Consider the following 72,089-nt stretch of genomic DNA (forward strand, 5'->3'; position numbering starts at 1 on the left):
TGATGTTTAAGTCCTATGACTGCCTTAATAGTGTGGAGAACGTGAACATCATGTCTTCTCCCGAAATGCAGGAAATAACACTGATGCTAGAAGTTTAGTGCTTCTTCAGATGCTCTGGGCCCTTTTTTGGTTCTGAAAACAATCATGAGACATTGCACTGACATTATTACTACCTAAAGTGAAAATAGAATGAACCATTCGGCTCCTTTTTTCTGCTGGAGGACACAGATCAATTCCCCCCACCACTTATCACAATAGCAGAGGTACTATTGAGGTACTGTTGAATAGGAGAGAATCGCACCATTTCATTTGTACCACTCACAAGTGAATCCCTACTTAGAGATAACCCCAAGGGGAGAATCCTTAATCAGAAATGTATCCACTAGACATCATGGAATTTAAAGAGAGGTGCAAACCCCAGGCATGGTGAATCGCTCCCCCACCCACTAAGTTCCCAATAATCTATGTGCTTCCATGGGGTGAGCAGATTTGAGATTTTACCCAAAATCTGCCCACTCAGGGGGAGCAGAAAGCTTAGCAGGATTTCTATTTTGTTTAAAGGACATGGGGAATTGTGCAATATTTCTGGCCCCTGGGAAAAATTGGTGGATTTACCCCAAATCTTCCATTCTGGGTGGGCGTTAATTGCACACTAGACATAAAGAATAGTTTATATTATAAATACCAGAGACTATCAACATGAAGCTCCAGCGAAGACCGTCTATGATGCTCAACCAGATTTTTGTGTTACAGTGACTTCCTTCCGCGACGCTCTCCCTGCTCCTTGCTGGCTCCCCCACCTTGAGCGAAACTCTTCGCCCTAGACTTTTTCAGTGGGACTAACCTGATCTCTGTATCTGGCGCGCATTTATTCAACGTCACCCTGAACTTGTGACTTTCCCCTGGTCTAACATGACCAGATTACTGTGAGTTGTGCTTTGTGCTTTACGACTCTCTATCCACCTAATACTTTGAAATTGAATATGCTCAGTTCTACTGATTTCATTCATAGTATTTATTAAATGTTCTCTATTTTCCTAAATTGGTCTGGGAGTTTTCTTTTGTTGTGTGTTCACTTTATTATCGTTTGAATGCTATGTAAATACTTCTCACGCTGCCTCTAAATTAAGCATGACTTATTTTGTGCCAAGTTACCAGATAGGTAAACGCAGGTTAATTTTGTGACTTTTGTCACTAAATTATGTTTAGTGACTAATTGTTGCCTGGTGGGGCTTCCACCCCCCTCAACTAATCACCAATCTTCTTACACATAGCCTATAGTTCCAGCTATATCATTTGGTTTTGCTATTGAGTTACGAAAAAATTACCATTAATAATAATAATATAAAGTTTGTAGAGCGCTCAGTAACACCATCACGGCGTGTCCCCGCGCTGACACTGTCCAAGGAATCAGCATACAGACTACCCGGATTTATGAGGAGTATAGATGAGTTTTGAGCAGAGCCCTAAACCGCATTTCGCTGCTCTCCAGTCTCAGTGCGGAGGGAAGTTTGTTCCACTGCTGAGCTGCTTGGAGTGCAAATGAGCGTCCACCCATTCTGGCCTTCTTAGTTCTAGGGACTGTCAGCAGTCCGGCACCCTCTGAACGTAGGGACCTAGTTGGTTCGTATCTGCTGATTAAATCCTTTAGGTAAGTCGGTGATCTGTCCCAGACGATACGGTGACAGAAGAGGAGGCACTTATACCGCACACGCTTCTTTATAGGTAGCCAATGAAGCGCATCCAGCGCCTTTTTCGAGTTGGCTCTCCTGGGTCTTCTTAGCACCAGTCTGGCGGCGGAGTTCTGTATGACTTGTAGGCGACCTATGCTGCCTTCGGTAGCCCCCAGGAATAAGATGTTGCCATAGTCTAATCGCGAGGTCACCAGTGCCTGCGTTAGTGTTCTTCTGGCCGATAGAGGGAGGAGGTCTAAAGTTTTGTTTAGAGTCTTCAGTACTCCGAAACATTTGCCTACAAGACGCCTGATGTGGCCATCATAAGAGAGGGCAGGGTTCATCCAGATCCCTAAGTTCTTTGCCTCCTGACATGGTATAGGGGTAGGGCCCAGACATGAAGGCCACCACTCATCCGACCAGTTTTCACTTTTTCCCCCTACCACCAACACCTCTGTTTTAGAGCCATTAAGTTTTAAACAGTGGGCGTCCATCCATTCTGCTAGGGCCTGCATACAGGCTTTAAAGTTGTGAGGGGTGTTGGAGGAGTTCTGTGATAGGGAGATGAGCAGCTGGGTGTCGTCAGCGTACGACACCAATTCCACCCCATAGGAATGTACAACTTTCGCTAGTGAGGCCATATATAGGTTAAAAAGAGTAGGGCTCAGAGCTGAGCCCTGTGGCACTCCCTGGTCTAGTGACATCTCCACTGATCGGCAAGTCCCTTGCTGTACTTGGAAGCATCTTTCCGTCAGAAACGATTGTAGCCAGCCCAGCGCAGGACCAACGACCCCGGCTTCTTGTAGACACCGTAGCAAGATGGAATGTCCCAGAGAAACAAATATGACAAATAATGACTTCTAGTCTCGTTGATAATAGACCATATAATAATTACTTTTGAAATTGTCAAATACATAAGGCATATTATGAAAAAAAAATTATCTAATACATTATCCTGAAGGTAATGAAGAGTATTCGAAACAAAACATATTCAACAGTAGCAAGCATTCTAAGCATTGTGATTTTAGTTTTGCTTAAATATGCTCTGTAAATGTTAGGCTTTTGTTCCTGTCACACTGTTAACTACCTAACTAAATCATAGGTACACATTGTTCCTCAGTGGCCAGGCGAATATGCCTTCAGTTAAGCGAGGAAAATTCACCTTTCCGATTAAATGCCAAGACTGGCTGGGAGGCAGGGTACAGATGTTGGGAAAGAAGCAGTCATTCAGAGAAAACGCCTTTGGCAACCATTGACCTTTGAGTTCCCAACCCAAAGGCTACACAAACACTACAATGTTCACTGCCAAGTGGTTTCTGATAACCTGCTGGAAATGAGACCAAATACCCTGAAGGGGTTTTGCATGCACAATTTAACAATTACACGGTCGGAGAAGGATGGGTCTGCAGAATTTGTGGGAAATGACAATTTTCGTAAGCTTTAAATGACTAAAAGTGAAATCTAGACCTGTGCATGTTCACAACCAGGAATGAATGCAAAGGACAATGTCCAAGTTTCCTGGAGTAGCTATGATATTGTACTACTGAAAACTCTGTACTGCCACGGTTTTAGAAAAACTGGAAACAAACCATGCCGTCGCAGTACATCAGTAAGCTACGTGGACGCATTTATTTCCAAATAAAAATGAGTTTCAGTGCTAGAGAAGAGAATGATTAACTTCGTGGACTGTATTGTTTGCTAAACGCAATTCCCAGGAGGAAGGTTTTAATTCGTTTTATTTATGTAATTCTAAAGTACCTATTATGAAGAAGGTTCTTTTTTCTCTGAGTCCGTCTCATATTCTATTTGGTTAAACTGACGTTTAGTGATTATGCAATTATCTAAAAAAAAAAACCACACTTTTCTCTAATATGTGAACACCTCCGAAAGAACAGTATTCCTCATTCCTCAATTTTAGGTGTGTTTTCTGGAAAATGTTATGCGCTTCACTGATGCAATAGCACGAGAAGCTCATAAGGTTATTTCTTCATGTTTATTAAAAACACATTACCTCGTATTTTTAAGCAGCAGTTACTTTGCCATCAGTGAGACGCAGCTGCGTATAATATTTAACTGAGCGAAAGCGCCACCAGTCAGGCAGAGGGTCACTTCTAATTGGTTGTGTCCAAACTTCATACAATCATCAATCACGTGTAAATGACGCCATGGCTGAGTGGATGCCCTTCCACCCTAATCATTCCCTGCTGACTGGCATTGCTTGCCAACTGCTGCGGGAAGTAAAGGGCCTCACTGCCACCTCCCGTGTTTTGGCGGGCATTTTGCTACCACTGTTACTAACTGAGGCAGCAGCTGCTTGCTTAACACCTACCGAGTATCCTGTGCTCAATTAGACGATCAAAGCGGTTAGCTAATTGTGGAGAGGTCAGTCTAGAGAACACATTTAAAAGATGCACATGCCTTTTATTTAAAGCAGTGCTGCGAAAACAGCCTCGTATCACCACAGATAAACCCAATAAGGACATTTATCTGGACAAAGCTTGACTCTAAAATCAAAAGTATGATGGCCTTGCTGGACAATCCAGTCTTGGCTGTGGAGAATATGTTTTAGAGGTTTTAGTAATTTTACAATTTTTAATGAAACCATAATATACTCATTTACATAAAGGGAATGTCACTGGCGAATGTCTTCCTTAGAAACAGCTTACGGAATGTTGTTTGTTATGAACTGGACTTATAGGTTTGGCTTTGGCGGTAAGGGTCTCTCAGTGCTTTAAGTGGTACTATCAGCAGTGCTTAATTTGTAAAAAGATAAGTGCCAGACCCCTCGTCAGGAGGCCACTGCAGCAGTATCAATAACTTCTAAGAATCACACTCCTGCAAGAGTGACAATCAAATTATTCCAGGCCCCAAAAGCTGTAAGAATGGCTTGGCAGAGGGTATTAGATATTTTTTTAATGTATATTGAATTGATATACAACTGTTGTTGTGCTCATCTCTATATTAGATAGACAGCTCCACCATGTAGCAGACAGTCATACTTGCTGGTGTTGACAATAAGTGCTGGTGTTGAGCACCAGAAATCACTAGCTCAAGTTAAACACTGACTTTCAGGTACACAGTACCTGCACCTATTTCATTTGGAAGGGATCCTAATGGACTTCTCACCACTGCTCCAATGCTTTTTTAATTGGAGAGTACCAACACTTCCCAGCCACAAATAAGTACTCTGGGACAAGAAGCACCTACACTTTTATATATTGATAAATGTGAAGACAGCATGTGTCAGTAAAAAAGAAATGCTCTAGTTGCTTGTGTACAGCATGCATAGCTAGGTAGAAAGAGAGAGCTGAATATGCACAGGTGGGACAGGAGAAAGATTTAATGCAGTACTTTAAGTGGTTTGAAAAAGGAGGTCTCGAAAAGGGGCTTTGCTAAAGAAGCATAATAAGAAATCCTTTCCAATAGCTTTGGCCTTTGTTATTAAGGGTGTGGTTTAAGACATATTGACTACAATCCTTTGCTAAACACTTCATACTACCTGACTAGCATTTCTGTGCCCTTTTGTGTGCATTCGGTTATTGCATTCAGACATATCACACAACAACTAAAACACAGACTCAAGCCAGACCTATAGGCTTTGCCAATGTTTGATAGCTGTGTCAGATAAATGAATACCAACATCCTTCTGGATATCTCACACATCATCTCTTTCCTTTCTTGCACTGTATTTTCACTCCCTCCTTCTGGATGGACTTCCTTGCATCTCCTTCGCTTCACCATCCTATCCTTCCCATGCAAGCAACCCACAGCACATCTAAAAGCACTGCATTTTCAATTATGTTGTATTTCATATTTCAACAGCTGTGTATCCCCTTCACACAATTATCTATGCATCAATCGCTCTATGTGCTGTTCACACAGGACAAAGATTGCCTATGTATGTGGTCGGCACACCTTTATGACCCACTGACAGACACTGTGAGAAGCTTACTTTTCCTTCACCTGCAGATCTTTCAAATGCGTGCCAGATCGAGCTCATGACCCTGAAACACCAACAGTTGGGCGGAGTCTTGACCAAGGACCATAAATGCTCATTTACGAAGCCTATGTCACCGCTGATGAAGATCTATGGTGGAAAGGTGTTATCAGCGGTGTTATATGGCGCAGAGCTATGGGGTGGAAGCAACCTGGATTCCCTGAAACACGCACAAAACAAGTTCCTAAGGATGGTAACTGGTCTGCCACAGTCGACTCCTTTAATCCCCCTACTATTCGACCTGGGGTGCCACTCGGTGGTCGACTATGCTAAATATCGACCGCTTTCATTCTGGCGACGCTTGTGGACAACTCCAGATCTACACCACTACGCAGAAGCTTGTCTGGAGGTAAAAAACATTCCTGGAGCCTTAAAAATTGGATGGTTTAGAGATCTTAAGGCTACTCTTCTATCTATGGGCCTTACCGAGTTGTGGGCATCGCCCGAGACAGCTACCTTTCCATCTAAAAATGAGCTCAAAAAATGCTATTGGGACTGGGTGATGCACAATACTTTCTCAAAAACAAGCCCTAGTAGTCTGTCAGGATTATTTATGGTACACAAAGATCTACCCAGGTTAGAAAAGTACTGGGAATTAATCACCAAACCTCTGGACCGCAAACTCTTCTTTCAATTTAGATGTGGCTCACTCCCTATTGGGGATTTCACCAATAAGTGGGGAAATGCTAGGCTGGGGTCTTGTGCAAACTGTCAGGGTTCCGGGGAAAGTCTGTCTCACCTTTTGTTTGTGTGCCCCTTATACTCTGCCCCCAGATCTAAGTGGCTCAAACCAGTTTGTAGTCAATTAGGCACTCGCTCGTCTGCTGAGGCCTTGAGATTGTTAAAAACTAATCTGGATCCGCTTATTGTTGTGGGGGTTGCCAAGTTCCTTGGTTGGGCTTGGGTTATCAGAAGTAGGTTTATTAAACAAAACTAGCAGAGATTGTTTTATCTTGTATTTACTGTGGTAACTGGTATCTGTGACACCCTTTAAATTTTTGTATATTTCTGCATGAAGTCAATTCGATGTCGATGATTTAGTACTGATTTTATATATGTATTGTGTATTTTGTATTTATGTATTTTATGATGAATTAATCGAATAAAGACTTCTTGACCTGACCTGCGTGCCATCAAAAACACCCAACCACAACTCATGCAGATACTTTGAGTATGCAATGTACTTGTGGTTAGTGCTTGATTTAGAAAACAATAAGTGCTGGTGCCTAATTTATTTTCAGAAGCCCACCACTGTAACTTCAAAATGTCTAGATTGTCAAATATCAAGATGATCTAGATTTGATTTCACCTCCTCTTTCTTTCATCCATCAACTTCCTCTCATTGCCCCTTTATCGCCCTCTCGCAAGTTCTTTTTCACCCATTTTTCCATTTCCACTGTTTTTCAATATTTTGCTGCCTCGTCTTTCCTGCTTTGATTCCTTACTCTCTTCTATTTTGAGTTAAATTCTGATGATTTAAAATAAGTCCAGGTTCCAAAAAAGAGTGAGGATGGGCCCCATCTGCAACCACCAGATAAATGTAATCACTGGTTGACTCATATGTTTCATGAAAAGAAGCCACAACAACACATCTTGAGAGACCCAAATACTTTTGGGAATGAAAGATGAAGTAATTAGTGTCAAGTGTCAAGCTGAGGTTGCATCACTGATGTGGAATACCCCAACATATTTTACAGTCATTTTTGAGAAAATGATCATTTTTTTACCAGTAAAGGGATGGATATAAATATGGAACTCTTAAGAAAGCTGTTTTAAAGTTGTTTTATGTTTACTGCCAGGTCTGAGACCTAAGACTCTCTCTGCTTAAATCCCTGGTTTTCATGCATGAATGGCATGGATAACACTCGCCTGAAACTTTCTGATATGAGGCTTAACCATTGAAAAACCTTGATTGTTAACCAGTTCCCAAAAAGCTACCACAGGCACTACAACCCACTTTGGCTGGCAATGAGCTTGTGCTGGTTCCCCGGAACACTACCCTTCATTCTAAGCTTGAATTACACTTGAAAGTCACTGAGTCAAAATCGTATGCAAGGTATGCCCTCACCCATAAAACGCATGCAAGATGGCTGCTCCTATTTTCAATACAGTTTCTAAAATTATACATTGAAAAACTGCTAGTGAAATATTCTGCTTAGATGAGTCAGATTACCTAAAAAAGTTAACCAGGTGAAAAACAAAACTTGTCAAAATATATGTATCACAATAATCAGGAGTTATGTATGAGTAGGCTTAAATTTAAAAAACTGAAAAAACAAGCACTGGCAAAGGCAATATGTGTCACCTTTTGAACTGATTTACTTTGCCAATGCTGTTAAGCCTTTTTTTGATAATGCTGTTCAACATTAGACAAAATATTTTTTTTTTTAAAAAGGCATGCTGGTATTACCAACAGTCATGTAATTTGGTTTACACAGACACAATTTTCTTATTTATAGTTCCAAGCTGGATGGATAAATAAAAAAAAATTAAGTTTATCAAACCAAGAGCACTTTAACTAAGGTGGAGAGGCCAACAGCATTTGTATATAGAGAACTGGAAACACATGCACTCTCATGGAGGACTTAACTAAATAAGTAGTTTCCTCAAAGTAAGCAGTGGAAGCATACAATTTAGGCAATCAAAAGGATGGTAAAAGGCATATGCTCCAGTGGAGGGACACACACTAGAAGAGGAAGGCAAACCATTAACTAAGAATCTAGCAAATTAGAGTGACAATAAAGTCAATAAATCGTAAGCAATGGGTATGCTGTAAACCCAACTAAAATTTCTTGGTAACCCTCAATAGGTCTTGTGCAACCAGATCGATTCTGCTGTGTGATATTACGATTAGGGCGGTAGGACTGCCATTGCCCCGCTGCAGCCACCAGGGAACCTCCATCAGTATGCTTGCCCGTTAATATGCTTGGCCGTCAATATGCTTGGTGGGACCACCGTGGTCTCGCCAAGCATAGTAGGAGTTTCCTCTTGGCCATGGTTTTTATGTTGAGATCATTTGAGGGATAAATATCCTTTGATGCGTTTCGCTTCAAACCGGTTAAATGTGTGAGAATCATTAACAAGAGCAAAAATTTAACACAGCATTTTTGAGCAATTCTTCCATTTCTTATCACATATAAAGTGATGTATTTATTGATGTACTTATTAATGTATTTATTTAATCATGTGCCACAGTCCAGGAACATCAGAATGTAACGAGCAGATTAGCAACATTATTTCTTTTCCATTGGTCGAATGTTCTAATAGCCTTATAGCCATTCTGCTGTGGCCTATACCAGTTGTTAAAGGCCCTCTCACTCATTATAAGACCGAGCTGCAACTTGGGCTCAGGGCCTTTAACAACCAATATAGCCCTCAGCAGCAGGAAATAAGTCTATACCAGCAGTGGAAAGTGATGCAGGTAGGTGATATTACCAAAAGATATCATGATGTTAGAATTATAGATGAAGACTAAATTAGCACGAGGCCATTATTTTAAAGTTTCTCAGATTAGGAATATGTGTACATGGATAAGTGATATCTTCTTTAACAGATACACAAGTGAGAACGTTTGTAGTAGCTCGATTGGTACAATTTTGCATATGCAAGACCACATCAATATACATTAGGGGCAAACTATGGGGTGTACTAAGGGAACTTGGTCTACCTCTATACCTCTTGGATGTGCTGATCAGGCTCCATGCAGGTCCCTATGCGCATGTTAGGTGCGGGAAGCATGGTGAATTGTCTGCACGGTTTCCGGTGAACCAAGGGGTGCGCCAAGGGTGTGTCCTGGCCCCCACTTTGTTCTCCCTATACATCAATGGGCTCATAAACCATCTCCTGGGGACAAAGGATATTGATGCGCCGAGATTAGTCATGGGTCGGGTGCCCGCTCTAATGTTCGCGGACGACACTTTGTTGTTGTCCAAGACTTCAACGGGCATTCAACGCACCCTGTATGGTTTTGCAGACTTTTGTGCAACCAGGGGTCTGGAGATAAACTTGGATAAAACTAAGTTTATGATTCTTAATCCTCTTAGGCAGACACGCCCAAATCCCCTCCTGGGTGGTATCGGCCTGGAACGGGTTAAGACTTTCGAGTACCTGGGGATTACCTTGAGAGAACATCTGGGATGGGACACTCAGATAGCGAAGGCTGCACTCAAGTTAACTAAAGTGGTGGGGGGATTCAGAAATTGCATAGAGAGTCCATGTTTATCCTGCCACCCCTGTCATCGAAATTTATAATGTGCAGACCAGATCGGCCGCATTGTATGGGGCCGAACTCTGGAGCCACCATAAAGCTACCAATATCGCGAAGGTGGAATATGCATTCCTGAGTAAGGGTGGGCGTAAAATCCGTTTCGCGGGCGAATTTGCGGATTTTCCGCGATTTCGCGATCCGCGAATCTCGCGAAATCGCTGTAAAATCCGCGAATCAGCGGGGACGAATTTTCAGCCAAGCAAGGGTTACAGCAGCAGGTGCAAAAGTTGAACCTAATTTCTTTGTAACCTTTTACAAAAGGGTTACAAACAAATTAACTTCAACTTGGACACCTGCTGCTAATTGCTTCCTGGCGCCTCGTTGCCTACTTGCAACTATTCTCTGACCCTGCTCTGACCCTTGAAGCAGGGTCAGAGAATAGTTACAAGTAGGCAACGAGGCACCTGTCCAAGGAATTAAACCTCATCAGGAAGCACTTACAGATATAAAAAACAGGAAGAAGGGAGAGGATGGCAAATACACCCATTTTGAGTTGTCAGGAGGGTTTAAACTAAAAGAGACCTTTACAGCACAATTTTCATATGCATTTTGCTAAAAATAAAAAGCTGTATGTTCTGTAGGGGCAACTCAGGAATCTGGCTCTTCAGAGATCCGGCCTCTCTTTCTTTCTCTCGTTCTCTCTCTCCCTCTCTCTTTCCCTCTCTTTATCTATCTATCTATCTATCTATCTATCTATCTATCTATCTATCTATCTATATATCTATCTATCTATCTATCTATCTATCTATTTATCTATCTCTCTCTCCCTCTCCCATAAACGACTGCATGGGTAACTTCGCTATGCAAGCGGCTTGCGAAGACGCAAAAAGCCCCGCGAACACGCAAAAAATCCTGCGAACACGCAAAAAACCCAGCGAACACGCAAAAAAACAAAAATCCGCAAATTCGCACAAATTCGCGAATTTTTGCGGATCGCGAATTCGCAAATCCGCAAATTCGCGGATCGTGAATTCGCAAAATTCGCCCATGCTTATTCCTGAGGAATCTACTGGGTCTCACTGTGAGTACTCCACTTGTACCCCTTCGGATGGACCTTGGCCTTTTCCCTGTTGAGAAGATAATGGCATCTGGGATGCATTGAAAGGCAAGAAGATCCCGTGGCTATCCCACATTAAGGCAACTAGCATCAGGATAGGCTTACCAGAACTTTGGGACTCTCCGGAACTAGCTTTGCCTAAGGCGGATTTGGTCCACCTATCCAGGCGCCATAACTCAACATCTATACATGCAAGTTCAGAAGTGGGTAGACTGACGACCGAGTTTCTGGAAGTCAAACTGGACTATAAAAGGGAAGAATTCTTAGATCTGATCTTCCCTTCACTTGCAGGAAAACTCTATATGCAATTTAGATTGGGTACCCTCCCGCTTAAGGTGTTTACTTGCAAATGGGCCAGCAACAAGAGTACGGACTGCGCAGTTTGCAATTACCACCTGGAAAATGAAACTCACGTTCTTTTTTTCTGCCCAGAGTACCAGGCCATACGTAAACGTTGGGTGATACCAATTTGTAGGAATCTAGGTTTTCGCCAGTGTGACCAAGCACATAGAGTCCTCAAGTACGACACGCATCCTCCCATTACCTTTGCTGTGTCACGCTTCTTGCACGGTATGTGGCATAGACGTAGGAAATTTATTGATGAAGCAATGGGTTACTAGGAATTATCCCCATTTTTAAAATCATAACTTGTATGCAGTATCTCGATAATGAATCTAATGTTTAATTCTGTATTACCTCAATGGATTGAGCTACAATTTTAATTCTGCAAATGTGTGTCTTAACGCTGAGCCTAAATTAATATTTGTACTGGTATGTAATTTTTTAATCTTCGCCATGTATCTATTTTATCTCGTACTTTTATGGTCTGCTGTGACCGAAATAAAGTTATAAAAAAAAAATATATATATATACATTATTCATTTTAAAAAAATGCTTTTCTACTTGTGTTTTGGCAGTTTGTGCTAGACTGTTCCTATTGGAGCAGAGTCGAGAATGATTTGGATATGGCTGGCAAGCTGGACAGAAAGGCAGTCACACAACACTTAAGAGCAGGAGGTGATTCCCACCTACCACATCTGGAAACATATATTGAATAACTAATTTTAAACATGGTCCTGCGAATAGTTGAGACTCCTGTCACACTACTAGTGATTATGGAGTTATCTGCATGTAAAAAGAAAACTAATGGTGGCATGCATCAAACATTGGATAGTCCTGCAACACAGTGGCCACTAAATAAGTGGCCCTAATATCCCAGTCAAGTGGAAAGGAAGGCTCAGAGATCTATATAAATAATTGTCTCCAGCTAATGCATTGCTGCATGCAGCAACGGCTGAGACCCATCAGTAGTCTTCCTTCATTAAACCATACAAATTAATAAGGTGGGCAATCCTAAACAATTATGACTTTCAATGTCATGCTCCAGTAATATGAACGTCCCTGGACATAAAGTCATGCTCACCTTAAACACAATTAAGCATACAAACATTAGTGGCCTTTCCCTACAGATGAACTAGATGCCATGTTGGCAGCCACTTGCCTTTGAATTGAAGAGTGATGCAGTGGACACAGAGTAGAGGCTGTTTAGCGCTGACCTGCTAGAAATATCTAAAAGAGTCACAGAGACTGAATAATAATCAGCCATATTATGACCTTCAGTGGAAGAATATCAGAAACAAGTGACACCACTTTAGGAATATGTGCAATTCCTGAATACAGAATGAAGGACTTTGAGGGATGATGCAGCAGAAATAATCTGCGAATGTATGGAGCTGTAACTGAAAGAATGGATCTCCTCCTGGGTCAGAATAGAAGGTCTGATAATTTATTTCTTGATTGAAAGGCCACACCTTGTTCTAAAGGTACCATCCAGACAGGGAGCCTCTACTTGTCTGGTTGCTGCTTGCCTGCCTACTAAATTATAGATATTATGATGGATCGCTACAATTAGAACATCAAAAAGGTCCACACAGAACTGCACCATGGATCAAAGGCAGGAAAAATCTTATGTCATTGGGACTACAGTACATGTGGCTGTTTTACACAAAACTAAAAGTCCTCTATAGAATGGATACAGAGGGCAGAATTATAATGCCTGGTGGTGGACCGCCAACTGCTATCGCGGCGGTCAGGAGACCATCTGACAAGCAGATTGCAGTCGGGATCAGGCCGGCATGCTGGCGGTCAAAAAAGTGCTGTTTTACATTGCAGCTTGTGCTGCAGCCCGGGAGAGGGGTCGCAGCACAAGCCGCAGAGTAAAAGAGGACTTTGTGCACGTCCATGCACCGTGTACAAGGCACACAGTGCATGAATGTGCATGTGAGCACTACATATGCCCCCAGGGCCACTTTACAGGTGCCCATGGGGCCCCGCTTGGGGTCCCAAAGTCAGTTTCTGACGGCCTTTCATGGCAATCGGACCTCCATGAAAATGCTGTCTGAATGGGACATCGTAATCCCTACAGAAGTGCCTGCGCAAGCACCGCCTCCATGCAAGGGATACAATTCCTACTGCTGGCCTACAGGATCCTAGATCCTGTCAGAGGTGGTGGTCTTTCTCTAGACAGCTGACGGTCCAACTGCATGCATCTAAATGCAGCAGTCGAACCGACAGTCTGTTTGCGGTGGAACTGCCACCGACATTGATGTCCTGTGGGTGGCAGTCCCAACGACATCATGATCAGGGTATTGGGAATTGAGTATTCTGAAAAATCTGAAAAAATGGATGTACAGACAGAATATCAAGTTGGAAAAGTCGAAACTACAGAAATTTGGAGTCCTAAATATCATGTCAGAAATATCGACATCAAGAATGTCGTGGTCAAGAATATCGATTTTAAGGTAAAAAATATTGTTTTTTTAAATATAGAAGTCATTAATATTGTTTCCAAAAATATAGTTGTTTAAAATATCAAAGTTTTAATTTGTGTATGTATTTTAGTATATATTTTAAATGTATGTGATGTATTTCTTTTGTATAAGAGTTGTTGGTTTTTAATATATGTGTTATATTTGTAGTAGTTATCAATTTAATTTTAATTACATTTTCAGTTTTTTAGTTCCATAGTAGGTTGTGGGCTCATAGGGGACTAGGGTGGGAAGTAATTTAATTATAATAAATTATTGATTCTTTTGTATTTATTAATATTTATTTAATTGAGATTTTATAGTGTTAATTGTGGGAAGTAATTTATTATTAATTATAAATAACTAATAATTGGTTGTTAATTAATATTAATGAATTAATTGCTAATTAATTATGGCAATTGTGCCATTTATTTTGGTGCGGGTTGTGGGGTTTATAGGGGTAAAGTGTGGGAAGTAATTTATTTGTAATTAATTATTAATACGTTGTTAATTAGTATTAATAAATTAATTGGAAATTAAATATGGAAATTCATTTTAGGTGCAGGTTATGGGGTTTATATTGGTAATGGGTGGGAAGTAATTTATTTTTGATTAATTAATAATTAGTTATTTGATATTAAATAATTGATTGAGAATTAATTATGGAGATTTTGTAACTAAGTTTAGGTGCAGATTCTGAGGTTTACAGGGGTAAAGGGTGGGAAGTAATTTATGTTTAATTAATTATTAATTTGTTGTTAATTAATATCAATTAGTTAATTGAAAACTAAGGGGCCCTTTAGGATGGCGGGCGGATCGCCCCCACCGGGCCGGCAGTAGCCACCATGCCTTATTGACCCCCCACCATATTAGTAGGGCTGGGGGATAACACCATCCGCCCCTTTTCCGCTGGTCGACTCGTTGACCGGGCGGAAAAGGGGCATAATATGGTGTCGGTGTCTGCAAGACACAGCCATCCATATTATGATGCAGGCAGAGATTGGTCTTTCCATGGCGGCATTGCCACCATAGAAAGGCATGCAGTGTTTGTGTTGGGGGCCCATTGCTGGCCCCTGGGTGTTGGGGTGGGGGTGCACCTGGGGGGTACTGCGCAGTGCCAGTCATGTTGTGCATGCAAATGCACACCATGCATGTTTCACATTGTGGTGGGTGCTGCTTACAGCACCCCCCCGTCGCAATGTGAAAAATGTGGGATGCAACAGCCATGGTGGTGGTCGCATCCTGATTGGCATGGCAGGATCGCCGCACCTTTGGCGGGCGGTCCTTTTGCCGTTGCAGTGGTGGGCGGACTGTCCGCCCACCATCGTAAGGATGCCCTAACTATGGAAATTGTGTAATTATTTTTAGGTGTGGGTTGTGGGGTTTATTGGGGTAAAGGGTGGGAGGTAAGTTATGTTTAATTACTTATTATTAGTTGATCATTAATATTAACTAATTAATTAATTGATATTTAATCAGGGTAATTGTTTTTTTGTGTGGATATTAATTTTATAGGGGTAAAGGGTGAGGAGTACATTAATTTTACTTACCTCATAATTAGTTGTTAAATACTATTAGTATTTAAATTGAAAATAAGTTATAATTGTGTAATTATTTTTTTTACAGTTTAATGTTAGATGTGGGTTGTGGGGATTATAGTGGTTAAGTGTGGGAAGGTAAATAATATGTATTAGTTTTAATTTGTTTTTGAATTAGTAATATTTCTTTAATTGGTAATTAATTTTGTTAATTATGGAGTTAATTTTTTTAAAATTTAGATTTGGGCTGCAAATTGGGAGGTGTTATAGGGTAGGAAATAAAAAAATCTACATTTATGTAATAATTAATGTTTTTGTTTCTATATATTTTCTAATTTAAAATATGTATTTGTTTGAATTGTATTTATTTTATTTAATATAAAATTTGTAGTTATTTGTCATATGTATCTAACATTATAATATGTTTTTATTTTTTCAATTTTGAATATTAAAGATATTTGTATTTCAATTTTAACAAATTTATATATATATTTTTTATTTTGTTTAAAAAAAAATGTTGTTAATATTTTGTATGTTTTTAATTTTGAAGTGGCTGGAGTGGGAATATTAATTGTCACCCCTCTGCAATCGAAGACTTTCCCTAATGTTGCTGTCACTGGAGTGGGAATAGTAATTTTTACCCCTTCGATATCCAACACTTTCCTACTGTTGCACTTATTGGAGTGGGGATAGTAATTATTACCCCTCCGCTATACAGCACTTTCCCTACTGTTGCACTCATTGGAGTGGGAATAGTAATTTTTACCTCTCTGCTATCCACACTTTCCCTACTGTTGCACTCATTGGAGTATGAATAGTAAATTTTAACCCTAAAGCTATCCAACACTTTCCCCACTGTTGCACTCGCTGGAGTGGGAATAGTAAATTTCACCCCTTCGCTATCCAACACTTTCTCTACTGTTGCGCAGACTGGAGTGGGAAAATTAAGTTGAAAGATTTTTAAATGGTTTAATGTTTTAATTTATCATAGATTTCTTTTTTATTAGGTTTTATGTTATTGGTGTGTGTATATATATATATATATATATATATATATATATATATATATATATATATTCACTGAAAAAAACATAGGTTATAGACCATATATAGTTAGGAATTAGCATTTACAAAACCTTGAAAATTCAATTAAAAAACCATAGGTTATAGACCATATATAGTTAGGGATTAGCATTTACAAAACCTTATTTTACTCACACAAAACCATTGAAATTCGCATATATAGTTAGTTGCACTAACTATATATCGCGCACCCGCAATCCACTGCTGATGATGTCACATATTACATCATTCATGACATGGTCAGTGACATCACTGATGACATCACTGATGACAACTCAAATGACATCACTGATTACAACAACCAGTGACTGTATGTTTCTGTAAAGTTAAAATATGTCTTACATATTGAAGAATGAGTGGATGTATAAATGTCTGGATGAAGGATTTAGTAGGTGCATGACTGATTGTATGAGAGAGTGATTAAATGTGTCTCACTGAGTGCATGGGTTAGTGATTAAACTGTCTTAATTTGTGCATCATTATATCTGTTGTTCTGTAAACTGCTGCATGTGTTGATCAGTAGCTATATGAGTAACTATATGGGTTATTGATTGGTTGCCCAAGTATTTGTATGGGAGAGTGAGTGTGTGTGTGGGGGTGGCTGGGAGGTGTGTGTCTCTGTGCATAGATGTGTGAACAGTTGATTCACTAGATGTATGGGTTCAAAACTGCATGTGGAAACAGCTGTATAGGTGGTTGACTGTGTGCATGAGTGTATTGGTGAGTGAATGGATATCTCAATGCTACATGTCAAAGTAAGTACATATGTAAAACACAGTACATATGAGAGTTGACATATATAAATTACTGTGTTTAAGAGCCAGTGAATGTGTGAGTGGCTGCATGGATCATTGAAAACTTGTATCAGTGATTGTATAAGAGAGTAAATATGTGTTAGAATATGTTTCAATAAGTAAGGTGTGTATAACTGTATAGTTGAGGAAACGGAGGTGTGATTGATTCTTTGCATGACTGTCTAGGTGTATGAGTAACTCCATGGATGACTGACAATCTGTGAGTGTCTGTTTTCACTAAGTGTATCTAAGGTTATATCAGAGTCTGTAGAGGTTCATCGTATTAACACATGAATGATGTCATCTGTGATGTCATTTGAGATGTTATCAGTGATGTCATCAGTGATGTCATTTGAGTTGTCATCAGTGATGTCATCAGTGATGTCACTGACCATGTCATGAATGATGTAATATGTGACATCATCAGCAGTGGATTGCGGGTGCGCGATATATAGTTAGTGCAACTAACTATATATGCGAATTTCAATGGTTTTGTGTGAGTAAAATAAGGTTTTGTAAATGCTAATCCCTAACTATATATGGTCTATAACCTATGGTTTTTTAATTGAATTTTCAAGGTTTTGTAAATGCTAATTCCTAACTATATATAATCTATAACCTATGTTTTTTTCAGTGAATTTCAATGGTTTTTTAATAGCAAATATCAAAAGCTGTAAAATGTATTATTCTTTTAAATGAAAAATATATTTTATATGTTTTTAATAAAAAAATGTTATGCATCTGCCAAACCCTGACCTCTTAATAGTGCACTGTGGTGGAAATGATTTGGGCACTATGACTGGGGTTGGTCTGGAAATGCTTTTAAAGAACGCCTTTCATCAATTTATGACACTTTTTCCCCAAACTGCCTTGGTATATTCCAATATATGCCAAAGACAGAAATGGAAGTGGTCCAACCAATTTTTTCCACAATTTGCGAAAGCACGGAAACATGTGAATAAATCTGTTTCTGCTTACATGAGAGACTATGGAATGGGTTTAATATACAACAATAACTTGTGTTACAACATTCAAGACATCTACAGAAGAGATGGTGTGCACTTCTCCGATGAAGGGAATAGAATATTCGTCCTTTATTTAAAACTGTGCATTGGAACCTTTTCAGAGCTACCCTACCTCTGATCATTCAAAACGTTTATCTTTTTCTAACTTTTTTTTTTTTTCACCAGAGTACGCTCCCCGGTTCGCTTACCGGTGCGCGTACCGGGCGCTCCCCCCGCGAAATTTTCCAATTTTATTTTTTTTATTTTTGCATATATCAGCGTCCTAAGCCCCCCTCAGAAAACCTAGAGGGTCACAAAGTGTCTACCGTGCCCCCTTCTACCCTTTCCGAACATTGTTTGTCCTCCATCTTGTGTCTCAATTCTACCGATACACAAAATGGAGGACTCCCGTAACGCTGCCAGTTCGCGGACCAGGGAGCGCAACGGTAAGCGCTCGATAAAAAAAGGTGGGAAAGTAATTTACAGAAAAACCACTACAGACACTTTCATCAAATATAGAATAGGCCCTAGTACATAGCAGTCCCTACCATTTACCCAAATTTGATGGAATTCCATTGAGAAAATTATGCTGTAAGCCTGACTAAATATCCTGAGGTAAATTACCTAACAAAAACACTTATGAAGTGTTAGAATTGACAACCAATTAAAATGCTACTTTCAATATCTTCTATTATTTCATGACATTTGATTGGTTATGTACCTGAATATATATAAAGAAAGAGAGAGAAACACAGCCATTTTGACTACTACTTCCTGAAGTACATATCAAGTGCATTTCAACTGAGAACTTAAACTTCTTTTTGAAAGGTAAGATGTTATTTTAAAAACTAAAGTATGTTCTGCACTTTAAGTTAATTAGGAAAACATTTTCTGATAGTTATATACTATCCCTCTGTAATAGTTATAGAATAAGATAGACTTCTCTGTTTTAGTTATGGATGGAGTTAGGCTTGTCTTGTATAATTAAGAATTTACTTAGGCTTTATCACATACATTGTTTTATATTTCTACTTCCAGTCTGATACCATACACTGCCCAAAGATAAAATCACTGTTTAAAAAACCAAACTACCTGTCTGTACTTAAACCCAACAGTGCCCTATCTGTACTGATATATCTTTTTAAAATTCAATTTACAGCACAAAAATGGAAGGAGAGCAAAAAAATACCATCAAAATTGTTCTGGAAAGCAACAAAGATACAGAAATTGAACCCAATGACTCTGAATTCTTTGATGAATCACAGGACTTTGAACTTCTGCAATGTGTACAATCAGTAGATTACCTGATTGAAAATGAGAACATTTCTGACAATCAATTATTAGAAGTTCTTTTAAATTTTGAAAACGAATCAGAGAAATAAATGTATATTTAATAATTCAAAAATTGTTTGAGACATTATTCCCCAGTCCTACCAGATGGCACTGGAATTAGTCTCAAATGATCTAGAGATGTTCCAGCTCTGTACTGTGGATGGCCAGATGATAAAATTAGATCACTAACAAGAATTTTGATGGTAATCCATCTCTGGAACTTGGGTCTCACCTACCGTTGCTAGTGGTCATTTGCGTTGGTTTGTAAACATTGTAAATGGACTGTTTCACTATCTATTCGAGTACTTTATAGACAGAATTGATGAGTATAGTCCTCAGAGAGCACTATTAAAAACATTTTTTGTGCCAATACCATGTGACCATGTATATAGTGCACACTTTTCAGTTTGTTCGTTCTCGTGAAAAAGCAGGTTTCACCTGCGAAACGCGTCGAGAAAAGCCGTTGTGAAATAAACACGCTTTGCAAACTTTAAGTGGCCCGGATTTCTTTTCTTGACAAGGAGAGTATTTGGCTGGAATATATATATATATATATATATATATATATATATATATATATATATATATATATATATATATATATATATATATATATATATATTGTAAATTTTCATATAATTTTAAAATTATAAAATAAATTAAAATTAATTGTTTATAAATTGTGTTAAAGATATTATATATATATATGTATATTAATTATTATGTGTGTTTAACTTTTATTAATTACATTTTTTGTTATATTCGTTAAAATGTATATTACATCTAATTTATGTTTTAAAATAAATTGTATTATTTAATATATTTAACATTTTTTTTGTATTTATATATATAGAAAAAGCGATATTTTGTACAACTATATTTTTGAGCTTGATATTTTTTTCCAATACTTTTGTACTTACCTGTTTGATAGGGAGTCAATATTTTTGCATTCTTACCTCGATATTTTTTACCTCTTTGTTTTTTACGTTGATATTCTATTAGTGAACTGAAATAATGGGTGGAAATTAGGGCACAGGAATGACGAGTCAGCAGAGGGCAAGTAGAGCTAACAGCCTGAAATTTGATTTTTTTAAGTTTAGCAGAAAAGACAACAATAAACCTCCCTGAGTTGATAGAGCAGTAAACTTAAGAAGCAAGTGTAAATGCAAAATTAACTATCATATGCTCCTACACGTGTGTCTATTTTATGTAGTGCAATGAGAAGCACATAACCCAAAACACTACAATGTAGAAGGTAGCATTAAAATATTAATTGTTGCTTTCTTGATTTGACAATGATAGAGGATATTGATTTCCCTTTGAGGAATTGAAAATTATTTGAATGTAATATCGTTCGGACTGGAATGGAAATAGTAAATCGAAACTTTAGAAATTCCAACACTTTCCCTACTGTTGCTTAGAGTGGAGTGTGAATCGCAAATTTAACTCCTCCTACTGTTGCATGTATTGGAGTGAGAATATTCAATTTAAACCCTCCAAAGTCCAGCCCTTTCCCTACTATTGCTTAGGTTGGAGTGGGAATAGTAAAATTAACACTTCAAATTCCAACACTTTTTCGACAGATGTTTAGACTGGAGTGGGAATAGTAAAACTAATCCCTCTGAATTCCATCAGTTTCCCTTATATTGGTTAATGAGGATTCATATCATTTTTATTATTGTTGTTTAATTGTTTTCGTTTTAAAAAAATGTACAACTTTTTCTCCATGTCTATATTATTTTTACAAATTATAGTTTTTTGTTTATATTTAATATATTGCTTTAATGAATTTTCATATATATTTTTAAAGTGCTTTTTGTTTCTGTTATTAATATTTTTGTAATTGTTTTATTTTGTTAGAATATGGTTATGTTTTTCAATATATGTGTATGGCATTTCTACATTAGGTGTACAATATTAAATACAAATGTCTTGTGTGTTTATTTTAATATTTAATTTAGGTTACAAATGGCTGTTGACTGTATGTATGTTTCAAAATGTTCACTTTATTTTACACTTAGGGGCCGATTTCGATCTCGCTAGGAAGGGATCCGAACGGGATCCGGCTGGAAAAAGTACGAGTTGTACAAGTGTTCTTCGACCGACTCGTACAGCTGTGCAAGCAAGCGAGGATGATGCGAGCATCGTGAAATTCACCGGCCGAATCGATCCGGGTCTGAACAGCTCCGTATGTCTCGTCCGTAACCAAACTGTGCCGTACAATGGAGACATTTTCCGACCGAGCCAGTACAATGCACGCGTCGGACAGCCAGATCGAGCCAAAGTTTCCGGCTCCCAAAATGTCCGGGAAGCTGCCTTTGGTGGTCCACGTTGGACCCCCAATCACCCGCAGCCTTACTACTCGGCCACAGGGTCTCCCAAACATAGGTATGTACGGTGCGGATGGCTCAGCCGCGTACCTACTGTAGAGGGCGCCCTTGTGTGCGACGTCCCCATTCAGTCAATGGGAGCCCATGCAAGCGTTGTACAACCGGCTCCCATTGCCTTCTGTGGGAGTCCGACCCAATCGAGTCCGGCAGCATGCTTCCGCATCTTACTCGCTTGGTCGGACTGCAGGGGTCCGGCTCGGTCAGAGAACACTCTGCATTTGGCTCGCTTGGAGAGCATTCTGACCCGGATCGGAATCAGGCTCTAAATAGTTAAAATTAAATGTCTTTAAAATAGTTTTTTATGTTTGTTACATTTTTAAGTATATTTGTGTGTGTATATGTGCGTATCTATATATATATTGTGGTGAAGCAGTGGGACCTGGGTCGGAGGACGCAAGGAAGTCAGGCGGGTACGCAAGAGGTAGGAGATCCATCAGTGTCTGGTGAGAGGTGTGCAAGGCGAGTGTCGGCAAAGTTGCGGCTGATTCTCTCTACTATGATCCAAAGTGCCATAGACAATGGCCGCTGACGTGCTAAGAGGTAGAGAAGAGGAAGCGGAGGAGATGTTCATTGATGTTACCAGCGCTCCAATTCAAATGCAAAGTAACAGCGATGGCAGAAGAGTTTCAAATTTAATGGAATTATATAAAAACTGGAAAAGCTGATGAGATCGGAGCAGGCTAAGTGGTGGGAGCACCAGTCCCACTCGAAGTATCTAGAGGTGTGCCAGGTTCCCCGGAGGCTCCACATCATGCTCGTTCCGAGCTATGACAACCCCAATCCCAACATGCTAAGGAATAGGGGTGAATGCAATCTCGAATCTTCAAGAAGATTAATGGAAATACTAATCAAGTATGCTGAAATTGACAGAATAGATTTGCAGAAACAAATTGACCAACTAAATCTAATGATTGAGACCACCGAAGGCAGTGATGTTAACACCAAACTCAGGGAAGAAATTACCATACGCCTGAAAAAAGAGGAGGGCATAGTAAAAAAACAAAAAACTTTTAAGTTCCATCTGGACAAAAATGACAATGATCAGGGCCAGATATTCACTTTTGCCCGCAAGTATGATGCAGCTAGAGCAGCACACAGGAAATATTATCAGAACTGATGTGGGGACTGTAGCAGGCCCCAATAGAGAACTACAAACTGCATCATCAATGTCTGATATGAACTCATCTGTTGAAACTGAGTCAGAAACAGAGGGTAATCCTGGAGTAACAGGAGGAAACTAATCCCAGTCACGCAAACATACTTTGGGTGAGGAGCTCCATTTTTTAATGGAGTAAGGGTGCCAATCTCTGTGCCCGAGGAATCCAAATCCCAGAATAAACAGAGGAGAAATGCAAAGCGACACGAAAGGAGGAGAAGAAGGCCCTAAAACAAAAACAAACAAAAAACCAAACAACAAGGGGTGGCACCGCAAGTAATTCAACAAACCCAAAGCGCTAACACGATTATCAATTTATCTGAAATTGATCTCAATCGAGCTGAACAACAACTGCTTACATTGGGACTTACGTACTGGCCTGAGAATAATTTCGATTACCCCCAAACTAGAGATGACATATACAAATTCATAAAGAAGCTCAAACTACAGAAATTTCACCATCAGAGACTGAACAAAACACCTGTACAGACATCACAAATAGCTTCCTCCAGTCATGCAAGTTCATTAGTAGCTTTGGATGTTGGCACAATATGTGCTCTATATGCCCTACAAAATAATGATTCTGACTAAGTAGAGGAGGAATCTACCCAAAGGTCTATGGAACAACATTTTATAAACATCAGCGCCACCCCACAGACAGGATTCAAACCCAAATCCACGTTTGTGCCCGTAATGCCTAGAGATTCAGTCAACGCCTTCCACGAAATAATTATAGCAGAAGTTAAAAAGTTGAACTTCAAAATTCAAAGGGAAATCAGAAATCGAACAGTATAACAGCACAGGTATCATCAACTAATCCAAAAATTATGGGACAATGACTCGGTGTTGGTGCAGAATTCAGGCAAGGGTGACAATGTGGTCATTTGGCCAATAAAACAATACTTGGAGGAAGCAATGTGCCAATTGTCAGCTTGTAACTGCTATAGATAAAGCAATAGACAAGTGACTAGGACTGTACAAAATGAACTATTCTCTAAACTTTTAGCCTGGAAGAGTGTGGGGCTCATCAATCAGGACGAGTTTAGATTTCTAAAAAATGATTACCCCACCATGCCCATCATGTATTTCATACCAAAAAGGCACGGACACTTCTCAACCACCAGGAAGGCCAATAACCTCCGCTAAACAGAGCCTTTTGGAAAATGTTTCGGTTGTATATTGATTTGTTCCGCCAAGGACATGTAAGGGCCCTTCCATCATTCATTCAAGACACTACGGACTTCTTGAAACAAATTCAGGACTTTGAATGGCACAATGACTATTTGCTAATAGCATTGAATATTTCCATCCTTTACACGTCCATTCAACATGATGATGGTATGAGGTACTGGAATTCTATTTGGGTACAAGACCGATTGAATTTTATGCACACACCAAAATGCTCATCAGTCTAACCAGGTTTTGTTTGGAGAATAACTATTTCTTGTTTAATCAACAGGTATAACATCAAGTAAGGGGCGTAGCTACGGTGGCAAGTTTTTCCCCTAGCTAGGCCTGCTTACACATGATGTGATGGGAGAGGATCATTTTAACAACTTTGCATGCTGACACCATGGCACGAAATGTAGTAAAATGGGTCTGATATATAGACTACCTGTTTGTGGTAGGGTGTGGGGACAGCGGGGTTGCAGAGGAGTTTATAACTAAGCTAAATAGCAATGACATAAATCTGCATTTCACCCACAGCATAAGCAATAGTTCTATCACTTTCTTGGATGTTGAAGTATATGTGGCCAATGGGAAGTTAGAAACTAAATTACATCGCAATCCCACGGCAGGCAATATAATACTTCACTCAACCAGCTTCCACCCCTAACACACTATTAGCAGCATTTCCTACGGGGAAATGTTGAGAATTCGCAGAATCTGCAGTAGGGAAGAAGATCTGGTGGTGCCACAGGAAGAGTGCAAAATCAGATTTTTAGAAAGGGGTTACTCCAAACACATAATTGATGATGCTATTAGACAGACTAGGGCACTGTCTCACAAGGATTTACTCTTCAAACCATCAAGAGGCAAAAATAAATTACCAACGAGTACAGGCCCAAACACCAACAATCCAAGATGTATCCTTACTTATAACAAACAAAAGGATAGTTTGTATAAAATCTTCAAAAAAAACTGGCACTTAGTGCTAAGTGACCCGATATTGGGGGAAGAAATTACCCCACCCCTCACAATAACATACAGAAGGGCCTGAGCACCAGCGGCCTTGCGGTCAGCAGTAACCCTGAAATCAAGACAGGCACAAGTTGGCTATCAGAAAGAAAAAGCTTCGTCAGATGCTCTACATGCAGGGTTTGCAAATATGGTATTAGCAGAGCTACTTTCTGCTCTCCATTAAAAAGCAAGCCCTGCAAAATAGACAAACGTTTGACCTGCAAATCTGAATTTGCTGTCTATGTGCAGGAGCGCTCTTGTGGACTGCAGTACGTAGGCAGTAGGAAACTGCAAGTCCACAAGAGAGTGCTCCAGCACTTAAGGGCCATCACTAACTCTGATGCGACCTACCCGGTGGTACGCCACTTTAAAGAGTTCCATGAAAATGACCTGGACAAATTAATATACTATGTGGTGGACGCCATGTTGCCACTAAGACGTGGTGGTAACAGGGAGGCCATTCTCAGATGTTTGGAAACCTAATACATTCTTGAATTAGATTGCAAAAGTCCCAACGGCCTTAATACCACAGAGGATTTACATACACAGCTGTAGTTTTTACTTATATGTCTTACATATTAACTGATCTCATCTGTTTTAAATTCCAGTTTTAGCCACTACAAGGATAGTAGCAGAACACATTATCCTTGTAGGAATGCTGTCTCACACATATATCTTTCTCTTGCTCTCTTGTTTTTACCCTGTTTCCTACTAAGGCCGTTCCCATTAGGCTGTTCTTAGTATGCCAAAGTAATTGTAACAGCACATTAGCACTTTATATGCAGTATCTGTAAGGTTCACAAACAGATACTACATAATTGTAATCATGTTTATATTATTTAAAGTACTTTTTGCACAAACACTTAATACTTTACAAATAGCAGAATATATGTTCACAGTAATAATATGTCCATTAACATTTACAAGGTAATAAATGGCATTTGGTTTGGAATTTTTCCCTATTATGAACAATGTACATAGACTGAATTTTAACTATGTGTAGTTTTCCCAAATCGTATTTATACTTGTATTTTGCGTATTTTGCACATGGTTTTAATAGCAAAGTAAAATCAAGTTCTAGTTATCAGGCACTAAGCGGAGAACTATGATTTAGCTATGGTTACATTACCGAATTGTTTTCATACAGAAACTATTTGTTATCATATGCCAACCGTGAAAAACAATAGCAAGTTGGTAGTATTTGACTTTTTATGATGTTTTTACTACTTGTACTACCCTAGTGTATTTACACTGTCATCGTTGCATATTTGCACATATAATGGCTAAATATGGACACTCTGCATAACATGCTGAAAATTATTGTGACTGCTGTAGAGAAAACAGACGGGCAGTCTGTTTTCCCTTTTTTTAATGGCACTGGCACTTTAAATTAAAAAGGAAATGATAACTCAACATGTGATCAAGGCCTGTAGAGGTTGAAACGCGTCATGGCGGCAAAGCACGATTAAAAAATAAAGAAATTTACTTGCAAGAGGATCGTGGAGAAAAGGTGGTGTAATCTATATATATATATATATATGTATATATATATTCACAAAAAAAACACAGGTTTCAGGGACATTATAGTTAGTTGAACATTTAACTCATATAAAACCAGAGAAATCCGCCTGTTATAGTTAGTTAAGCTAACTATAACTCGCGCGCCCGCAATCCACTGATGATGATGTCATATATTACATCACTCATGACATGGTCAGTGACATCACTGATAACATCACTGATGACATCTCAAATGACATCACTGATGACATCACTCATGACATCATCCACGTGACAATCTGATAGTGAATTTCTAAGGTTTTTTTAAATGCTAATTCCTAACTACACCGTGCCTGAAACCTATGGTTTTTTCAGTGAATTTCTAATTTAAATGTTAATTTAATATTTTAATGTTTTTAAAACCTACATTTCTTTCTAATATTTTTTTTTTATATTTTGGAATTCTATTATACTTTTTTTTTTTTACTTTAAAAATCATGTTAGGGGGCGTGGCCTAGCGGGCGAAGATGGCGGACGTGGCTTGTTAGAGCTCCCGCCGGCCCCACATTAATCCGCAATAATTATCCTGACCCCCGGACCCGAAAGACTCTACACCTATCTCAACTGGTGGCGGAAGGTGGGGAGAGCACGTCGGTGTGCAGGTTTGGGCTCCTGCGCCATCTGAGGCTGCCCGCACAGCTGCAGCCCTTCGGGGCCTGGTCCCGGCGTGTGCGGCCGGGGCCTTGAGTTTGGAGGCGACCGGGACGGGCGTCCCTGACACAGGCCCTCGGCGGCGGGCTTTGGTGCCGCCTGGCTCGGAGGCCTTGAGGTCGGAGTGGGGGTCGGGGACCCTAGTGCATTCCAGCTGCCTTCTGCGTGGCCTGCTGCGAGGTGGAGACACGGAGTGACAACAGAGGCCTATGTGCAGGCCTTGAGACCGGGGCCTGGATTTTCGAGCTTCCTGGCCGCGACGGCTGGGACCTGAGGCCGGTCTACACGGCGACCTGGGTGGCCCGGCTTGCCATATCGGGGCGACGCCGACATCCTAGTGGCGCTCTCTGCCCGGTGACCAACTGTGCGCTCTGCCGGAGTGCCACCTGGACCCCTGGAGGAGCTGTGGGACGGGAGCTGCTGCGATTTGACCCGAGCTGTGAATACTGCGGGCCCCAGTGGGGGTGGATGTTAGACCAGGTGGCCGGCGTGGGATTGGAACTGTGGCGTGTTGGGACCGCCCTGCTGTGGAGCCCCGGATGCGGTGGGCCACCTCTAGCTAAGAATTTTCCCCAGGGGCAGAAGGAGCCTGGTGTCTGGGTCACTGACTTGCACTGCCCCCCTACTGGTGTGTGGTACCGCCTGGGCTGCCCTGAGCGTTCTGGGGTGCTGCCTGGCGAGGTGGTGGACCCCCTGGTACCCGGATTGGACGCTTAGGAGGGACCTGCTTGGCGCCAAACTGATGTCAGCCGTGTAGAGGCGCCGGGGAGCTTGCTGCCGCCCTCTGGACGTGCCTTTGTGACTAAGCTGGGGTCCGGTGCGCACCGACTGATGGTGGAGGGACCCCCCCCCCTTTTTCTTGGATTTCCAAGCTCTGGTACTGAGCCGATCTCCGACCTGTCTTGCCGCTGCCTGTGAGGAGCCCTGCTGTTTGCCAGAGTGGGACTGCCCTCCCTGTGTGACCCAGCCATGACCAGGGGTGGTGGAGGGAGTGGGTCCACCAAGCAGGGACCCATTGACAAATTTACCGGACCAAGCAGGGGGGGTGGTGCTTCCGGGGGGGCCAGAGTACTGGGCCCGACAACGCAGCATTGATGGCGGCGATCACCCAGTCTCGAGACATGCTGGACGCTAAAATAGGAGCGGTGGGGGCTGATGTCACTCTGTTGCGACAAGACCTTCGCAATGCTGTTGCCCGCATTACAGAGGCAGAAACTAGGATCACTGGAGTGGAGGGTGATGTGGGGACCCTGAAACAGAAGGTGGCGGCCATGGAGAGACTCCAGAAGGGCTTGGCGCTCCGGGTGGAGGACGCAGAAGGGCGGGCGCGCAGAAACAACCTGCGCTTCGTGGGCTTTCCGGAAGATTGCGAGAAGGGACACATGGAGGGCTTTTTGACACAATGGCTGGAGAGCTGGCTCCCTCCGGATGCCCTGTCACGATGCTTCATGATTGAACGCACCCACAGAGCCCTGACCCAAAAACTGCCGGGCGGAGAAAGACCCCGTCCGGTCATAGCCCGCTTACTGAATTACCACGACAGGGATGTCATTTTACGGGAAGCAAGAGCCAAGGAGACACTCATGTTTGAAAACCACAAAATAATGATCTTCCCTGACTATACCAAACTTGTGCAGCAGCAACGCCACTCTTTCATGGCAGCGAAAGCTAAACTGCGTGGTTTGAAGATTCAGTACTCCTTGCTATATCCGGCCCGTCTCCGGGTCAACTTTCAGTCGAAAACTCACTTCTTTGATTCCCCGGAGGAGGTCTTCAGGTGTACCGATGAGACTGTCAGGGTTCGGCCGCATGTCCAGCCGGGCCTGGGCTCTGACCCGTCACGTGGGTCCTCGCAGGAGAGGAGCGACCCTGCTACCAAGAGAAAGCGACATAGGAAGTCCAGGTCATGGAAGTGATCCTTCTCTCGCAATGGCCGGCCCGATGAGACACAACCTGATACTGACCAGTCTGGTAAAGAAAATTGAACTCATGGACGTGAGTGCTTCTACAGATCTTGAGGACACACCGAGGGGATGGCTCGAGGATGGTTTGTAACTACCTGGTTAACTGTTCCTTGGGCGCATAGTGCTGCGGCACGCCGCGGGTCATGTCCGGAGCCTACCCTGGCTTGTGACATTGTCGCCAAAACTGTTATGGTGTCATAGACAAATACTGAGGAGGGTGGAGGAGTGGGTCCGGGGTGTTGGACCTATGGGGCTGCCTCATTCCCTACGGGTGGGGGGTGGCCCTGAGGGACAGGTTCCTTGTTTGGGGGAATAGTTGGGATCCATTGGTATGGTCGGCCTTGGGCGCTTTGTTTTGGGCCTGAGGTTCCCCATGCCGCGACAGATGCTTCAGAGTTCCGTGGAGCGTAGGGGTGGGGGGTGGGCTCCAGGGGTTGGTATGTTGGGGACGGGGTGTTGGGGGGGTTTGGGGGGGTCAGGGGGGTCTGCACGTGATTCCTAATGCCGTATCATTACTTGAGTGGAGTGTCTGGACTGGGTGCTGGGGTCCTCCGGGACATTTCCAACTTGTTTATGACTGATTTACCGCCTTCGGGACTCCCTAGGGAGTCAATGAGAATATTAAGCTGGAATGTCAGGGGGATGCTGGACAAAATTAAGAGGGGGCGGTTTTGCGATGGGGTAAGCGGGAGGCGGCTGATGTTCTGTTGTTGCAGGAGACACATATGATGGGGACAAAGGTGCTAAGCCTGCAGAGATTTGGTTACCAACAGGTGTTCCACGCCGGGTTCTCCAGGGGTTCGAGGGGGGTGGCTATCCTGGTCCATCGCAGACTGGCCTACATTCACGAGCAACAATGGCTGGACCCGCAGGGCCGCTATGTCTTTATCAAGGGTATGATTGGCACTGAATCTGTAGTGTTTGGAAGTGTATATGCTCCTCCCCCGCTGCAGTGGTCCCTGGCTTAACGGCTGTTTGAAGTATGGGCGGACATCCCGGAATCCTTGGCTGTGCTGGGCGGTGATTGGAACGATGTTATGGACGTTTGCATGGACCGTATGCGGTTGCAAGGCACGGTGGTGGCGGCTGTCCCTACTAGACTGAGTGCGGCGGTTGAGGGACTGGTCTGGGTGGATGTATGAAGACATATGCATGCCACGGTGAGAGAATATACTTATGTGTCTGCTGTGCACGGTTCCTTCTCCCGCCTGGACTACATTTTCATGCCGGGAATATTCCTTGACAGGGTGAGAGAAGCCAACATTCTGCCTAGGGGACTGTCCGACCATTCTCCCGTTGCAGTACAGATAGAGCTATATAGGAGGCGCCAGCCGTTTCGATGGAGGATGTCCTCGTGGCATCTTCAACAGGCAGACTATGTTCAACACGTGTGTGGTGCGATTGCCCACTACTGGCAGGAGAACCTGCCTGAGGGCGTCGATGCAACATTGGTCTGGGAGGCTATGAAACCCACATTGAGAGGAGTAGATATCACGTGGTGCGCGGCCGCTCGTCGCCGTCATTGGGAGGCCATTGTCGCGGCTGCGGCGCAGGCTGAACGCCTGGAGCGGCAATGCCAAGGCGAGGGGGATGGGGTGGTGGTTCGGCTGCTCCTGCAAGCACAACAAACCTATGCGTCTATCTTGATGGACGAGGCCCAGCAGGCATGGCTGGCCACGCGGAGCAGGGTATACCAGTGGGGAGATAAGTCCTGTACTATGCTACATAGATTATGTCAAAACGTCATGCAACCTGTTACCTTACCAGCCTCCCGGACGGGGAGGGAGTTTCTATTACGGACCCGGCTGTGTTAGCGGCGAGTTTTGCTCACTATTACGCTGACCAATACGCGCAATGGGATTGTCTCCCAGCTGACGCAATCGATAAATTTATTGCGGATCTGCCCCCCCGGTCTGTATCCGACGACACGAGGAAATCCTTGGACCTTCCCCTCATGGCGGAGGAGCTGGGTGAGGCTTTGGGGCAACTTATCACGGGAAAGGCGCCCGGACCAAGTGGCTTTTCCTGTGAATTCTATAAAAAGTTTCATCTTCAGCTGGAGACCCACTACAGGGAGGCGCTGGAATTGGCGAGGGAGCAGGGTCGCATGCCAGCCGACTGGCGCCACGCTGAGGTGGTGGTCTTTCAGAAGCCTGGTAGGCCCCCGGACCGTCTCGAGTCGTATCGCCCCATATCCTTACTCAACTTCGAGGCTAAATTACTGGCGAAGGCTCTGGCCAACTGTCTCCTCCCATATGTAACTGATCTCGTACATCCGGATCAAGCGGGCTTCATGCCGCACAGGGCGACTCGGCACAACATCAGGCGGGCACAGACGGCCATTGACGCCATACGGGCTTCTGGGGAACGAGCCGCCTTATTGCTGGCGGGCATAGATAGGGCATTTGACTCGGTCAGCTGGACCTACCTATTCGCCCTCCTGCCACGCCTTAACCTAGGCCCGGTGTTTCTTTCTTACATCAAACTACTATACACTGACCTAACGGCTTCCGTGCGGGTGTCCGGAGCGATCTCGGAGAGATTCTCGGTGGCCCGGGGGACCCGGCAGGGGTGCCCACTGTCTCCCTATCTCTTTGCGTTGGCCATGGAGCCCCTGGCCTCTTGGGTACGTATTGATGCACAACTTCGCGGTTTTGTGTGGAATGGGGGACTTTCCGATAGAATTGCGCTCTATGCGGACGATGTCCTCTTCTTTCTTACTGATATCAACCGGTCTGGCCCCCGCATTTTGGAAATTATGCGCATATTCGGTGAGGTATCGGGGCTCTACCTTAATCCATGTAAATCCACCCTTTGGGTATTGGGGGAGGGTCCTGATCGCTATCCCTGGGCGTCGGCGTTGCAGGTGGCAGCTGGAGGACTGAAATATCTGGGAGTCTTCCTGTCCGAATCCGCTGACATAGCGTGGGAGCGCAATGTGCTGCCGGTATGGGACAAGGTTCAGGCAGACATTAAGACGTGGTCTTGGATGCCTCTCACGATCTATGGAAGATCTGTGATTTTCAAAATGGTCACACTCCCGCGTATGTTATATCAACTGCAGAACCACCCACATAGGATAGACCCTCAGTGGTTTCGCCGGGTCAACTCGGTGTTGGGCCACTACCTATGGGCAGGGGGCGCCGCCAGGGTGGCACTGCGGACATGCTTCCTATCCACTTATTGTGGAGGCCTGGCCACGTCGGATCTCCTATCCTATTATCAGGCCTCCCATCTATTAGTTCTTAACAAGTGGTGGTACGGAGATAGAGGAGATCCTGCCTATGCCCTCGAGCGCTCGCTGATGGGCGACGCCACGCTCCACACATTATTGTATTCGGCCAGGCTGCGGAGGGCATTGCCTCGGGCCACGCAGGTGGTCTTCCTGGTCTGGCGACAAGTGTTGGGCCGTATGGGATGGTGGGGTAAACTGACAGCGGAGACCCCTTTGTGGAGAAACGGACTGCTTCCTGCGCTGTCCTCCTTATCAAGCTTTGGCGGCTGGGATTCCATTGGAATCTCCTCCCTTGGACACGTCCTGACTGGGACTACCCTTAAATCCTTCCAGGACCTCAGCTCAGAATTTCAAATGCCCAAATCTCAATTCTTTAAATACTTACAATTCCGCCACGCGCTCGCCCCGCGTTTGGTTGGCCTGGAGCAATTACCAGAATTCAGTCCCGTTGAAGCCAAAATTTTTATGGGAGACAAGAAGGTATCCCGAATCTACCAAACCCTAGTCACTCATTGCTCCGCCTCTTTGCTCCCACTCAAAGAGTCCTGGGAGAGGGATGTGGGCCCTCTTAATGAGGACGATTGTAGGGAGGCCTTGGAGTCCCCACGTGGAACAGCAATCGCAGTTCGTCTCCGCCTGATCCAGTTTAAATACCTACACAGGGCATACTATACTCGAGAAAGATTGTGGAGGGTGGGCCTGATTGCATCCCCGGAGTGCCTGCGCTGTGGGACTGAGAGAGGTACGCTGTTGCATACGGTTTGGTCTTGCGTTGGTCTGACCCGGTTCTGGAACAGGGTCTGGAGCTGTCTGTCGGAGGTGCTGGGGTGGGATCTCCCCCGCTACCCCCGGTTGGGTCTGCTACATGTTCTGGAGAATGTGGGCGGGAATATCTACAAACGCCACCTTCTGCTGCTGGGTCTAGTGGTGGCTAAGCGGGACCTGGCAAGGGCTTGGAAAAGTAACCGGGCTCCGCCACTAGGGGCCTGGAAGGCAGGCCTTGATTATTTTATTGGACTGGAGCGGCCCGTGTTTGAGGCCAGAGGATGTCCACGGAAACACTTTAAAATATGGAAGCGGTGGGCAGACTACAGGGGGTTGACTCTGGAACCTCCAGCTGCCCCGGACGAAGGCTTGCCTACTGTAGAGGACCTTCAGGCCTAGAATGACACTCGAAGACTGCTATATCATGATCTATTGACGGAACTGTTGTGATCACGTGCATGGGGTTTGGGTGGGATAAGGGGCGGGTAGATGGGACACTGGTTAGTTGGGGTGGGGACTGGGGTGGTGGGGGGTTTGTTTCCCTTTCCCCTTTTCATTTTCCTTTCCTCCAATTGCTTGGGTTGTATGTATATTGAAATGTGCTTTGCTACTTGACAGTGTCTTCCTGACTGTGGAAAACTGTGATTATCCCTTGCCTAATCAACCAATAAAACCTGTTGTGAAAAAAAAAATCATGTTATATTTTATATCTTCCCCAAAAAATATGTATATATATCTATATCTATATCTATATCTATATCTATATCTATATATATATATATATTCCCTGAAAAAACCATAGGTTTCACACCAGTTATAGTTAGGAATTAGCATTTAAAAAACCTATTAAATTCACAGAAAAAACCATAGGTTTCACACCAGTTATAGTTAGCTGGAAATTTTACTGACATAAAACCATTGAAATTCCCACGTTGTATTTAGTTGGACTCACTATAACTTGCGCGTGTAATGCACTGCTGATGACGTCACATATTACATCACTCATGACATGGTCAGTGACATCACTCATGCCATCACTGATGACACCATCCAGTGAATGTGTGTCTTTCTGAAAAATAAATATGTTTTATATATGTATATGTTAAAGTCAATGGAAGAATAAATGTTTAAATAAGTGTTTTAATGAATGTTTTTTTTTTTAAAAAGTGATTGGTTAACTGGCTTATTAAGTGTATCTTAGGGAATACATATATTAGCGAGTAATGTTTAAATATTTAAATATATGTATCAGTGTTTCACTTTGTGTATAATTGGCTGCATGGGTTGGTGAGTAGCTACATGTGTGTGTATATGGGTTCTTAGATGTTTTTTTAGTATCAGTATGAGTCTCCGTATGGTTTAGTGGGGGTATTACTTAGCACATAGATGCATCAATGACTGACTCACTGTTTGTATGTGTTTTGAAGACAGCATATGTGCAGGACTGTATGGGTGGATGAGTGTGTATATGTTTGTGTTAGTGAGTGAATGACTGTCTCACTAGTGTCTTTATCAGTAATGACATATGTTTTAATCTAGTATATGTGAGTATTGATGTTTATAAGTGAGTATATGTGAGATTGTAAGAGTTCCTGTTTAAATAAGTATGTTTTTCTATAAGTGATTGTTTAAGAGAGTAAGTATGTGTAAGTTTTCTTAGAAGTAAGGTGGTAGTGTGTGTATAGTTGTATATGCAAATAAATGAATGTTCAATAGTTTATTTGCATGTGTGAGTATGTGTGTGAGTAACTTTTGGATGACTGTCGGTGTGTAACAAGATGTATAGGTGTATCACTACATATGATGAGTGAGTATATGTATGAGTGACTATATAGAACTGTTGGTGAATGAGTGGATGTATATATAGATGGTGGTATTACTGAATTGGTTGTTGTAACTGGTATGGATATCTCCATTTTTTTGAAAATGTTAATTTCTGTTTTCGAATATGTGTTTTAAGGGTTACATTACACTGAAAGGAGGTCTGTCACTCTGTCACAAAGATGGTGTCATCAGTGATGTCATGAGTGATGTCACTGACCATGTCATGAGTGATGTAATACGTGACGTCATCAGCAGTGCATTACACGCGCAAGTTATAGTGAGTCCAACTAACTATAACGTGGGAATTTCAATGGTTTTATGTCAGTAAAATTTCCAGCTAACTATAACTGGTGTGAAACCTATGTTTTTTCTGTGAATTTAATAGGTTTTTTAAAAGCTAATTCCTAACTATATATAAGGCCCCAAACCTATGTTTTTTTCTTTGAATTTCAAAATTTGGTTAATAGCAAATGTCTATAGCTATGAAATGTAATATTTTTGAAAATTATTGAATCCTATATTTTATTTGTATTTTAAAAAAAAAATTTTTTTTTTGACCCTGGAGCGCTCCCGGGGCGCGCCCCGGTGAGCGCCCCGGAGAGCGTAGTCGTTTGAAGCGCCCTGGTGCGTGAACCGGGAAGCGTCCCGTTAGCGCCAATGTCGCGAACGAAAACATGATCGTGACGTATCGCGTAGCCGCGTCCGCGTGATACGCACGGCGTAAGCGCACCCGGAAGCACTCGAGCGAATACGCTCGCGCAACGTAAACATCCCACGCGCTTACGCGACGCGACCCGGGGCGTGCCCCCGGGCGCGCCCGGAGGCGCGTCCCGTAAGCGCGTCGGTCATGTGACCTGAAAATAACACTTTTAATTGGTGCAGAACAGTTTTAGTTTCATAATGATGAAATCCCTGGTCTTGTGACCTGAAAATAACACTTCTCATTGGTTCAGGCCTTTTTTTTCCAAATGATGAAAGACCCCACCTTTTTTCCTTATTCTGACTTTGTCCTTTGACTGAGGAAGACCTGATTGTACCTCTCTGTACCTTTTTTATCTATATAATGGCTTCAGTAGCAGCAGCAGCTGATGCATCTGCACCACCACCACAACCACCAAGAGGACCATCTCAGGATTACATTGGTGGTCAACAAGAGGAGGAAGAGGAGGAGGAGGAGGAGGAGGGGAAGAGAAGATGGCTTGAAGAACACAATACCCCATACCAGCCAAGACCACACTTTATATGGGAGTTTTTTTCGATCCCAGAGGGGAAGAAAAAAGTAAATGCAGCCAAGGTGACTTGCCTAATCTGTGGCATGGAACTTTCTAGAGGGAACCCGAATAAAAAATATTCATTCGGAAACAACACAATGATTAGACACATGCAGCGCAAGCATCCAATAAACTATTCTGCTGCAGAGATGAGGGAACTGGCCAGAAACCCTCCCCAAACTACAAGCACCACCTCGAAAAGAAAGCAACGCATTCCGTCGGGACAAGAGGCAAGAGAGACGATGCCTTGCATTTAGCCACGGTTTGCAGATTTCCGTATAACCTGTAAATATTGTGGGAAGACCATCTCCTACGGAGAACAGAGCATAAAGCTCATCGTCCTTGCAGGGGACAACCACAAATGCCCCAATAAACCCTAATTATTTCTTTTCTTTTTTTTTTGCTCCAGTTGAGCCATTTTCAATTCCCTGTTTTTTCGTTTCTCCCCATAAAAAATGCAAAAAAATATAAAACTGTTCAGAAAACCCCCAAAAAGTTAAAAATGTTCAAAAAAACAATAAAAAAAATATAAAACAACAAAAAGAAGAAAAAAAACAGTTCTTTTTTGAACTACCTCCAATTTATAAAAAAGGCTACATTTTTAAAAACTCTGTCATTCTTTTTTCACCATGGTCCGCTCCCCGGTCCGCTCCCCGGTGCGCGTACCGGGCGCTCTCCCCGCGCAAATCAAAAAGAAATTTTTTTTTTGCCCCGCTGGGCCCTTTTATGGCCCCCACATCAAACCTAGGGGGTCAGGGGGGGTCTATCCCTGCCCCCTTATGGTCATTTCCCCCTTTTTTTTTCCACCTCTTGTATCTCGATCCTACCGAGACACAAGATGGCGGCCGCTCCGGACTGTTTCGAATGTTTACAGACACACAAGAGCCAATCAGCTTTCCGTGCGCACCTCGCGTGGCGCGCCCGGAGCGCTGCCATAGATATATATATTTTTTTTAACCTAAATTACTCAAAATCCACTGGAGCACATATCTTGAGACATAGCAAAGGCACATCGGGCTACCAGTCCCTACAATTTTGCCAAGTTTGGTGGTAATCCATTTCAGCCGTTCGGGCTAAAAGTGAGTTCGACCGCCCTATGGAAATTAACATGGGGAAAACACGTTTTGGGACCCCCTTTTATCTCGGCCCCCGCTTGACGAATCCCCCCGAAACTTCCAAGGAAGGACCGGAGCTCCGCAAGGCAAATTTGAGGAAGTTTTCAGGCAGATTCGTCAACCGGCACCAAAGTTATTCCAAATAGAATTTTGAGATTTTGCATTGAAAAAACTCCTAACTATAACTACCTACTGGGGACCGCCAGTAGGTAATATATATATATATATATATATATTTTTTTTTTTGGGGGGGGGGGGAGAAAACTGCACTCCCATACCGGTAGCGTACCAAGCTCCATCACCACATGAATCCTATCTGCCATATTACTAAACTCGTACATGCTGCGCATTTCGTATCCGACGAGTTCGTGGCACAGCATCCCGCGTAGCATCATGTACGCAAGAAGTCACCCCAGCGGCTACTTTGGTATCTGACCTGTACGCAGTACCAAGCCACGCGTTACTTCATGTAAGTATGGGGTTGTGCCTGCTGCGCGTTGAGTATGCAACAAGTACACGCTGCCAGGCCCTGTGTTACATCACAGATACGCCATTCCCTCTGGGTTTTTTTGTCTCAAAACTACATCTAAATAACTTTAAACAGTATATGAGAGCAAGCGATAATCTAAAATATTTTAAACATTTATATATTTCTAACTGTAATAAACTTATATTATGATAAATATATTTTGTCAAAATTGCGTCGGGTGCAGCCTACTTACGCGCTCGGTGCCCAATTGCCATGTGAGCTTAGAAAAAAGCATTTGATTGCTTCATAACATTTCCCATTGTAACAGTTGGACAACCCCACCCGTTTGAGTCATTCTCTCTACAGTGTTTGATGAGAGAAACCTCTTCTGCTTAGAAAGCTTTTTTGAAAAGTGTTTTTCTGTATACACATGGCATATACTACACACAACATGCAACGATCATCTTGATCAATATTCATGGTCTGTACATTAGCCTTCCACGTGTGATTGCCATGCATCTCAAACGTTCCATCAAAAAACAAATATGTGTTACACGATGCTCCTGGTGTGTGTGTGTGCACATTATTGTGCTCCCTTTCGGCCTGGGTATTCGTCGCTCAAAGAAGTATCAGGAGCCACAGGCAGAGTGCACATCCTAGATGATATTTGACAAACAGTAAACAGCAATGTGTAGATTTCATTTGCTGTACGCTCTGTTGTCAGGCTTTACCAATATAGTAGTGTGTTATATATGAGACTTTCAGATTCACATTTGTCATGCATTGCTTGACTGTAATGAGCATTATCACTGTGTACGACGTAGCCTCACTGCTGATCCTTCCTCCATCTGATCACATTCACATGTGTACGCTTCGCGATAGCAACACTTTCAATAATACTGCACACCATTGACATGCGTGTCTGCGCATATCCAAAACCTTGACAACGACATGTGATGTTCGCCATTCAATCTTTTAAAACACCATCTCATTAGAGATAGTTGCCGCCCTCCCGACACATGCTACACTAATATAAATTGCACACTTTGCGAGGTCAAAACTACAAAAGAAATACACATAAGTACACTTCCTGGCCAGGCAGGAACTGAACAATGCCAAGGTCCCCGGAATAATTATTCACACTCCTACACTGGCCTGGCGTACGCAAGCCCAGCCCACTTTATGTATGTTTAAATAGGATAACCACGACGCCATGTGTCCTTCTTCTTCCACACTGCCTCAGGTGATATGGCCGCATCCACCACAATGCGCAATAAAAAAAAGAGATCCATGAGGTGTACATCATCCTGGCCATAAACACTGGCTCTAAATTGTGAGCCCTACTGCCCGTCGTCTTCAAAAGGGATCCATGAGGTGTACACCATCCTGAAATCATTACTCCATCTGAATTGTAAGCACTGCTGCCTGTGGTGTTTGCTCACACAACAATGAGAGCAGGTGAGCAGAGTGACCTGGGTGCACAGGAGCTCCAATTAAGTGTGGTGCAGCGGGACGGGTGGGGTGCATCAGCCTGGCTGTGCAAGTGCGAACAAGCGATGCTGCCGTGCCTAATGATGTGATCTCTAACCTGATTCAGTCTCATCTCTGTCTCATTTTAAAGACCTGCTGGACCGTACTGTAGGCCTGAGCCAGCGGGCAGTGCTGCCCTACAGACATGTGTTGAGCGCAGTGCTGCAGGAGGGGTGGGGTGCATCAGTCTGAGTGCCACATGCGAATAAGCAATGTTACTGTGCGTAATGATGTGATCTCTGACCTCATTTAGTCACCTCTCTGTCTAATTTTAAGGACTTGCTGGACCGTACTGAAGGCCTGAGCCAGCGGGCAGCGCTACCCTACAGACACGTGCCATTGGCTTTTAGGGCACTGTAGTAAGCTCGTTACTAAGTGTACATGCACACAGCCTTCTGCCACTGCAATACACGTGCACATTATGCTTCTACCATGCATTCTGTTCCTTTCTATGTAAACCTTTGTATAACGTATTACTTTTTAACCTTGTGTATTCTCGTGCACTCCAGCTCGTCTTTGAGCCACGATTACCACTAACAGTTGGTAGATTGCACTTTAAAAACGAAGGATGCACTCAACTCCTGTTTTCTATTACGCTTGAAAGAAACCTTCATTTACCTCCAGACGTTTCCACCATTAACTTATTTCTCCCTTTTCAGACACTGAATTGATTGGCTCAAGATGGGTCAACGGGAGCGCACCCGGCAATGATGGCCTGGGCATTCTGACGCCTTCCATCGTGGCATCAAGACACCATCACCGACCGGAGACCTGCTCTCCTACCGTACAAACATAGCCCGGACTCGGAGCTTACACCAACACGTCGTGGGACACACCGGTGGTGTCAGGTGAGCAGTGAAGCCTCGGTGACAAAGACCAACAACTGAGCACAGTGCGGGGGAAGGGGCTGGGGTGCAGCACCCTGGGTGCACAGGCGCAGGCAAGCGATTTTCCCGTAGCTAATAATGTAGGACCATATTATTAAACATAATGTTATCGCTGTTCCTTGATAATATGGCCCCTAATCTCTGGCCTCATATGATTCATTTTAAGGACTTGCTGGACCACACTCTTTCTCGCGGACCCCAGCGTCTTAGACAAATGGGTGACGGGAGGGTAAACACTGAGGGATGAGTGCAGTAGGCCGAAGCTCTGTCTCCTCCTCCCTCTCTTCTTTTGACTCTCCCTCCCCTTATCCCTTCCACCCACTCCCTCTCCGTCCCATTCTCACTATCGTCCTTTCATTTGGACTACCTTTCTTTACCTCTTCCACATAGCACACATACTTCTGTTTCATGTTTGTCTTGCAGGTTTTCTACACTGCTTCCACTGGAGTCCAACCCATGTATTTTTATATTATACTGTTTGTTCTATTAAACTTACATTTCTATTTATTTGTGTTTTAATAAAGGTTTCCTTTTTTTTCAAATAAATACCTGAGTGTAAAGGTCTTCTTTTTCTGACAACACTTGTTTCTAGTTTATTGTGAAAATCATCTGTTTATAGGAAATTATGAGGGCAAACCTTTGTAATATTACAATGCACCTATCAAATATAATCCAACTGACTATTACACAAATAAAGCCTGGGTAAATCTGCGATTGCAAGGGTTCTATGAGAGTATCACTTTATAACACTATGAGTACTGCCCGTGTGATTACAGAACCAATAAGGCACTGCCTAGTACCACCAAGGCTTCAGGGACTGTCGAGGTCCACCCTGCATATTTAAGTAAAGCCCTGGAGTGTGTAGATCCCTGGACTTCAGTTGGCCTCGAACCCCCCAAACAATTAGTAAACAATGCCCGGGAAGGTGGCGGTCCCATAGGCTGCGAAACTTCTCTGTGCCCTCCAGCGCCTAATTTACATGTGACATTAAGATCCCAAGTCTTACAGAGACCCCGCAATAAAATAATTGGATTGGCCACGGAACATTACCCACCAGGAGCCTCATTTAAATGAACGAGTGAGACCCTGTTTTTTTATTTCTCTCCATTTTTTTTGCCATCCACATTCCCTCTATTAAAGCCATACAAGGTTTTTCTCCTCTCGCTTCAAGTAGTCAAACGAGGATTTGCTATCACAGGGTGGAAGCCATGCACCCCCCCTCTAATAACAAACACAAATGTCTCGTGAATGCACACCCCGGGACAATGTATGAGCTGCGCCTGAGAGGTCACCCTCCCTAGGACCATGATGCATTTGTTAGTATAAATGCATACTAACACTACTTACACACGTTTAGTACAGCGGCCAGAATGTACTGAAGAAGCAGAGGAAGCGCAAAATCTAAACATTTATACCCTTCCAGAAGTTGGATGACATAGTTCAATGAGCCGATGACCCTGGCATGAGTAGAAACAGCTACACAAAGAAGATGGGTCTACAGCACAACGCAAGCAATTTTGAAATATTGGTGAGTGCTGCCTTCTTTTTACCTTCTCCCGCTCGTCGCCAAATTTATGTAGTGAAGAGGCAGACAGCAGTGGATCCGATAAGTAGATTTATTACAGGAAAACAAGACACCTGAAACAGCCACCAACAAGAGCACACAGCAAGGCAACCATCTTCTCCAGCACCGTGTACAAATTCCGCAAGGTCCCCCTCATGACAGCCTTACATTCTAACATTACATACTTACATTCCAGTAGCATTACATACTAACATTTTACTATGACTTACATTGGAATACTACACAGAGCACATGACTTTACAGCAATGAGTTCATGGTTTCATCCACAAGTCTTCAAACCGGTAGGGGTGAGTAGTTTGCTTCCCACTCCCTGTACTGCATAAACGCAAACTAACACTACTTCAACAGGTATGCTACAGCGCCCAGAGCGGGTATTGATTGAAATTGGGAATGTGTGTCAAGCACGAACCAGCTTCCGCCAGCCTCTGACCAAGTAAATACGAAACGCATCAGGCTAAGTGAAGTGGTTGTTATATTTGCCGAGAATGCTGTTTCTATTCCTGAAATAAAGCGTGGAGCGAACCTCTGTGTCCGAGTGCGTCTCATCCGGATGGGTAACTTTGAGCCTGTATATATATATGAAACGCGTTGGGAGGGAAATGACGAATGTGAGTTCCAGTTTGAGGTCGCATGCAGCTTCCTGCAATAAACAAAATTTGGCACCAACTTTACCTGTGTGAGCGGAGTTTTCTGCAGCAGGCAACTATTCTGGTTGAATACTAGCGGCTGTGCCTGAGCCGCGGAAGACTCTCCGGTGCTGTTTCGGCACCCCAGTGAGTGTGTTAAACGACATACTTACCGATGGACACAGGTGCCGTTTCTGTGGGGCTAAGCAAGCAGCACAATGTACTTCATTTGGGCCACAAATCCACTTGGATAATACAGACTGAATGTAAAGTAATGGTTGATGCCCCTCACTGAAGGTTAACTGCGAGAACCACGATTACCAGCAGGCCATACTTCTGGCCACGCCCACTGAGGTTGAATAATTGAATACAAAGGTTGCCTCCCTTTTGTGCATCGCCATTAACTTTTGGTCCCAGAGCCCCTGATGAAGTGTTTTTCGAACATGAAACGCGTTGGGAGGGAAATGACGAATGTGAGTTCCAGTTTGAGGTCGCATGCAGCTTCCTGCAATAAACGAAATTTAATTAAATAACTATTTTACATTAATTACTTTAAAGTCGACATTTATTAAAATTTCTAAAAAAAGAAACAATATTCCTATCTGTTTCTTGTTGATATTCTTTTCCACTGTATTTGTGATGCATATTTTGGTTGTTTTCATTACAAAATTATGGTAAATGGTATTTTTGACATGACATTTGTGTCTCTCAATATTTTTGTCCATGATATTAAGTCAGACAACCGACAAAACAAGAATATAATCTGAATCATATCGTATTATGTCTTAAATATGAAAATGTTAATAGAAATATGTATTTAAATGTGTTTATCTGTTCCCCATCAGTTTAATTAGTTGACTGGTTTATTTCTTGTTTAAATAATGCAGAGGCAAAGCAGGTAAGGAAAACATCTAGAAATTCTATTTTGTGTTCTCCATCTATACAATCATTTCGTTCAAAGAGCAGGGCATATAAGTAAATCAAACTGTTCTTGGTCGCCAACAGTAGAAGAACTCGTGGAAGCCTATAGCAGTAAATGTAGTATGACTCTAAAAAGTCCACTGAGCATATCACCCTTGCAAATACTTCCACTGCCTGTACCGTAGCATACCATCTACTTTCATATCCAAGTTCTCTTATAAGGTATTGTGAATCTCAATACAAGATATGCAACTTTATTTGCATTCTCCTTTTTGGAATGTTTTTTCTTGAGGACCCGAATAATTCCTGCTTTTGTGCGCCTTAGACAAGCAGTCCACGGAAAACCAAACATTCAATTACCATGCCTAGGAAAATCTAGCTGTTGCAGACCTCACCTATAGTATCTCTCTAAGGCGTCTATTAGCTGTGCCATTGGAATGCCGAGCTTGAGTACTCATGATAGATAGGTTTGGTTGCACCCATGTACCTTTTAAGATGTCAGAAGATGCAAAGTAAAAGGTGGTCACTGACTTCATTTGTACAAAGCACATGGCAAATTCTTTATAGCTACTAGTTGTTGTTTCATATAGCGCTTAAGAATACTGTTATTGACTCTCTGAAGCACTGTAACCACCATGTCTTACCTAGCATAATTATTTTCAAGTTATTAAACCCACAAGAATAAAACCTTTCAAGGCTGAGTTGGCATTTCTGGCATTTACATTTATTAGCTGTAAATGTGCCCAAATTACGACAACTCTCTGATCTTTCTTGCCGGCTTTATAGCCCCTTTCAGTGGTCCAAAGTCATAATCTGCATGTAATTGGAATACTCATATCGGTTCAAATTAATTCTGCATGTTACTAGAATTCTCATATTCAGAAACCAATACATTTGAGTCATATAATTGGTGTTTTGAAAAGTGCTTACGCATGCCGATTTCAATATTATACAGTGTAACCGTTTTGCTATTACTTAAACTAATTATACCCAAAGTCTTGATCTCTTAAGAGTAAAAAGATAACTGAGGGCATTATTACAAGTGCCCTTATAGTCCTATTTTGTCCAGCAATGGGAGTTATCAGACAAATTTAGATTACATGTTTGCTCTAAATCTGCATACTGGGAGAACTTCACCCAGAGACTTCAGAGACTTTGATTGTTGGAAGTAGCTAGGATCTTTGGATAAAATACAGAGCCAACCCATATATGGATCAATCAATAAAATCTTTTTTCGATCTATTAAATACAGCTTATGAAAGCACAATTGAAATCGATGGTGAGCAAAGAGCTCCAACTCATAGCGTAACACTGATCACTGAATGATACTCCCCTAAACCAAGTAAGCAGTAGTATTCCTTCCTCCCTAGCCCCCTGCAAGTGTGTTGGCCCAGTTATTTGTGACACCCAGGAAGGATAGAAAACACAGGGTTGTTTTGTGTCCAGTTCTTAATGCAGACTCTAGTCTTTCAAGGGTTATCATTTTTTTTGTTTGAAAGCTTTATTGAAGAACATTGATGGTAAAAAGAGAACATCAGCAAAAGAACACAAAAATGCTGAAACATATTCTAAAGAAGTAACATTTTATAGGGAGTTTAAAGAAATAGGGGAAGAGGGAAGAAGGGGGGGAGGGAAAAGTAATGCTACAGCATATTAATACTATAAAGAATTGCGGCAGATAAATAAATGATACAAATTATCCATACAAGGTATACAATATAAACAAAGACGTAGCAATATATGAAATCTGCAAAAAATATAACAAATAAACAAGAAGGAGAGAGTGAAAGATTTTCAAGGGGGTTTAACATTTTCTGAATTGATATGAATAGGTTTGTTCTGAGCCAATCGATCCAGGTATGTGGTGGGAGGTAACCAGAAAAGATCCACTTTACGGTTTGGTTTGCAGGAAGAGGCAAAGGCAACATCAAGCCTATGAAATGGCATAAGGTGTTCCACCAACCTTTTATGGAAGTGTTTGTAAGAGATTTCCAATTGGAAGAAATGTGTTGGAATGCAAGTGCAAGCATGAGATCATAAAGACCATGTGAGTGTGTAGGCAGATCTAAGGAATCTGAAAGGCTACCCAGAAAAAGAAGATCAATTGAGAATGGAATAGAGAGTGTGAAAATGCGAGAGAGGAAAGACCAAACTTTGCCCCAAAAAGCAGATACAGCAGGACAGAGGAAGAACAGATGAAGAAGGTCAGCATTTAAAGTACCACAAGTCCAGCATTTGGAATCAGAAGAGGGTGTGAAACGGCATAGAGCGAGAGGAGAAAGATAAAGTCTAAGATATAGATAAAATAAAAATTGAGTAAGAGAGGCCGAACGAGAAATGTTTAAAGTTCTGGACCAGAGTTTATCCCAGAGAGCAACAGACCAAGTACAATCCAAATCTACTTCCCAAGCAATCTCCAATTTAGTTTTAGCATGGTCCGGGTCGGAAAAGGAAAATAATTTATCAATAAGAGATGCTTTAGGGAAAGTAGAGAGTATTGCAAGAAGAGGAGATTGAGAAATTAGTGAAGTAGTGGAAGGGAGAGAATAATAACAGTCAAGAATTATTTCCATAAGAGTAGTAAATGTATGGAAAAAGGAACGAGGACAGCGGAATCGCAGTTGGAATTGGGGAAAAGAGCAAGGTAGTACACCATCAAAGAGATGGTTGACCCACATGACACCTCTTAGTCTCCAAGATGTCCAACAGATGGGTCTATTGTTTAGAAGAATAAGAGGGTTATACCAAATAGGGGTGTTTAAAAATAATTCACGTGTGATTGTTGTCGGGAAAATCAAAGGTCGTAAAAGGGAAGAAGTATACTTAAATAAAGGGAGTGAAGTTTAGGACGATTTGGTAGAGAAACATAATATTTCATCAAAAGAAAAGGGTAGTAATACAGTTCGTTCTATAAGGAGCCAAAGAGGAGAAAAAGGAGAAGGTTCTGAGGAAAGCCATTGTGATGCCTGTCGTAGAGAGAAGGATTTATGGTATAGTCGGAAATCTGGAAATTTAACTCCACCATTTGGTTTAGATTTGCGAAGAGCTGCGAAGGAAATTCTAGGTTTTTTATTGTTCCAAAGAAATTTCCAGAGGGAGGAATCAATACGCTTGAAATAGAGGGCAGGAATCTGAACAGGTAGCATAGAAAAGGTGTAAATAAGGATAGGGGCACTCATCATTTTAATTGAATCTAAACGGCCCCACCAGGAAAGAAATAGGGGGTTCCAGGAGGAGAACAATTGATCAATTCGAGACAAAACTGCTGACATATTTAATTTAAGTGAAGAAGAAATGGAATTGGAAAACCAAATACAAAGATTTTTAATTTTTGAACTGTTCCAGGCAAAGCCAGTGGAAGAAAAAAGACGTGGAAGACAGGTTTTAGTCAAGGGGAGAATTTCTGTCTTGTCTGAGTTAATCCTATATCCAGAAAGTAGAGAAAATGTGTCAAATTCGGAAAGTAAAGGGAAGACAGATACTTCTGGGTTGGAAATAAACAAAAGAATATCATCCGCGTATGCAGAACGTTTTAGTTGATTATTACCATAAGGAAAACCAGAAACGGATTTATTGTTACGAATGGTGGACAGAAATGGTTCACAAGCTAAGACAAAAAGAAGTGGGGAGAGAGGACAACCTTGACGTACTCCCCGTTTAAGGGAAAAGGAAGAGGAAAGCTGACCTTTTATGAGAACTGAGGCCTTGGGGGCAGAATATAACAAAGAAATGAGGGATATGAATTTGGGACCAAAACCATGCTATCTTAATGAAGCAAACATAAAAGACCAATCTACTCTATCAAAAGCTTTTCCCGCGTCAACAGAAATAGCGGCCAGAGGGATTGAGAGAGATGAGGCTTTATTCAATACATTGAGGAAAAGCTGAGAATTATCAGAGGTGAGTCTGCCTATAACAAAACCACATTGCTCCTTACCAATAAGATGAGGCATAAATGGATCTAAACGTAAGGCAATTAATTTAGCAAATAATTTGTAATCAACATTAACTAGAGAAATTGGACAATAATTCTTGCAGAATGTGGGATCACGGCCATCTTTCGGGATAAGGCAAATGGTGGTGTCTTGAAAAGTTCCATCAGCTTTACCAGAGGAGTAGAATGATTGAAAGAGCGTTAGCAGTTTGGGTAATAAAAGATCAGAGAAGTGTAAATAAAATTCAACAGGAAAACCGTCAGGGCCAGGTGTTTTACCTTTAGTAAGGGATGTCAAAGCCGTGGAAAGTTTGTGTAATGAAAGGTCGCGTTTAAGGTCCGGAAAATTGAGATGGGTAGTAGAAGGACTAGGAATTCTGCCAAAATAATTCTGAATAAGAGAGGGAGTAGGAGGAGATTTTGGAGTATATAGCTGTCGATAAAACAGTTGAAATTGGTCAAGAATTTCCTTGTCTATATGTAGGAGAGTATTATCAGTAGAATAAATTGATTCTATAAGAGTGCGTTCTTTACGAGATTTAAGATAATTGGCTAAATGTTTTCCAGACTTATTACCGCCTCCATAATAACGAGCACTACTACGAAGAAGAATTGAAGATGCATTATCAGTGGTAAGTTTATTGAAATCGAATTTTGCTCGCAAAAGGTCTGGTGATATACATTTATCTGAAGAAGTATAAAATGTATGTTCCAGGGATTTTATATACGCTAGGGAAGATTTACGTTTTTGAAGATATCGCTTCTTTTTCCTAGAGACAACGTTGATAATAAATCCCCTTGCAGTAGCTTTAAAGGAATCCCAGAGGATATGAGGAGGGGTACTAGGGTAAGAATTAAATAGAAAGAAATCTTTAATAAAAGAGTGAAAGGAAGAAGAGAATTTAGGATCAGTGAGAAGGACGGAATTAAAATGCCAACGAGATGGTTTGGAAGGAGGTGGAAGTAAATCAAGATACAATACAATGGGGGCATGGCCAAAATAACTATGGGTTCAATACAGAAAGACAGTAAATTTTGAGATACGGATTGAGAAAGAAAATATAATCTAGTCGAGAAAAAGAAGCGTGAGGGGGAGAGAAAAAAGAATAGTCCAAAGTTTCGGGATGTAAGAGTCTCCAAGAGTCAGCAAAATGTGATTGTAAAATGGTGTCTAGAAATTGTTTATGTGGTTTGTGAAGGATGAAGCGAACTGTGGATTTGCGATCAAGGAATGGGTCCACAATCTGATTACAGTCGCCACCTAAAAGAAACAGTTCATCTCTATGTTGAATACATTTGTTTGTAATTGAAGGCCAAAAAGAACAATCAGGTTGGGTAGAACCATAGACATTAAAAACAGTTAAAGGTATCGAATTAACTAGCAACTTAACCAAAATCCATCTACCCTCAGTATCCTTCTCTTCTAACATAACCCTACATTTCAATTTTTTATGACATAAAATGACAACTCCATTCTTTTTATTGTCGGAAGGGGAAAATAAAACTGTACCAACCCAGTTCCTTTTTAATTTAAGGGATTCGATTTCAGTCAGATGAGTTTCTTGTAAAAGGACAATATCAGGGTTATAAGAAGCTAAATGGGAAAGCACTCTCTGCTGTTTAATGGGATTAATAAAACCTTTTACATTCCAGGAAACAACTCTAAATGTACAACTAAGACAGAATTTATCAAAACAAAAAGTGCAAAAAGGTATACATTTATCTTACAGCCAAAAAAAGAGAAAAGTAATAGAAAGAGAGAAAAAGAACAGACAAATTGAGAGAAAGGGAGAAGTAGAAACAGAAAGAGCAAAATAGAACAAGTAGCATCAAAGGAAAGGGGAAATGTAAGAACATGGAAAGAAGAGGGAAGTAGCAGGAGTGGGGAAATGAAATAGCAGAGGAGACAGTACATATCCAAAAGGACGAATGAGAATGACATACCTGAGGGGAACATACAAAGGGAGATGGGGCAATGGGGACACTCAACAAGACGGACTATCGGAAGAGTGTGAATCCAATCCGAACCAGGACATGAGACTAGGAGGAAAGGTGCCACATGGAGGTATGGGACAGACAGAACAAACCTATATATGATATAGAAAAGAAAAGAAAAACAAAATGACAACAGTGAAACAACAATAAGGATGCATCATATTATGTATAACAAGCAAAAGTACACTTAACATATTCAGAAAAAATTAGAACGTAGAAACAACATCAGAACCGCTCCAGAAGCATTATAAGGGAATAAACAACAACAAATATAAAGTTAAGTCAGTCAGCCAGTAGGAGAAGTAGAAGTATCCATGCCGCTAGTGGATTGAAGATGAATAAAGTTCTTAAGTTCCTCAGGGTCTTGAAAAGTCCATGTACGATTCTGATGAGTAACCTTGAAAATGCATGGGTGAAACAAGCCATATCTAGCTCCAAGAGAACGTAAGGGTGCACGTTGATTGAGAAATTCCTTCCTTCTGGATGCAGTGGCATTGGAGACATCTTGAGAGACGAACACTCTCTGGCCTAACCAAGAAACTTGACGTTTGGATCTGGCAGCGGAAAGGACTGAGAGAAGATCCGTGAATTTCAAGAAAAGAATGATGACTCCTCGTGGCTTCGGGGAAGTAGAAGAACGTGGACAAAGTCTACGAGCTCTCTGAATGGTTTCTATTTTCCAAATCTTCAGTGTGTAGCTGGAGGGGGAGAACTGACTTTTCTAGAGAGGAAATACGTTGAGCATGAGTTGGAATCTCTGATCCCTGTTGTTCTACAGTTACAATTCTACCATCCATAGAAGCCCATTTCTCCTTCAAAAGTTGCATTTCACTGTTGGTTTCTTCAACAAATGGACGTAGAGTGTGAATCTCCTCCAAAATTAATTCCAGAGAGATAGGAGAGGACGATTTATCCGGAGACGGAGGATCCTGTTTCAAGCGTTTGGATGAAGTAATAGGAGGGGAAGACTTAGATGTTGTAGTTTGCATAGTGGTGGAACAATTGGGTGTAGCTCCAGCCATTTGAATCGTAGAAGTAGAGATAGGGGAAGCTGAAGAGATCGGAGTCTGGACACCTTGAGAAGGTACAAAGACAAATTTTGGCTTTTGCAATTTGCCCATAGAACCGCACAGTCAATTGAAATATAAGGAAGTGAGCTGATGGTAGGGTCAAGGTGAAACAATTGCCACAAAAGACTCCAATGAGAGAAAGCACTCAGACAAAAACCGTGCAGAGTTCCAATGCACTAGCTGTAGTGTGAGTAAGTCGAAGAGACCACAAACACAGTAAAAACAGTCAATTAAACAGGTACCATAAAATGAAGAGTAATTCAGCAGATATGCAACATGTTAGAAGAACCAGCGTAAGCAGCACATATCACTGAGGTTCTGAAATAAACATTTATTACTCATATAGATATCCAAAAGGATGGCTAACAGCACTTGAGGGCATCCAATGCATAAAAGTGCAGCATAATAGCAGGAGCGCATTAGTAGCCTTGGGATAACACAGGTGATGTAGTTTGAAGAATAACAGCAGTGTGGCTTCCCAGAATGGCGGCTGGTATTTCCTGAGGCAATGCAATGCAATGCAACGCAATGAGGGACTCATAAGTCATAACACATATGAGTCCCAAAGTGACACAGGCAGCGCAGCATGAACAGTAGGAGAATGACCCTGACAAAGATGCCGAAAGCCTATAGCTGCAAAAGTAAAGGAACCAGCGCAAGCAATACACATTCCAGAAGCGGTATTCCTGGTGACTATTATGTGCAGTAGTTCCTCAAAATGGCGGCTAACAGTGCCTGAGGTAGCGCGATGAAGGGCTCATAGAACAAAGTATACCAACAGCTTCAAACTGCTATGGGCATCGCAACAGAAAGAAAAAAGAGAATAGTCCCAGCAAAGTAATGGAATCATAATACCTCGAAGAATGGAGGAGCCAGCACAAGCAGCAAACACTTCAGAGGCGTCAGGTCCGTTATCAGGCAGTCGTGGGTAACTCTAAAATGGCGGCGGTCATTTTGTCAGCGTACGCGATGCCGAAAAATCCTGAAATGCAGCACTCTAGAGGCATTCAAAACACATCACCAGCAGTTCCATAAGGTCCGGTGTGCATAACGGAGTTCCAGGTCCGAAATAAAAGTAAATAAGCGCATTTGGAAGTGAAAAGGCGTCCCGGCTCGGCGGAGCCTCTCCTCTAGGCAGCCATCCTGAACGGCGCCATAACCACGCCCCAAGGGTTATCATTTATGACGTACAGATTTAAGCCAGAAATGATGAACTCACTAGAACATCTTACTGGTACGCATTTAAAAGTGTTTTGTGGAGGTCTATAGTTGTCTGTGTGGTATTGACTTTTTGCACATCAAATAAAAATATAAGCAGGTGTTACATCATATAATTAAAAATATAAGTTGTCCCCCAGTCAGATGATAGTCTGAAATGATCAGAAGGGAGTTCTATTTTGCTGCTTCTGAAAATCTATCAAACCCAATGCGTCCTGATCGCTACATTCAGAGCTGAAAATTAGGGCGCTGCAAACAGTGCTATCATCCAGGTACAAGAGAACTGCTTATGCAGAAAGATTCTGTCTATCCCTCTAATTTACTCCAACTATATATGCCAGGAGGAGCTTGGACTCAGCTATATAGAAGATTATATTAAAATTAGGCCCATTTTTTGTGGATTTCTATTTGGCGCGATGAGGACGTTTGTTTGAACCAACGTATCGTCAAATATTGTTTTTTTTTGTGCTGAGGCCTTTAGTATTCCTTGGCTTGCCCTTTCAAGGAAAACGCTTTTGCATTGGGAAACCGCCTTTATTTAATGACCCTAGTTCCTGCAGGAGGGTGGATAAAAAGTTACTGAGAGATCAGCTGTCAACCCGCACGCAAGCTTCAAGGTAATGAACCCTTAAAATCCGCCTATCTGTATCTCTGGCCCACCCACAGTTTGGAGGATTACCTCATTCTTATTTATGACAGATGGGTGAGCTCACTTTTATTTCATTTTAGAGCTGGTCCTGTTGTGGACTTCTTGTGTTTTCAGTTGGGCCACATTTGCAAGGCTAAAATATGACCATGCCCCTGTGACAGCGTATCCGATCAGTCATGCTACATCTTTTTTTTTTAAATTAAATCTGAAATTTAGTAGGCAGATTTTATTTCCATTTATTAACAAGCATCATATAAGCCAATGCAGACTAGCTCTGTATTATCTCTGACAGTTGGTGAACTATGAGTGTTGTTTTTATGTTGGAACCATTTTAAAAGCTCCCGTTCGCTCACGTAGAGTCATGCACTTTGATGGATTATCCTTTTAAAATTCAGCTGCTGCACTGACGCCTTTTATTATTGAGATCTGTATTTCTTGTATGGGCTTTCATGGATGCTTTTTCTCTCCGGATAAAGTATTCATGATGATGATGATAAGAGTTTTAAGCACAATTTCCTAAGGTATTTTTTGGCTTCTTGGTCTAAGCGTCTGACTTCATATAACAGCAATGATAGGCCGAATTGCATATATGACAAAGAGTGCCACTTTATTTGTTGCTTCAATAAACCTTGCATCACTTCAGCATGGCCCTTCTTTCCATTTGGAATTGAAACGTTCCCTTGTTAAAATACCATATCTGATAACGTGCTGTAAACCAGCAAGGATATTTTTCACCGTATTTTGCTTAATTGCAGCTCCGTACAGACACTAATGGCTGATCAGGGTTTAGTTGTATTTTCATGCCTGATATAACATTTATGAACGCTTCTCTATGAACTGTGACAACAATCCAATAATTTTAGATATGCAGAAAACTGTTTCTGTTTTTATTGAAACTGTAAATGTAGTTAATTGAATTACAGGTTTATATGTTTAAGTTTAAAGCTCGAAATAACTGAAATTTCGTTCAATAAAACAAATGTACAGTAACATGTCTACCATGCAGTTGGCAGAAGGGGGTGTATGCAACCATGTCTGACTTTTAAAGCTACTAGGGATACTGGGGCTGTCACTAAGGAACCTACCCTTCTAGGGGAGGCATGATTTCCATAACTATGCAATTCAGTGCACTTGTACAATTTTAATTCATACATGACAGATGTGCATTTGTATGTTTCTTTTTTGCTCCAGCCTCCTTTATGGAAGTTTGAATATGTTTAAGTCACATTTTCCTGTTGCATGTAAAAAACAATGCCTATTTGTTTTTTAAGTGAGGCCTCTACAATGTACACATAAAGACACTTTTCTGTCATAATTATGGCCGAATAGTGGGGCATATTACCAAGCAATAGCGATAATTATCGCTATTGCTTGGTTAGAGACAAAAATTTACCGCTGAGCTGCGGCGATTTTTATCGCAGATAAAAATCGGCCGCAATGCATGAATATCGCTGAAAAGTCCGCGATATTCATGCATTACCGAGCTAATGCTCTTAGCCATGTTACCCACCTCCCATTGGATAACATGGCTAAGAACTGCTCAGGGCAGGTGTTAGCTTTTGGAGATATTCGCGCTTAGCGCAATTATCTCCATAAGTTGGTAATAGGAGATAGCGATGTTAGCGACTGTTTCCAGTCGCTAACATCTTGACACGCCCACTTTGCATGTCATTAGTGATAAATATCACTGACATGCAAAGTGGGGCCCAAGATGGTCGTTATCTCCTACTAGCTGTCGCTAACTGGTGTTAGCGAGAGCTAGGTAATAGGGAGATAATTTTATCTTCGCTTTCTTGGCTTTTAAAGCCAAAAAAGCGGAGATAAACCCCCTTGATAATATGCCCCAGTAGAACTCCACAACACCACTCTACAAACAGGTTTCAAATATACAGTGGTATGGGTATTTAGAAAAAAACATATCATCTAACTTTAAAGCTATGCAATACACCCAAACAGAAAATCTTCTGTGATCTGCCCTCATATCTTTCTCAATGTTATCGAATGATATTCACCAATATTCAAGCACATAGCTTTATGATGCTGTACAAGCTATATCTTACTGCTCAATAATAGTAATATAATGAAACATAGGACATAATTCCAGCTTCTATAGGGAAATACTAGGCTTAGCACTCTCCTTCATAACCAGGTTGAAAAAGATCCTATTGTTGGGAGGATATAAGGCCTGCTATAGATCTTGGTGGGACTCCTGTCATCTGTCTGTGACAGAGTTTTCTTGTACTCTGCCAAGCTGACGGATTCCCGGCTGACCTATTTAATTGTGTACTGGCTGAATCGCCGTCCATGTTAACAGTGTTTTCTGTCATGTAAATGGTTCACCGCTGTTGACACTGTGGACTTCTCTGCTGGCTAACATTTCTCCAATGCCGTCAGGATGGAGGGATTGTGCTGGGCCTATTTAGATATAACAGTTGTGCTGGCGGTGTTCTAGTGGCAGATTGGCGATGGAGTGATTCCGTCATGGGGCATGTCCAACGCTGACTATTCCTGTGACTGTAGGATGGATGCTAGCATCACACACCTAATGTGTTTTGGCTAATTGTGTTCATCTGCATACCACACTATAATACACAATCCATTTCTGACCATGATCCTTTTGCCATTCCACTGTACCTCAATATTTTGAAGCAGACGTTTGCCAGGTAAGTACGTTTTTTTAATCTTTCTCTGTTTCTTGTCCCTTATTTCTTCTCACATTTATTTTCTTGAGGGTCTTATTTTATTTTTGCAAGTTTGATAACAGCAGGGAGGAGAAATCCCCATTTTACAGAGAAAGAATTTTCAGTCATCGCAGATGACATTATTAGAGCAGAGCCACAATTGTTTGGAGTCCAAATACAAAATACAACCATATCTCAGAAAAGGCAGACGTGGGCCAGAATAGTTCACAGGGTGAATGCTGTAGTAAACAACCTATGCACACAGGAGGAAATTTGAAAGTGGTAGAACAGTATTTAAAGATTTACAGGATTGCATTGCCTGGCCTCCAAGGGTCACCTGGAGGCCCAGAAGACTAGTGATGGTTCTCTCAGTCCCCCTTACAACTTTTTCCCTGGGAGGAGAAGATCATGCAGATCCTACATTCTGATGGCTTGACAAGAATCCCTGGTGAAGTGGAGACTGGTAAGTTAGACCTCTTAATGTGCCCCTAAACCTAAATCTCATATTCAGTTAACTGTGTCTAATGTGTTTTACACTTTCTGAAAACATACAAACATGGGTGTGAGTGTGTGTGTGTATGTATAGATATATATATATATATATATATATATATATATATATATATATATATATATATATATATATATATATATATATATTACCTACTGGCTATCGCCAGTAGGTATATATAGTTAGAATTTTTTCTCTATGGGACTTTTGAAAATTCTATGTCTAATAACTTTGGCGTTTGTGGACGGAATCGGCTGAAATTTTCAGGAAAATGGAACATTTTGTTTCTGAGCAGCCCCTGAAAATTTGGTGGGGTTTCGTCAAGGGGGGGCTGAGAAAAAAGGGGGGTCCCAAAACGCGTTTTTTGCATTGAGTTTTCCATAGGGCGGTTGGACTCACTTTTAGCTCGAACGGCTGAATGGATTTGCACGAAACTTGGCAAAATTGTAGGGACTGTTAGCCCGATGTGCCTTTGCTAGGTCTCAATATATGTGCTCCAGTAGTTTTTGAGAAATTAACGTTCAAACCAAGATATATATCTGTAACAGCGCTCTGGGCAGCGATCCGGTCCGCTTACTTTTCGCTTATCGGAACTTTGCGCGCAGAAAGCTGATTGGCTCTCCGGTGTCTGTCAACATTCTAAACAGTCCGGAGCGGACGCCATCTTGTCTCTCGGTAGGATCGAGAGAGAAGAAGAGGTGGAAAACGAAAGGGGAATTTAATGAAAGGGGGCAAGGTATCCCCCTCTTGACCCCCTAGGAATGTTGTTGGGGTTATTAAAGGGTCCCGTGGGGAAAATAAAAAAAAAATGATTTTTCACGGTAGAAGCGCGGCCGCGAACTGGTAGCGAAACGGGAATTCGCCATTTTGTGCTTCGTTAATTAAATTACTAGTTATAAGTGGGTGCGGGAGACGTATCCTAATCCCCTATGTTTCCTGAGGGTGGCTGAGGAGGCTGATATATGTTGATACATCTCTACCAGCGGCTGTGCGTGAGCTTTTTTTTTTTTTTTGCTGCGTGACAGTCCGGAGCGGCCGCCATCTTGTCTCTCGGTAGGATCGAGAGAGAAGAAAAGGTGAAAAACTAAGGGGGGATTTAATGAAAGGGGGCAAGGTATCCCCCTCTTGACCCCCTAGGAATGTTGTTGGGGTTATTAAAGGGTCCCGTGGGGAAAATAAAAAAAAAAAGATTTTTCACGGTAGAAGCGCTTCACGGGCCGCGAACTGGGCCGCAAACTGGTAGCGAAACGGGAATTCGCCATTTTGTGCTTCGTTAATTAAAGTACTAGGTATAAGGGGGTGCGGGAGACGTATCCTAATCCCCTATGTTTCCTGAGGGTGGCTGAGGAGGCTGATATATGTTGATACATCTCTTCCAGCGGCTGCGCCATCTTGCCTTTTTTCGAATGCCACAATTTTGTCGTGCACGGCAGCCATTTTAGATGCCAGGCTGGTCCCAGGCTATCACCTAACCCTGCGGATGTAGTTTATGGCCCCAGCTGTAGAGAATTCAGACATGCCAATCCTCCTGATTCAGGCGTGTGAGTACTGATTTCAGTGCTAGTCTCCCGCCTCCCGATTTCTGCAAGCAAAAACCCGGGGGCATATTACGAACAACTAGCGATAATTTTTGTCTCTAACTTGTTTAGAGACAAAAATTATCGCCGCACATCGGCGATTTTTATCGCAGATAAACCTTGCTATTATCGCAGAAAAGTCAGCGATATTCATGTATTATCGACCTAATGCTCTTAGCCATGTTATCCACCTCCCATTGGATAACATGGCTAAGAACTGCTCAGGGCAGGTGTTAGATTTTGGAGATATTCGCGCTTAGCGCGAATATCTCCAAAAGTTGGTAATAGAAGGTAGCGATGTTAGGGACTGTTTCCAGTCGCTAACATCTTGGCACACCACTTTGCATGTCATTAGTGATAAGTATCACTGACATGCAAAGCGGGGCCCAAGATGGTCGCTATCTCCTTTTAGCTGTCACTAACTGGTGTTAGCGACAGCTTGGTAATAGGGAAATAATTTTATCTCCGCTTTCATGGCTTTTAAAGCCAAAAAAGCGGAGATAAACCCCCTTGATAATATGCCCCACGATTCCTTGGGGGTTTCAGCTGACAGGGCTTGGTATTGTGTTACATGGTAATTTTTCCATGAAACGTCAGAGGGTCGATGCAGGGGTTCTAGAAGAGGTGATAAACCATTTAAGCCTCATGAACAAGCGCATGGTCTTTTAAAGATTTGTGAAGTACTCGGGGCGGCGGTGTGTGTGTGCCCTCTTTCAGGAGCGGGCGGGGGGGCACTGCCAGCAACTTGCCAGGCCAGGCAGTGTTCAACACGTGCATCACCCTTTCTCTGCCTGCTATTGCGCTCCATGCTTCGGAAAGGTAAGAAAAAGAACGTGCATTTGAGTTTGAAATGTCCGATCCTGCAGCAGCACACTTCCAAAGTCCACACATGACAATAACCCGATTCAAGGCCCCATTCACCCGTTTTAAAAAAAAATAGATAACACTCCAAGAAAGTAAGGTTATAAAACTTTATTAACTACTAACTTTAACAAACGGAACAAAAACTAAAAACATTTAAACATTTCTCAACACAAAAAGCAACAATGGTTAGAAGCTGTCTTTTGTGCGAATAGTCCCAAGGCAGCACAACGAGCAGAGTTCTGGACGGCACCCAGGTGATGTCGCCTGGGTGCCGCACTGGTTTAGGGATCCTACAATGCTGCTCCGAAAATTGGCGTGGGGCGTCCCGGGTGGGGCGGGGGGAGGCCTCGTCAGTAGCGGTCTGTTGTGCGAATAGTCCCAAGGCAGCACAACGTGCAGAGTTCTGGACGGCACCCAGGTGATGTCGCCTGGGTGCCGCACTGGTTTAGGGATCCTACAATGCAGCACAGAAAAACAGCGTGGGGCGTCCCGGGTGGTGCGGGGGGAGGCCTCGTCAGTAGCGGTCTGTGTCCAGTGTCACATGGCTGACACAACATGTACGACAGGCACCCAGGTGATGTCCAGTAAACTGCCGCACTGGTTTTGGTATCCTACAATGCTGCTCCGAAAATTGGCGTGCGGCGGCCCGGGCGTGGGGGAGCCGGCGTGAACGGGCCTCCCCAGGTGGCGGCCATCTAGCTGAGTTGCGCTCGCTCTTGCGGCCACAGCGTCTCGCTCACCATGTTGTTGAGTTGCTCCCACTCTTGCAGTGCAGCGATAGGCGGCTGCCACATGGCTCTTAAAATGGCGGACAGCTCCTCGGTTTTAGGCCTGGTCCACTGAAATGGCCCTGGGACACTTTGGAACTCGGACGCTTGCCTGCTAGGGCTTGGGTTCCATTCTCGAAAAGCGTCCCCTCAGCCGTGAAGATTGTATAAAAGTCTTGGGGGGCCCCCGACTCCCGCAGGCTTCCGGTGGGGAGCGGCTGCCATGATTGCTCGCGGAATGACCACGACGGAGCCACGAGATGGTGGTGTTCTCATGCTGACGCCAGCTTCAGTCTGAATGATCCAGAAACAAGGTGGGGCTTTCATCGTTTGGGAAAAAAAAATGTTCTAAACCAATGAAAAGTGTTATTTTTAGGTCATATGACCAAGCCTTCCATCTTTAGGAAACCAAAAGTAAAATGAACCAATGTAAAGTTTTATAAACAAGTCACATGACCTGTTATGCGGCATAGGGCTACAAAAAGCGTAGAAAATCCGTTGGCACGTGAGGCGGCGTCAGTAGCGGACCGATGTGCGAATAGGCCGAAGGCAGCACAACGGGCCGAGATCCGGATGGTACCGAGGTGGTGTCCAGCAAATTGCCGCACTGGTGTGGCCATCCTACAATGCTGCGCCGAAAGACGGCGTGTCCAGCTGAATTGCGGTCACTGTTGCGGTACAGTGACTCGAACGCGCCGAGATCCGGATGGCACCGAGGTGGTGTCCAGCAAATTGCCGCACTGGTGTGGCCATCCTACAATGCTGCGCCGAAAGACGGCGTGTCCAGCTGAATTGCGGTCACTGTTGCGGTACAGTGACTCGAACGCGCCGAGATCCGGATGGCGCCGAGGTGGTGTCCAGCAAATTGCCGTACTGGTGTGGCCATCCTACAATGCTGCGCCGAAAGACGGCGTGTTCAGCTGAGTTCCGGTCACTCTTCCGGCACAGTGACTCGAACGCGCCGAGATCCAGATGGCACCGAGGTGGTGTCCAGCAAGTGGCTGCACTGGTGTGGCCATCCTACAATGCTGCGCCGAAAGTCGGCGTGGGGTGCCCCGTTGGCTTATGAGGTGATGTCAGTAGTGGACTGATGTGTGAATAGGTCGGAACCAGCACAAGGCGCCAAGATCCGAATGGCAAGTCCTGGATGTTGAGTGCCTCAGTTGAGATTTCTGAGCAGTGCTTGTAGGACTGTCTGAAGCTTATTTGCACCTGCTGCAGCTTCACTATTGCCCTGGTGTGGCCAAAGGTGGCACATGACATAGGCGGCCGGCTCCCGAGGTCCGGCGGAACTTTTTTCCTTTTCCTTTATGCTTCTTTTCCTACAATGCGTTTCATCTGAAGACACGACCAGGTCCCTGAATGTGTGCAGGGGGACGCTATTGATTGAATGAAAATGGCGGCTTGACACAAAGCTGACTCAAGCGTTACTGTTGATGCTATACAGACAAAAATTGGTTTTCAGTTTGTACATTCTTCAGGTTTTTTTTTTCCATCCAAGTCTGATTGAGAGTTTGTAGAAAAATGGCTTCAGATTTTCCACATACTACTCTTCAACATTCTTCCTAAATGTAACAATGTGAAACTCACTAGGAGAACGGCTGTTTCTGTTTCTTTTCAAAATGCTGCCACCAATATTTTCTGAATGGAAGACACCATCTTGTAGCATAAAGGGCCGAAAGGGGTTCTGGTCTGGCCGATGGTTGGTGGAGACATTTTGACTATATCTTGGACCTGCCCGGCCTCGCCCAAAATGGCGCCGGTATAAATGGGACTCGTAACTCCTTGCCCGCAAATGTATATCTAGAAAATGTTATTGTAAGTGGCCCTGTCGTATTTTAATTACAAAATGTACGTCCACCGATTCCGCAACTGTTAGACACCTTTGTTCTTGCAACCTAATGGCCCGCTCGTTACGTTCTTCTACAGTGTAAATGTCTCCTCATCATATACGATTTCAGTTTGCTCCGTGGCCGGCCCACGTGGTTATAGGCCCGTATTTGTATACTGACATTTTCACAATAAAGGTTTTTAAAACAAAACACGGTAGTAGTATTTACATTTGTAAAGTTTTTACTTTTAGTGACTGTTTTCGAATCAGTAAAAGGCAAGTGAAATAAAGCAGTCCAATTACATGACGGATAAAAGGTATAATATGTAGGAACGCAGTAAAGATAAATGGTCAAGGGCAGTTGTGTTTTTCATGTCTGCAACATAAAGTGATCGATAAGAATCTGATAATCAGGCGTATCGGCGACTAAGACAGCAGGCCGAATCTCTTTTACTCAACGGCTCCGTCATGGAAGGAAGAAACGCCCTTTTTCTCGAAAAAGGAATATATTTTACTTGCAAGACAGTTGTAAATTTTCCGGGAAAGTACATTAGCCTGGAATATTATAACATATGTTTGAAAAAAAAAATTGTTCGAAAATAATAAAAAGCGTAATTTTTAGGTCATATGACCAAGCTTTTCATCATTAAATTAACAAAAGTAAAATGAACCAATGAAAAGTTTTATTAACAAGTCACATGACCTGTTATGCTTACGTTACGCGCTGCGCGCCGCGCCTCGGATCACTTCCGGGTGCGCTAACGCGGCGTGTCATAAAACGCATTACGCGACAACGTAGGTCAAGAATATAGTCTAAATGTCTCCACCAACCAGCGTTCAGAACACAACCCCTTTCAGCAGTCCAAAAAGTTCTGTTAAATGACAACAGAGGGGACAGGCAACAAGAACCATCAGTCAAAGAGGGGAGGGCAAGTTCTTCCCTTCCGGTTCATGTTGGGGCGCTACCGGAACTGATCGAATTGGTAGTCTATAGTGTTTCTGGATGTTTCAGACTAAAGCTGGCGTCAGCATGAGACCACTACCATCTCGTAGCTCCGTCGTGGCCATTCCACGAGCAATCATGGCAGCCGCTCCCCACCAGAAGCCTGCGGGAGTCGGAGGCCCCCAAGACTTTTGTAGAATCTTCACGGCTGAGGGGACGCTTTTCGAAAATGGGACCCAAGCCCTAGCAGACAAGCGTCCGAGTTCCAAGGTGTCCCAGGGCCATTTTAGTGGACCAGGCCCAAAACCGAAGAGCCGGCCGCCATTTTGAGAGTCCTGTGGCAGCCGCCTATCGCTGCACCGCAAGAGCGGGCGCATCTCAACTACATGGTGAGCGAGACGCTGTAGTCGCAAGAGCGGGCGGTAAACAGCTGAATGGCGGAAGAGGCACAGTGTAGCAAAAGCGGGCGGAATGGCAACTAAAACGATAAAGGGGCGCCCCACTACAGCTTGTCTTCAGGTCAAACGGATTGTGGGACAAGGTCCAGAATTGAAGAGTCATCAAAAGGCAAAAAGTTCCGCCGGACCCCGGGAGCCGGCCGCCTATGTCGGGGGCGATCTCAGGCTACACCAGTGCTATAAGACTTGGGGAGGGTGTCGGAGCCAAGCGTCTTCTCCGAGTCCATGGCCATCACACCGCCCCTCAGGGGCCTCCGTCAAGCTGTTTAGGAAGGTAACATATCACATTGTTTTCTAATGCAGTCAGGTCCACAAACGACACTCACTTACTTTGAGAATAGTGAAGCTGCAGTAGGTGGAAATAAGCTTCAGACAGTGTTACAAGCACTGCTCAGAACTCTTAACTATGGCACCCAACATCCAGAACTTATGCTATTTGAGAATGGTAGTGACATCGAAGCATCTCAGGGACCAAAACCATTAACGTACTTTCACGTATGAAAATCTTACTTGGGGAGGGGGCAGGAGCGAAGCGCCCCCTCCCAGTCAGCGCCACCACACCGTATGTTGAAAATCTGAAGCCATCGTTCTACAAAGTCAACCAAACTTGGATTGAAAAATCTAGAAAAATGTACAAACTGAAAACCAGTTTTGGTCTGCATAGCATTAGTAGCAACGCTTGAGTCAGCTTTGTGTCAAGCCGCCATTTTGATTCAACAAAGCACAGGCATTGAAAAAGGCTGAAATTCAGAACTCTAAACTATGGCACCCAACATCCAGGAGCTTGCCATCCGGATCTTGGAGCCTTGTGCTGTTTTCGTTCTATTCACACATCGGTCCACTACTGACATCATCTTATAAACCAACGTTATGTAAATAGTTTTTTAATAAAATGTTTTACCCTGTTTCTTTGCTGGTGTGTTGTCTACATTTTTAATATTTGCATAGGGTTTGTCGTTATTTTGTGCGGGATGGGTGATGGAGCCGAGCTGTCTTGCAGCCCTCATGGTGTGGAGCTCAGTTCATCTCACTATTTTCGTATTTCTCATGAAGGGTTGTTCCTAATATTTCTATTTTAGCGAGGTCAAAAAGAGATCCAATTAGTGGCCTACTGATTTTGCTCGATTACTTTTATTTTTTTACACGATTTTTCACTATCTGCAAAGACTAAACAGAGTATTGCGCCTTTGTGCTTGTTTGTAAATAGAGAATGATCCAAAGAGAACCAATTCTAAAACAGTAAATGCTTGGACAACAATCAATCAAATGGAGAGACAAGGAGGCACGACGGATTACAACGGGGGTAAAGGCCTGCGTTAACTACCCTTCAGTATCTGCAAAGAGAGAGTACTACTAAGGCAAAAGAGGGGAGGGGGGGGGTGCAGCGTTCAAAGCACATCAGCGTGCATAAATACGAAAATGTTTTTATCTATCACGTACTTGACATTTTAAAGCTTTTCATATTTGCTATTAAAAAACCAATGAAATTCACAGAAAAAACCATAGGTTATAGTGGATATATAGTTAGGAATTTGCATTTACAAAACCTTGAAAATTCAATGAAAAAACCATAGGTTATAGGCCATATATAGTTAGGAATTCGCATTTACAAAACCTTATTTTACTCGCATAAAACCATTGAAATTCCATATATAGTTAGAAGCGCTAACTATATATCGCGCACCCGCAATCCACTGCTGATGATGTCACATATTACATCATTCATGACATGGTCAGTGACATCACTGATGACATCACTGATGACATCTCAAATGACATCACTGATGACAACTCAAATGACATCACTGATGACATCTCAAATGACATCACTGATGACATCACTGATGACAACTCAAATGACATCACTGATGACATCTCATTTGTCATCACTGATCACATCACTCATGTGATAATACAATGAACCTCTTCAGACTCTAATATAACCTTACATACACTCAGTATAAACAGACACTCACAGACTGTCACTCATCCATGGAGTTACTCACACACCTAGTCAGTCATGCAAAGAATCAATCACACCTCCATTTCCTCAACTATAAAGTTATACACATCTTACTTATTCAAACATATAATAACACATATTTATTCTCTTATATAATCCCTGATACAAGCTCACAGTGATCGATACAGCCACTCACACATTCACTGGCTCTTATGTTCAGTTATTTATATATCTCAACTCTCACATGTATTGTGTTTTACATACGTACTTACTTGCACATGTAGCAATGAGAAATCCATTCACTCACCAACACACCCATGCACAGTCAACCGCCCATATAGCTGTTTCCACATGCACTCTTGAACTCATACTCCTAGTGAATCAACTGCTTACACATCTATGCAAAGAGTCACGCACCTCCCAGCCACCCACACACACACTCAGCCTCCCATTCAAATACTTGGGCAACCAATCAATAACCCATATGGCCACTCTTATAGCTACTGATCAACACATGCAGCAGCTTACACAACAACAAACATACTGATGCACAAATTAAGACAGTTTAGTCACTAACCCATGCACTCAGTGAGACACATTTAATCACTCACTCATACAGTCAGTCATGCACCTACTAAATTCTTCATCCAGACACTTATACATCCACTCATTCTTCAATATGTGAAACATATTTAAACTTTACAGACACATACAATCACTGGATGTTGTGATCAGTGATGTCATCAGTGATGTCATTTGAGATGTCATCAGTGATGTCATCAGTGATGTCACTGACCATGTCATGAATGATGTAATATGTGACATCATCAGCAGTGGATTGCGGGTGCGCGATATATAGTTAGCGCTTCTAACTATATATGGAATTTCAATGGTTTTATGCGAGTAAAATAAGGTTTTGTAAATGCGAATTCCTAACTATATATGGCCTATAACCTATGGTTTTTTCATTGAATATATATATATATATATATATATATATTCACTGAAAAAACCCTAGGTTTTAGGCCATATATAGTTAGGGATTAGCATTTACAAAACATTAATTTACTCGCACAAAACCATAGAAATTCGCATATATAGTTAGATGCAATGACTATATATCGCGCACCCGCAATCCACTGCTGATGATGTCACATATTACATCATTCTTCAATATGTAAGACATATTTTAACTTTACAGAAACATACAGTCACTGGATGATGTCATCAGTGATGTTGTCAGTGATGTCATTTGAGTTGTCATCAGTGATGTCATTTGAGTTGTCATCAGTGATGTCATCAGTGATGTCACTGACCATGTCATGAATGATGTAATATGTGACATCATCAGCAGTGGATTGCGGGTGCGTGATATATAGTTATTGCATCTAACTATATATGCGAATTTCTATGGTTTTGTGCGAGTAAATTAAGGTTTTGTAAATGCTAATCCCTAACTATATATGGCCTAAAACCTATGGTTTTTTCAGTGAATTTCAATGGTTTTTTAATAGCAAATATCTATAGCTGTAACATATATTCTTATTCTAATTCACAAATATATTTTATATTTTTTTTTTAAGCAAAGGACCCAGATGCATTTACAGTTTATCACTAACAATGTTCCAGGCTAATGTATTTTCACTGGAAATTAACAACTGTCCTGCAAGAAAAATATTCCTATTTCGTGAAAAAGGGTGTTTCTTCGTCCCATGAGGGAGTCGTTGAGCAAAAGAGACTCGGCCTGCTGTCTTAGTCGCTGATAGGCCTGATTATCGGATTTTTATCGATCACTTTATGTTGCAACAGTGGAAAACAAAACAGCCCTTGCCCATTTATTTTTACAGCATTCCTGCGTATTATACCCTACCCCCAAATAGTATTTTGCCTGTTACCATAGTAGTAGTTTATGGAACACTTACATCAGCACATAGGTTAAAATTTCACCACAATATGTTACTAATGAGTGAGCTTCAGCATTATAGTTCAAATTATAAATATCATTTCTATTGATGACTGCTACCCCCACAAAAAAACAGACGTATGTACTTTTTTAATTAACTTTTATTAAAACAATAACTGGAACTATAACTAAAAGATAACACTACAATAAATAACTAGAACTATAAGTAACAAAACAATATAATAAAAAATATATAATATGGAGTCCAAAATAAGTATTGTAGTTAATCTGCAAAACAAAAAGAAAAATTAGTGGTTAAAATTAGATTGAAGTGACTAAATGAGATCAAACATCACAAGTCAAAGTATGCCATCCTAATATCTAATTATCCATAGTTATACAGAGATCCGCCCTGTATCAGACTCATATGTACAAGTGTATATTGTAGATTATCTGCCATCGAAAACCTCTCAAGTACCTATATCCGTTACTTTTTAACTTCGTTGAGTAGTCATATTGTGAGTATTTACCTTAAAGTTGTAAATTTTGTATTGATTATTGCTATTTGAGATATTCCCTGTCTACAAACAGAGAAGAATAGGAACATTCTGTCTCCCTTTGCAGATAGTGAAGGATAGGTAATGCGGACTTTTGTCCCCAGTTGTAATCCGTCATGCCTGTTTTTCTCCCCACTGATTGATTGATTGGCTGGACATTTATCGTTCAAGGAATAGTTCTAACAAGGTATTCTCTGTTTGCAAATAACGTGGAATAGAAATATTCTGTCTAGTCTTTGCAAGTAGTGAAGGGTGGGTAATGCGGACCTTTGTCCCCCGTTGTAATCTGTCATGCCCATCTACCCCCCACTGATTGAGAAACTAGTTCCACCCGGACCATTTATTAGAGGTACATCATCTGGCTCAACTGGAGAGTACCCCTAATAAAGAAGACATATGTAAAATACGAAGTAAAAACTATATCCTGTTAAACAGAAACTTTACAATGAAACACACTTGAAAAAGAAGAGAAAGAAATCGAACAAAATCAGTAGGCCACTGATGATTTTTTGACTTCGCTAGAAATAAGAAACATGGAAGTGGTGAGAGAAGCCAAGCTTGACGTTACGGCAGCCACAAGGTAGCTAACCTCCGCCACCCCCCCACTGCTCCAAGCATGTCTGTCCCACCGCCCGCCACACCCAATAACGGTAACATGAAATAGATACAAATCAGCAGATACCTACCCCCGTTCTGGAAACTCCCGAAGTGCAACAGGTCCATGGTTACGCCCATCCGGAAGATGAGGCCTCGACACGTGCAGGGCGGGGCCCGACTAGCCGCCATCAGCCGGAGAAGTCGTGGGATGGTCGGCCCGGAATGTGCTGGTCTTCCCATTCTCTTCTGGCGCCCTGCAGGCCACGGGGGGGATGTCTTGCCTCTGCCTCCGACCCCCCCCCCCTCTTATCGCCTGGTCCGGACATCACGGATATCAACGCCAGGTGTCGGCGTGGGGTGCGCTGGGAGGGAGAGGCGGCGTGAACGAGCCTCTCCCACCCCCCCAGGTGGGGGCCCCTCAGCTGCACCCCCAACGCTCCACTCACCCAACAAAAGGGTCGTCACGTAAGGTGCACCAGGAGAGGAGCCGAGGCCGACGGGAACTCCAGCTGCGACAACACTGGAGAGGAATGTCTTGCAAATGCCACCGACCCTCCCCTCGTATCTCCTGGTCTGGTCCCGGCTTGGTATGAGCTCCCCATTCGGTCCTGAAGCGGCGCCCTGCAGGCCACGGGGGGGATGTCTTGCCTCTGCCTCCGACCCCCCCCCTCTTATCGCCTAGTCCGGACATCACGGATATCAACGCCAGGTGTCGGCGTGGGGTGCGCTGGGAGGGAGAGGCGGCGCGAACGAGCCTCTCCCAGCCCCCCAGGTGGGGGCCCCTCAGCTGCACCCCCAACGCTCCACTCACCCAACAAAAGGGTTCCTCCACTCTTGCGATGCAGCGGCGCTGCACTCACCCGACAGTCTTGGTTACTTTTGCGGTACAACGACGCTTTTCAGTTCAGCCTGAAAATGAGTCCTGCGTCCAGAAACGTTCTCCTCAACTTTGAATATTCTATAAGAGCCACGGGGGCCCCCGACCCCCGATGAGAAATGACTGCCATGATCACCCACGGAACGACCACAACGTAGCGGAGGGACGTCGGCGCGCTCATGCCGGCGCCGGCCTCAGTCTTGAAATGATCAAAATCCTGCAAGACTACCAACTTGATCAGTTCCGGTGGGACACCAGTATGACCCAGTTGGAGAGATTGTTTGCTCCCACCCCACATTCACTGATGGTTCATGTCACCAGTCCCCTCTGCTACCCTTCAACAAAAACTTTTGGACTACCGAAAGAGGTCCCGGTCCAACCACGAGTTGGTGGAGACATTTTGACTATACTTGGACCTTTCTGACCTCACCCAAAATGGTGCCGGTACAAATGAAACTCTCAACTCCTTGTTGTGCCCCGATTGCTCAGCCTTGATATCATGAGATATGTATGCAGTTTTTACCACATGAATTGATATGGGATAAGACTGATTACACGTTCGAACAATGAATTGATATTAAGTTCTAATGCATCATTGATTACTGTATTCATTATTGAAGGTTGGAATTGTCGACACTAATGGTACTTGCTCACAATGAATTATCGATATGATTTTGTTGCACTTGTCGCACTTTTTACTATGAAATCAACGACCACTGACTCTGTTATGTTTTCCACAAATAAATACCCCCCCCCCCATTTACAGTTCCAGCCTGCTCCGTGGCCGGCCCACGGGGTTGTAGGCCCGTATTTGGGCACCAACATTTTTATTAAAGGTTTTTGAAAAAGCAAACGTAGTTGTAACGTGTACATTGGTAAATTTCGAAGAAATGGCCACTGTTTCCGATTTTTTTTTTTTTTTTTTAAAAAAGCAGGTGAAATGAAGCAGCTCAATTAGTTAAGGGTTAAAAAGTATAGTACGCAGAAACATTGAAAATATGAATGGTCCAGGTTTGTTGTATGTGTTTTTCATTTTTGTACAGCATAAAGCAATCGATAAAGATCCTGGTATTTAGCCTCTACTTTATATACTACCTGTATCAGGGAAGTTGTTTTAAATGCCCCTAAACAACCCCGAAGGAATGTGACCTGGCCCCCCTAGTACGAACGAAAACCACCCCGTACCACTGTAGGTTATCTCTCTTCCTCAAAAATGACAAAAATTACTTTCTAGGACAATTTGGACATTGAAGATTTTCATATGATCTATTTATTAAAGTAATACTCATCTCTCCGCATGAAATTAATTTTCCACATGCTACACAAGTCAATCTCATCTGCCCAAAGTTCTTTTGCAGATTTGGGACCGTTTCCCTTGCCTCTGACTCACTTATTGCTAAGTCATTGATGGATGTTTTTGCCGGTCGGGGGTTATCCACCAAATCTCGAAGTTGTGCTTTAGAATAATTAGGAGGGTGCCACCTCTCCATGTGCCGATGCATGGTATGATTACCATAGCTATATTTTTTTTGGTCCCTCTCGAGAGTTTTTTTTTTTGCAGATGAAGCAGGTAACGAACCTGGCATTAACTTTCTTTTCATGAGAAGGAAAAGAAAAAAATTGCCAGATAAAATTCACTTTCACATGGGACGTTCTTGGCATTTCTTTCAGAAACTTTTACATCACTGTGTCATTTCTTTGTCTATCCTGGTTAAAGCAATGTCATATAAATAGTTGTTTAAAAAGTTTTTTTTAACGTGTTTACTTTGTTGGAGCGTTGTATATATTTATAAGTTATTAAAGTGTTATAATCCTATAACTTTGTTGGAGTGTTATATATTTTTAATGTGACACATAATTGTGAAGACTTTGATGTACAAAAAGGCATCCCTGGAATCTTCCGCTTCAGGCTCGGTCCCACACACCCTTACAGTGAGAATCCCCTCCCCAATCACAATACAGGATCGTTATCAGATAGTAGGAACGCGTGTGGTGTAACGGATCTCATGAGGTGGCGACCTTGATTCACTGTAACTCCTTTAAACAGGGGTGATTCTTTACAGTTGGGACCATAAACTACATCCGCAGGGCTAGGTGATAGCCTGGGACTGGCCTGGACAATCAGAAACAGAGGAAGAGGACTGTCAGAGGGTGCGGTAGTGAATAGGGTGAAAGGGAGGTGTCGGGCGGGCACAGGGTGTGATACTCAGGGAAGAGCAGCGCAGATGGGGGGAAGTTTATGGCCCATGCATCAGAGAGAGAGCAGGGATGACCAGTGCGTGATGGAGATGCTTGCGAGGGTGGGGAGCCATGCTTAGGATCGGCGGCGTGCAGAGAGTGGGTCTGGTCAAGGCATCTAAAATGGCTGCCGTGCACGACAAAAGTGTGGCATTGGAAAAAAAGCAAAGCGTGAACGGGCCTCCCCAGGTGGCGGCCATCCAGCAGAGTTGCGCCCGCTCTTGCGGCTACAGCGTCTCGCTCACCATGTTGTTGAGTTGCTCCCACTCTTGTAGTGCAGCGATAGGCGCCTGCCACATGACTCTTAAAATGGCGGACGGCTCTTCGGTTTTGGGCCTGGTCCACTGAAATGGCCCTGGGACACCTTGGAACTCGGACGCTTGCCTGCTAGGGCTTGGGCTCCATTCTCGAAAAGCGTCCCCTCAGCCGTGAAGATTCTACAAAAGTCTTGGGGGCCCCCGACTCCCGCAGGCTTCCGGTGGGGAGCGGCTGCCATGATTGCTCGCGGAATGACCACGACGGAGCCACGAGATGGTGGTGCTCTCATGCTGACGCCAGCTTCAGTCTGAATGATCCAGAAACAAGGTGGGGCTTTCATCGTTTGGGAAAAAAAAATGTTCTAAACCAATGAAAAGTGTTATTTTTAGGTCATATGACCAAGCCTTCCATCTTTAGGAAACCAAAAGTAAAATGATCCAATGAAAAGTTTTATAAACAAGTCACATGACCTGTTATGCGGCATAGGGCTACAAAAAGCGTAGAAAATCCGTTGGCACGTGAGGCGGCGTCAGTAGCGGACCGATGTGCGAATAGGCCGAAGGCAGCACAACGCGCCGAGATCCGGATGGCACCGAGTTAGTGTCCAGCAAGTTGCTGCACTGGTGTGGCTATCCTACAATGCTGCGCCGAAAGACGGCGTGTCCAGCTGAGTTGCGGTCACTCTTGCGGTACAGTGACTCGAACGCGCCGAGATCCGGATGGCACCGAGGTGGTGTCCAGCAAATTGCCGCACTGGTGTGGCCATCCTACAATGCTGCGCCGAAAGACGGCGTGTCCAGCTGAGTTGTGGTCACTCTTGCGGTACAGTGACTCGAACGCGCCGAGATCCGGATGGCACCGAGGTGGTGTCCAGCAAATTGCCGCACTGGTGTGGCCATCCTACAATGCTGCGCCGAAAGACGGCGTGTCCAGCTGAGTTGCGGTCACTCTTGCGGTACAGTGAGTCGAACGCGCCGAGATCCGGATGGCACCGAGGTTGTGTCCAGCAAGTTGCCGCACTGGTGTGGCCATCCTACAATGCTGCGCCGAAAGTCGGCGTGGGGTGCCCCGTTGGCTTATGAGGTGATGTCAGTAGTGGACCGATGTGTGAATAGGTCGGAACCAGCACAAGGCGCCAAGATCCGAATGGCAAGTCCTGGATGTTGAGTGCCTCAGTTGAGATTTCTGAGCAGTGCTTGTAAGACTGTCTGAAGCTTATTTGCACCTGCTGCAGCTTCACTATTGCCCTGGTGTGGCCAAAGGTCGCACATGACATAGGCGGCCGGCTCCCGAGGTCCGGCGGAACTTTTTTCCTTTTCCTTTCTGCTTCTTTTCCTACAATCCGTTTCATCTGAAGACACGACCAGGTCCCTGAATGTGTGCAGGGGGACGCTATTGATTGAATGAAAATGGCGGCTTGACACAAAGCTGACTCAAGCGTTGCTGTTGATGCTATACAGACAAAAATTGGTTTTCAGTTTGTACATTCTTCAGGATTTTTTTTTCTATCCAAGTC

The sequence above is a fragment of the Lissotriton vulgaris genome, chromosome 8 (assembly GCF_964263255.1).
Source record: "Lissotriton vulgaris chromosome 8, aLisVul1.2, whole genome shotgun sequence".
Lineage (NCBI taxonomy): Eukaryota > Metazoa > Chordata > Amphibia > Caudata > Salamandridae > Lissotriton > Lissotriton vulgaris.